Source organism: Epargyreus clarus, unplaced genomic scaffold, assembly GCF_041222505.1.
Source record: "Epargyreus clarus isolate Ecla_fem2 unplaced genomic scaffold, WU_Ecla_fem_2.2 ptg000007l, whole genome shotgun sequence".
NCBI classification, from domain to species: Eukaryota; Metazoa; Arthropoda; class Insecta; order Lepidoptera; family Hesperiidae; genus Epargyreus; species Epargyreus clarus.
The window spans coordinates 9,428,008-9,483,651 of record NW_027332215.1 but is presented as its reverse complement, the minus strand read 5'-3'; the positions used below and the strand labels follow the sequence as shown (position 1 = coordinate 9,483,651).

At 33.8% G+C, this 55,644-nt stretch overlaps 1 protein-coding gene across 1 annotated transcript; it reads left to right on the top strand.

The window, feature by feature from the left end:
- Positions 1-2,751: 2,751 nt before the first annotated feature.
- Positions 2,752-35,396, top strand: Trhn (tryptophan hydroxylase). Its single transcript, XM_073074526.1, has 10 exons — positions 2,752-3,099; positions 3,249-3,402; positions 3,673-3,838; positions 5,933-5,983; positions 9,018-9,135; positions 15,767-15,930; positions 17,861-17,987; positions 23,589-23,821; positions 26,311-26,527; positions 34,751-35,396. Exons 1-10 carry the CDS (start codon positions 2,836-2,838, stop codon positions 34,838-34,840), a joined length of 1,584 nt encoding a protein of 527 aa, XP_072930627.1. The 5' UTR covers positions 2,752-2,835; the 3' UTR covers positions 34,841-35,396.
- The last annotated feature ends 20,248 nt before the right edge of the window (positions 35,397-55,644 follow it).

Below are 55,644 nucleotides of genomic sequence, written 5' to 3'. Positions count from 1 at the left end.
AATTATTTTTATAATATAGCATTGTTTATTTAATATACACAATACACATCTAATGAAAAAGTAGCTACTCGTACGATTGATTTCATCCTTATGCTTTCTTTCGCCATTAACACACGAAATAATTTATAGATTCGACCCTCGCCTTCAATGGACTACCATGCATACCATACTACTCGACGAGATTTAACCATATTCACTCTAAACAATTGTAGAATTATTGTGGTTAGATATACCTTCCTTCTGTCCACGCTTACGAAACCTCAAAAAAAATAAATGTGTAGTTAAAAAACTGAACAAATGGATAGCTAGACTATCCTTAACTATTTTTTGTTACGACTATAAAATCTCGTTATTAAATAAATACGAGTATTAAGGATACAACCAGAACGCTACACGCAGCAATTGTTCGGAAAACCTTAATGTGTAGTCGATGCGTGAACATTACTTTTAATAGACGCAACTCAACGTATAAGAAAACTTTAGCAGTTTTCTACATCAGAAAAATACGTATTACTTATAACTTTTACAATAACCTAACTTACACGTCTCACGAGCTGTTTAAAACCAATCATATTGTAACCAAATATATTTAACAAAGTATATTTTAACTTTCAAAAATATTGTGTATTGCCAATCTTATCAGAAAAGCATATTGCATTCAATAAGTGAAGTAAATATGATTGATTCTAGCAATCTGTGAAGACGTTTCAGTTCGCTTCTCCGTAACTAACATCCATAATTAAATTGGCCTCGAGCCCTACAGATCAATGCGAACGCTGATCTAGAACTTGAACTGAACTTGAACTTGAACTTGAAATCTTAGCAGATCCATATTACACACCTACACCATTTAGCTTTTACGTAGAAAGCGTGATATTATAAAAATTTAGCTACTTTCAAATTATATGGATTCTTTTGTACGGCAAAGATGCTACGTATACCTATGGCACATACAAAGACCTACACCTTTTGATTATTAATTTGTTAAACTCAAGTTTGAATCATTCGTCGATTAAAAATAAAAAAAATACGTGTACTTATAATGTGTATCGTAATTGGGCTGCGCTCTACCTTTTATAGGTTTAACAAAAACATAATTAATAAGTTAGGTAAGTTTAATTCGCCTATTTTACTTTTTAGGGTTCCGGACCCAAAGGGTAAAAACGGAAACCTATTACTAAGACTTGGCTGTCTGTCCGTCTGTCCGCCTGTTAGAGGGCTATATCTCCGGAACCATAATAGATAGACACATTACATTTTTACAGAGGATGCATAACGGTGGCAGCTATAACAACAAATACTAAAAATAAAATAAAGTTGAATATTAAAGGGGGTCTCTATACAATAAACCGGATTTTTTCGGCATTTTCGATCTAACTGTTAAACCGTACTAGGAAGACGGTTGATTTTTTTACAATCCGTTTACTACTATAACTGGTATTATAATATTATAATACAAGTAAGAACCATAAAAATATTTTAATATACTTATTTTAATTTTATTATACGTTGTTTACGTATCATTCATCATCACCCCAACGCCATCCATTGCTGTTTCATATAACTAAGTATTGTTGAAAATAATAAAATGAATAAAAACAAGTAAAAAAAAATAGCGAACATTTGGTGTTACGGAAGCCTCCATGTGCGAGTTCAACTCGTACTTGGCGAATTATTTATTCCTATTCCTAAAATCCACCGCCGTGAAGATTTAATATAATATTCCTATATCAATACCAACACAATACTCAATAACTAAACCAAGCAATATAATACCTAAATCAGAATCTTGTAGCAACACGAAAAAAGCACTTTAGTTACTTTTACGATCCCTTTATACGGCGCCAAGGCTGCAGAAGTAAATGGCAGGGTCGACTTGATAATGAATGATCGCGAACGCTCTTTTCACTAAACAATGGTAATAAATACAGTGACTCGAGTTTAACTCTGTCGAGATAGCCACCCCCATGGACGAGTTGCGCGGGCGTTACGTGTTATCGGGTAAGGTGAAGGAAGTAAATGGACCCTCGTTTTCCTAAACGATTGGACGTTTCAAGATATTCCGTAACATATACGTACAAAAGGTAGAAAATTGTAGTGATAAATCCGAGTAAATATTATACCCATTTTTACAAATCATAATGTGGAAGATTTTAAGATAAATAAATCGTTATTAAATCTATTGTGATAAAAAGCAAGTAATTCTTTGTCATAGAATAAAGTTTTAAATTGACGTTGGTATGATAATTATAAAAGGCACTTTAATGAATAATGTGCTGTCAAAAAATATTTTTTATTTTAATAATGCAATAGTATTTCTTATGAACATTGATATAGTATAATTTAAAATTTTCATACAATAGAATAAATTCAAATGAATATACGATTATATATAATGAATATAGGACACTAAAATATAAAATGTACAATTGTACATTGATAGGGTCAAAAATTACCAAAATTTTTGTATATTCGTATTTCTGTATTTCATTCGCATGAATGTAAGCTACTTAGTTTTTAACTTTTAACTGTTCCAAAATAGTACGTACAAATTAGATTGTAATTTCAGCATCATTGATCTAAAACGAGCTACAAGTGTGTCCGTGACTTAACGGTGTGAAAAGATTTTCCAAGTTACTCTGAACACTTGATTCAGCCAATCAAATATACCCACCCTCCGGGAAATCTCCCGCGCCTCTTGTCTTTATAAAGAGGAGACGAAGCAAGATCGCGGCAGTTGGTTCTTGTCAGTACAGCGGTATCTTCTCCTACCCTTAATAAATATTAGAATTTTTTGTAGTCAATATATAAAAAAATAATTACTTATTTTCCAAAATGAGCGGTTCTGGTAAAGGTCTCCTAGGTCTATGGTTGTACAGAAATGGGGCAGAATGGCAAGTTAAAAATGAAGCTCCGCAGTCGAAGTTATCGGAGCTTAATACTAATCAACAACAGGGGTATGAGGGTGAAAGAATCTCCGTGATTTTCACCGTCAAAAATCAAGTGGGGGGATTGGTCCGCGTCCTGTCTGTGTTTCAAGACCTAGGCGTAAATGTCCTTCATATTGAGTCTCGCAAATCGGTCATGAAGACTTCCGCTGTAAGTTGCATTTTTATGCAAAATTTTAACGGCCAATTGGTTTATAATTAGAGTTAAAATTAAAAGTAAATTGAACTGCACAAAACTTATTAACTTGCGTTGAAATATTTTGTTTATATAGTGTGGACATAATTTTATTTTATTCTCAGTCTGATATCCTGGTGGACGTTCAATGCGACCCGCGTCGCATGGAGCAGTTGAAACGCATGCTGAAACGCGAAGTTTCTGATTTCGAGCTAGTGCAAGCTCAGAGCGGCGAAGAATTTCCACCACCCACACCGCTGTCAGCTGCTGCTAGCTTCGGTAAATATAATTTTTGCGAAATATTTATGAAAGTTGTAAGGGTAACAATTAATCTACCTAAATATCCTAAAATATGAGAATGTTATGAAGACTTTATGTTTATCAAATTAAGAAAGAATATAATAGATTTATGTATCCAATACGATGCATTCGCACTTTTTTAAATACGAGTATAAAAGCGATTTTTTTATTACTTACATTAAGGAAAACTAGTCGCCAGAAATGGGTCATGAAAATTTTTACAGCCATTAATTTTGTAATTTGTTACAGATTTCGGTGAAATGCACTGGTTTCCTCGCAAGATTTCGGACCTGGATCGAGCCCAGAACGTGCTCATGTACGGCTCTGAACTGGATGCTGATCATCCAGGCTTCAAGGATCCTATTTACCGCAAGCGACGGGAGCAATTCGCTGCGATTGCCAATAACTACAAATAGTAAGTTTAAATATTTTTTTTAACAAAAAATACAACCGACTTCTATGTCACTACAAAGTAAAAAATAATTCAAATAAATGTTGGTTTAGTACATATTTCTGAAGTCGGCGCTCTATACATTTCGTTGGATAACGATGTAAACAGCGGTTCTAATATGAGCGCCGACTTCAGAAATATGGACTAAACCAACATTTATTTGAATTATTTTTTACTTTGTAGTGACATAGAAGTCGGTTGTATTTTTTGTTAAAAAATTTATTTCACCCTTTTTAGTGATGACATAATAAAATTTATATTAATACAAAATAAAATTGTATAAACGTGATCATGAATTAAGGTAAGGTCTGAATTTACATTGATTGGAACCGCTCGCTCGCAGGGCGCTACCGCGCCCTGCTCGCTTAGTTTTATATTGTCTTATATGTTCCAACCTAACCTAACTAAATAGTCAATGATGAACTGGCTTTGCAATTTCATTAGAACCTACACCAAATATCTTCAAACACAACTAAATTATTCCCAACGGTTGAGGAGTTACATATTTTATCTCCGAGCCACATTATCAGACCCTTAAATAGTCAATGATGAACTGGCTTTGCAATTTCATTAGAACCTACACCAAATATCTTCAAACACAACTCAATTATTCCCATCGGTTGAGGAGTTACATATTTTGTCTCCGAGCCACATTATCAGACCCTTAAATAGTCAATGATGAACTGGCTTTGTAATTTCATTAGAACCTACATCAAATATCTTCAAACACAACTCAACTATTCCCATCGGTTGAGGAGTTACATATTTTGATTCCCAGCCACATTATCAGACCCTTAAATAGTCAATGATAAACTGGTTTTGCAATTTCATTAGAACCTACACCAAATATCTTCAAACAAAACTCAATAATACCCATCGGTTGAGGAGTTAGATATTTAGTCTCCAGAACCCACTCTGATCCTCATCATATTTAAATGGGACCAACTTGTAGCAATAGTCCACACACGAAATTAAAGGCATTAAAATAGGTACATAAACGGCGAAGTTAGGGCTGTTATATTTACATGGGTGAAGGAGTTCCCCTCATTTTCTCCAGAACCCATCGATGGATCCTAACCATATTTAAATGGGACCAACTTCCAGCTCGTCTCTACACAATAAAAAAAAGAATTATTAAAATCGGTTCACTAACGGCGGAGTAATTCGTGTACATACATAAAAAAAAAAAACAAAAAAAAAAAGATACCAGCCGAATTGATAACCACCTCCTTTTTGAGGTCGGTTAAATAGCGCATGTCGTAGATTCTTTTGTCAAAATATTCTGTTCATTTAAATGTTAAAATTAGAAATATAGATAGATTTCCTACTATTTATTGCACATTTGCAGATAAATTAAAAAATAAGCAAAATACGCATGTCCAGTAGCATGCAACAGGCGATCAGAAGCGATCGCTTAGCAGCAATCTGCAAAAATTATTAAAAATGTTACGCAAATTAATAAAAAATGTATATTGATAACGAATAAGGAACGAATGAGTAGTAGATATATTAGTAATTAAATTGATTGATATGTATGACGCAGAAATAATTAAAAAGTAAACATTAATATTTCCCCACTTGAGTTTTTGAAAAGGAAAATGTGTGGGTGTTATGACAAATTTTATTACCCATCCAATTATAATGATCATTACCAGTCTCCCCTCGTGTGGCGAAATTAGGGTAGGTAATCGGCTTTTACTTACTTACAAGCATCGTTAAGTTACGAGTACAAAGTTATACACGTACATGAATGTGCGCCGATTCTATAGAGATATGTCCGGTGTATATAAGACACTATCATTATAAAAAAAATAGTAAGATGTTTACTAAATGATTTGTCGCACAATGAGTCGCTGGTCCTATCGTGAAATTTCCTAATATTTATTTAAAAGCGAGCACGCCATCCGATATTATAATAAATCCATAATGACGATAAGAAAATAAAATGTATACAGCATTATAATTCAAAAGATGGAAGCCTTATTGAATTGCTGACGAAAATGAATAGTATAGTACAATACTAATAAGACCTTTCTAACATATTAATTTTATTTCCAGCGGCCAACCTATCCCGAAAGTTCAATACACGGAAACGGAAATCAAGACTTGGTAAGTTCGCTCTATTTTATCCAATGTTTCTTTGTTCTCTCTAGTTTCAGACGGTCACTATCTTAAATATCTTTATAAATTCGTTTTATAAGTTATTTTGCTAATGCAATTAGCAACCAATTAATTATGTTTCCATCAACACTCATTTTGAAATGTAATATTGTTGCATATACTCAGGGCAAATCCTTACTAATATTATAAATCCGAAAGTAACTCTGTCTGTCTGTCTGTCTGTCTGGTTGTCTTTTCTTCACGCCTAAACCACTGAACCGATTTTAATGAAATTTTGTACAAAGATAGTCTGAGACCCGAGAACGGACATAGGATAGTTTTTATCCCGGAAATCCCACGGGAATTAGGGATAGCGATCTAAGATCGATTAATCGGAGAATCGATCTTTTGGACCAAAAAGTCGATTATTTTAATCGATATCCTTACTAATCCTTATCCTTACTAATATTATAAATCCGAAAGTAACTCTGTCTGTCTGTCTGTCTGTCTGGTTGTCTTTTCTTCACGCCTAAACCACTGAACCTATTTTAATGAAATTTTGTACAAGATAGTCTGAGACCCGAGAACGGACATAGGATAGTTTTTATCCCGGAAGTCCCACGGGAACTAGAGATGGCGATCTAAGATCGATTAATCGGAGAATCGATCTTTTGGACAAAAAGTCGATTATTTTAATCGATATCCTTACTTAATATTATAAATGCGAAAGTAACTCTGTCTGTCTGTATGTCTCTTCTTCACGCCTAAACCACTGTATCGATTTTAATGAAATTCAGTACAAAGATAGTCTGAGATCTTAGAATGGACATAGGATAGTTTTTATCCCAGAGAGCGATCTTAGAGCTATTAATCAGAAAATCGATCTTTGTGACGAAAGAAAGTCTATTTTTTTAATCGGTCTCCAGTAATGGATCCAACCTACGTTTGTGGGTCTTTTGGCATACTCTAAATAACCATGAGTTTAAAAATATCAATTCTTGCAATCGGAGACGGTTGCAACTTTATTTGTTTATATAGATTTAGTGGGATTTTATTAAGGGTGGCGATTCTTTCCGAAAAAGATCGTTTTTTGAATCGATTCAAATCAAAGTGCAATAAATCGATTCACAAAAAAATCGAGGTCCTAAGAATCGATTCTATCCTCGATCTTTTTTCGAGGATAGCGAAAAAAAAGGTTATCAGGACCAAACAAATTATGTATCCGTCAGCAAATCTTTACTTCCTTACTAAACCTTACTAATATTATTTATAGATGTGGAAGTAACTCTGTCTGTCTGTGTCTTCTTCGCGGCTAAACCACTGAACCGATTTGAATGGAATTTTGTACAAAGATAGTCTGAGACCCGAGAAAGGACATAGGATAGTTTTTATCCCGGAAATCTCACGGGAACTACAGATGGGATGGCGATCTGAGATCGATTAATCGGAGAATCGATCTTTTGAACCAAAAAATCGATTATTTTAATCGATCTCCAGTGATGGATCGATTCAGTGAGTCGATCTTTCAACCCAGAAGATCGAAATTTGTTTTTTTCATAATTTACCTACAGTTACTTTACTTATCCATGTTAGTCGATCATCTATCTATTTATATAAAAATGAATATTTGTCTATATACATTTTATAAAATCGGAAACTATGCATTTGATCAAGTGATGATCTTTTGCAAAGTTGTTGTCCAAGAGCCCACGAAGGTTTGGGAGTTGGTAAGACCGACAGATGGCACCACTGTCATTCCAATGAAGGTACGAATTTTCTGTTTTATGTATGTCATATTATATCTTTAAAATGCGGGCGAAGCCGCGGGCGCCACTAGTTATCAATAAAACTTGAATTTTTGCGAAAGATTTCTATACTCACATGCGAACCGCAAGTTATTGCGTGTAATTATAAGTTCACATGTATTTTAAGTGGATTCTATTTCTATGATAGCATATATTTCTAATATTATTGCGAATTCATTGTCTTACTAAAATATCACAGACAAACATCATACTAAATTTGACTATTAAAGCCATTTTAATATCGAGTTCGAGCGAACTTTTTCGAATTTAAACACAAGACAAGATTCTGATTAAATGTAAACTGAATTCTTATTGAGTATTAATTGAAATTGGAGTTTTTAAATATTAATGTACTAAAAGTCAATTCTCAAAAACATAAATGTTACGATATAGGTAGATACAGTTAAAAACCAATTAACCAGAGCGAAATTAAACCTTTGCTTACAATTAAAAAACATAAATTACCACGAGAAGAATGTTTGAATATTCAAAATTATCTATATCGTATCATAAAATAAATTATTGGTTTTATTAACTTTATTTTTCTAATGTTCGAAAATAAATCAGATCCAGACTGTGTAAATAAGACAGTTTAAGGCCATAATTTATTAGCGCTCTCTCCTTGGTTGTATTCGTTTAGTAAAACTATTACAACTACGATCTTAAGGTCCCTTTTTATATAGTTCACTTCTCATCAGTAAGTAATAAATGAACTCCATAAAATTAGTCTATAATCGTTAATTACAAAACGTATATTATAAACGTCCAAATGGCTATATTAATAATTTTAAGAGTTGATATACTTTAATAGAGAAATCGTTTGGTTGAATATATTTTAATTGCGATTATATTACGAAGCGGTTATATAGAAAACAAGAATACCAAGTGACGATAATATTACCTCGATAAAGAAGCGTAGCGTTGTGTGAAACATAAGTAGTGAATTCAAATAAAGGTGACCATGTATTTACTTGGTTTCTTATTTAAGTCTATAAGATACAGACAAAATGTGCACTTTATTATCTTGTTTTGTTCTATTTTGTTCCTTTCGTTGTTGTTTAATCTATTTTAATTTGTGTTTATTTTAGCTATCTTCTTACATTATTTTAATTAGTTTTCTTTCATTTACATCTCTTATTTTAAACATAAGGTATGTGCCGATGCTATTGGACAGCATTAGGTATGATGGTGATACCGCTACGCTAATCAACTAAGCCCTTCCACGTGGCTTCTTTCAGGGGTATCGTGTTCAGGGAACTCCACAAGTTGTACCAGAAGCACGCCTGCGAGGAGTATCTCGAGAACTGGCCTCAGCTGGTAAAATACTGCGGATATAGAGAGGACAACTTGCCACAGGTAAGCCTTTAGTAAAGTTAGAAGTTTTTACTTAGCTACTTATTACTATTACTTATTGCATAACTGAAATAATTTACGTGCATAACTATATTAATTTTTCTAACCCTAGGGGAAGTAAAATAAATTTAGAACCTCCTACGCTTATGTGAGTAAGAAATTAGTTACATAAGATGCTTCTAAATTTGTGATTCCTACTATCTGTATACTTATACTTTGAATATAAGCGGAGCTTAAATCAAAACCTAATATTTTAGGGAAACTTAAATTACTTAAATAGGTATGCCTTATCAGATAATACACATGCAGTAAATATAAATAAAGTGTTAGGAAAACAGCAGTATATATTAGCAGTAATAATAACCGGCGTAACCAATTGTAGTTACCGTACCTATATAGTATAACTACTCGTACCAATCCGCATTGTGTGCGGTCGACTATTGTCTGAATGAGTCTTATTCTTGTAGTTATCGCTTACCAACAGTAGGGCAGCTATTGTTTGCATCCTTCTCATTCTGTTAGGACCTAGTTCCCAGCAGTGTTGTAATGGGGTATTTACATACCTACCCTATTCTATCTTTACTCGAAGAACATACGGGGCCCGGGTTGAGGGCCTCCAACCTCAAGGGGCCCCCGAAAGGCCAATTTACTTGACATGACACGTATCTCCTATTATTACTGCCGAAATTTCTAAATTGGAATCATAGATTAGTAAAGATTACTCACTCTTAACAAGAAAATGTACCCATTTTTGAGAGTTGAAATACATAGTTGCGTAAAAAAGTTTTGCCACATCTCCGTGCTAAAATGTCCCTAAAATATTTGAATTATTTATTTATTATATAAATTACGCAGTATTCGTTATTTATTCGTAAATTTTCTCAAAAATGTTTTTATTTGTCAAGAATTAAAAAAAAAGAACTTACAAATAAGCCGTTTGTGGCTTCATTCAATTTCAAGGCGGCGAAGTAACTTTATAATTGTTGACTGTTGATCATGTTAAATATTAGTGATAGGTACAGTCTATTTTGTTTGTAATTAACTTTTTAGATTATAACTAACTATATTGAGGTCGATTTTTTACGTTTTCTTTCTTACTTTCCAGTGGGGCCCCAAATACTTGTGTGTCCCGGGGCCCCGATATTCCTTAAGACGGCCTGGCATCTACAGTCACGTAGTTCATTTTATATTGTTGTATGTGGCAATCTATAACACTGCTACACACATAACTGAAATAATAGCATAAACTAAGCAGTCAAACTGCTAACTAGGCCGACACTATCTATAAAATAGTAGAACTGTATTCAAAACTTTAGGCGTAAGTTAAGACAGAATCTAGACGCGAGAGGTCCATCCTGACGAAATACCGAAATCGGGTGTAATAAAATTCAACCTATGGTCCAATTTAATACTATATAAATGTATACTTACTATAAAATTTTTGAAGTGTCATCTTTTCAAGTACTTGTCGTATAGTGGCAAAACTAAAATAGGTGATACCTATTGGGTATTAAGTTACTAATGACTTAGGAAGTACTGAAGATTACGATGTGTCAGATGGGTGGAGCCGTGCGGTAAACCACGTATCCTATATTAGTCATCGAAGCACGGTGTTGAATGACTAAGTAATTTTTATATAAATTTGTTTATCAAGTCCACGCTATAAGATTTATTACGAGGGGGATTGTAATTGCATTTCAAATATTATTACGAAGCGTTATCGTTATATTAACTTCACACGCGGCTGTATGTTTAAAAAACTTGACTAGAAAACTATTGTAACTCAATCTAAAATGATCCATCTAATATAAAACACAAATATAATAAAATACAAAGAGTTTATATTTTATTCACATTAATCTGGCAGTAGAAGATAAAGATAGCTCCTAACTTCGAGTCCGACTATTTAATAATAGCCCAAACTGATGACATAATAGTCTGACCTATAAATGCCTGAAATATTTTTGAACACTGAAAAGGTCACCACGTATTAGTGACTATTTTAAATCATCCCGAAAAGTTATAACGTAACCCAGAAAGTTGCACTACTGAATACTACCGGTATTTTCATTAATGAACCAATCAGAAGCAAGCCCATACCCACTGCCAGACTGTGGGATATTTTTTATATAAAACTCAAGTAACAAACATGTGCTCAGTCCACATGATGGTTAGTGATAACAACCATCCATGGAGAACTGTAAACAACTCCATATAGAACGAACTAAAGGCGTCAGAAGTGTTGTCACTCCTATGGCTAACATGGACACCTCATAAGTATGCAACATAAATAACATAAACAAAATAAGTTTACATATATGAACTTGTATAAGCACTAAAAAGTTTTGGAAGATCACTGCTTACTTACAAGAGGAACAATAATTATGTTTATTGCAGTTAGCATTTACTGTTAATTGGATTATATAATACATAAAAAATAATATTATATTAATTGAAATACGTAAGAAAAGGGCATTAAATTTACAATACAGAAAAGGATGAAAATAGGTCAAAAAGAAAAAGAAAAATATTGAATCCCCTTGGTATTAAATAATGAACAAAAGGTAAGTAATAAAGTTATTACTTACTTCAGTTCTCCATACTGATGCACTTTTTAGTTCCTATGATCTCATGTGCCGTATTTTAATAGGTATGCAAATGTGCCGGTAATTTATTGATAATTGGGCTTTCTCACTATTTAACTGTCTACATGAGTAAATATATACTTGGACTTCATACTAGATGTGGTAGGAATATTAACAATTTACTGTATCTTTTAAATTTATTTATCGCCTATTGTCTTGAATCGCACAAAATCAAGTGAGGGCCTGGCATTCGTATCTTCTTTTGAGTTACATTAAGCACTAACTTGAAGGGCGCTTTCTATTGAATAGGAAAGAAACTACTAAAAAGCTTCATTCGCTTACAAGTAAAGTAAAGTAAAACGAGCCCACGAGATGGCGTTGGTAGAAGCCTATGAAGCTTTAACGTGGTTCCGAAATTTTAATGTAGTGCACTGCGTGGCGTGTTGTATTTTGTAAGTTAAATTAAGCACTAACTCGAAGGGCGCTTTCTATTGAATGGTTAAGGGAACTACCAAAAAGCTGCATTCGCTTACAAGTAAAGTAAAACGAGACCACGAGATGGCGTTGGTAGTAGCCTATGAAGCTATAACGTGTTTCCGAAATTTTAATGTAGAGCATTGGGTCGTATGTTGTATTTTTTAAATGGCAATTTTATTTGGAATGTACTTATTTTATCACTTTTACAAAATAATATAAACAATAATATCAGCAATTAATAATGAGAGCGATTAACATTATTTTCCAAAATTAAATAAAGCAATCATGAAAATTTCTGGCAACACAATGATTCGCAACTTCAAAAAATTCGATAGATGGCAGCAGTTGCAGCCCTCGCCGAAGTCGAAAGTTTCGCGAATTGAAGGTCATTTGTATTTGTATATGTGTCACGTGGTTTTGTGTACGTAAACAAAGTTGTAAACTTTCGCTTTTAGCGAAATTACTTTTGTTTCGGACTTTTTTGAAAATGTTCGGGTAAATCACGATTTCTATGAGGTTTATACTGATTACTGTGCGTTATTAAGAATAAAAAGAATTATTATAGATGATGCCACAATATTTTATCGGAATTTGAGACTTTTGAAGTTTGAATCGATGAATTTGAATGCAATTGACATTTTCATTGATAATAATTTAGTTTCTATTATTTCTAGATTGTTACAAAACTTAAGTTGATTTAATGTATGAAAATTTTGTTTTTAGAAAAATCTTTTTCTGACTTTTAACAATTAGCACTGAACTTCACAAATTAACGATAGATAACAGTAGGTATCACTGAAAAGTAGAGCAGTTTAAAAACTTTTCGAGTATGCGTCGGATGTTTTGTTTACATGTAACTACGTGGTTGGTAATAAACTGATAACGTAAACAAACTTAGATACGCTTAGTTCTTTGCGAGATTATATTAGATGTGGGTTTGTGATAATTAACTTTATCTTATTTATTTATGCTTATTGTATTATCTTTAAAATACGTTTTAATGTAGGTAAGTGTTAGTTATGTTTAGAAGGTGGTATACATTTTGTGTTCCGAATGTGAAGGCTCCTAATAGAACAGAAGTGTTAAGGGTTTCTGTGTTCTAGTTCGAAAGGTTTAGTGAGTAGGCTAACTAAGTCCTCGCGGCTCTATTGGGCACAGATCACGGGCAATTAATTACCTTTGGCGAACCTCAGGTTTTCTATCCTTGCCATCGCGCTTGGAGGAACCCGACGCCGTAGGGAGCGTCGCCGGGTTCCTTTTGAAGGTTTCCCCTTCGTAAACAAAAAAAAGGTCTCCTGTCCTATCTGGCGTTAATTACAAATGTCACTTAACATTCGGTGGAATTCACGTCTCTTTAGTACGATTTTTAAGTGATATAGTTTGTTGGAGGTCCAATAGGTATTGTCCCTGTAGTTCCGAGACCAGAATAGGGCTACGGTATCCCCTGCCTTTCGTAAGAGGCGACTAAATGGGGGTTCCGGGGTAGTGGGCGGCAAGAGTGGGAGCTCGAACCGCCCGGCCAGTGACCCCGGGAGGGACTTTTCTATGTGTGGCCGCATGCCATTGAACACACCAATGGATGTGGCGAGCTTATGCGCACCTGGAAGGAGCCCGATGGGGCAACGCGCTTAGAGGACTCCGGTTGCGTTCCCTGGAGATCTCGGAGAGGACGGCGGTAGGTGTGGTCGCATACCATCATATACACTAGACGGTGTGTTGAGTCAACATCACTTGGGCCGAGCCCGTCGGGGCAGTATGTTGAGAGGACTCCGGTTCTTTTAGAGATCCCGGAGTCCTCTATATAGCGCCAAGGGCGGCCACCGGGGGTTTTAGTCCACTTAACCCTGAGTCGCTCTCATGGATCCATTTCAAGGTTCCCCCTCGAGAAGAAAAAAGACAGGTATATTTTTAAGTATCGCCGAATTTCTATTAATTTTGATACATCTAACTATGATCGATCTAAGGTATTAAACCTTAGCTACATATCAATGTCGATAAGGCTACATATCAATGTCACACCTTTTTGCCAAGATGTTTTATTTTCTTGGGTGATCTTGGTGTCATAATATTCCCCATGGCCGCTTGCCAAGCAAAGATAAATCTAAGGACCCCAGCAGACATACTAGTTTAGGCTTCGGCTATCGATGACTTTGCTGCTTTTTGAAAGCTACATATAGCTATCATTCGCACCACATCTCAAGGGCATTTGAGGTAGCAAAACCCTCTGTGGTTCGACTGCACGGGCACCATTGCCATGTTTCTGTCTAATATAGCTTTAAAGGGTATTGTAAGACGTACCTACTTATCCGAAACGTACCAAGGAGCTAACAAAGGATCTATTGCGAACCGCAGGTAGAAATCTAATCGTATCTGAATTGATTGCAGATGTCCATGGGTGACATTAGCCACTTACCATCAGATAGACTGCTTCTATAGTATATATAAAAAATAAAAATCGCTAAAACGCGTGTTTTCGATGCCAAAGGCAGCAAGACGCCGAAAAGTGATGCAGCATCCATGTAATCGCAAAATCGCCCATGTTTAAAGTAGCATGTCTGCTAGAGCCGTAAATAAGAAAGTATTTTTACGGAGGTTTGTTCGTTTTGGAGGAATACGGTTTCTTTCTTTGTATTCGAGCTATACTTTGTAAAAAGACTTAAAGACGTTATATTGTCGTAAAAATATCTAAAAGTGTTAAAAAAGGTCTTAAGTATTTTTTTTTTGGATATCGAAGTTTAGGATGACGATCTAGGAGGAGATTTTGGATTAGGATATTAAGGTTTAAACCTTGACATGTTCTCTTACGATTTCTTTCGCTGCTTCTAATCGAAACGTAGTTGTGAACCCACACATCATTTGAATATTTCCACAATGCTGATCGTGACCTATGATGAATAAAATAATTACGTCATAACTAACTAAACTTAACATTAACAGCTTGATTTCGATCGGTTTTAATTATTGTTTAAGTCAACCACACTCAACTTCCATCAACGTTGAATAAAAATTGATAACAGCGATACAAATGACGTTAATGACAAATAAATTGGTGCAACACAGAATCAAAAGTCAAAAGTTATTGTTATATTTAACTTCACCACATACTTTAAACCGGATTTGATGCCTTACTACAAAATATAACTGACACTTCAACATATGGCTTATTTATTCTTTCCAAACCTCTTGACACGGGTTTCTTGTAGGGTTCGATAAGTATCTTAGTGTATCTTCATGGTGTCATTGTAACCCTAATGGTCTAACAATGAAAATGACTGCACACATTTATTAACCCCCAGAAGGAGTATAAAACAACTTTTTGGTGCGAAAATGAACTAATAAATAAAACTTCTAAGTAGGTACCTATAATAGCGCTATGTTGATTAAAGCTAACTTCAAGTAAATTACATGTCAAACCCCTTATAATCATCACCCTATAATTCTTGGACGTACAAACGACATCATTAGTTAGTTTTAACCGGTATTTAATGCTAAAGATTGTAATTATTGTAATTTCAAAGTTTTTATTGATTTTCGGTAAACGTGATTATTAAGAAATGTATTTCTACTTGCAGCTGGAGGACGTGAGCGCCTTCCTCAAGAGGAAGACAGGATTCCAGCTCCGTCCTGTTGCTGGATACCTCTCACCGCGCGACTTTCTATCTGGACTCGCTTTCCGAGTGTTCCATTGCACTCAGTACATCCGCCACTCGTCGGATCCCTTCTATACTCCTGAACCGTAAGTACATCATGATACTACAGTAATAGAATAAAACTATTTGTTGATCCAATTTACAACTTTTATTATACCCGCGCAAAGTACAACTCAAACATCAAGAGCGTTCTTTTTCTTTTTTATGCTAACTCATACAATCGTACCAACCAGTGACTATATAAATGGGCACTTATTATTATAAAAAGAACACATCATGAAAGTAAAAAAAAAATATTAATTTAAATAATATTATAATTAAATAATTTGAATTTTCTAACAATAGATAATACTATTATGTACATAAGTTTATAGACTTACGAATGGCCAATGTGTGTGGTATACTTGGTAAGAGTGCTGGCACTCTGACTTCTTCTCAGAGGAGACCTGAGCCTTGAAGTGAAACTATAAGGTGCTAATAATGATGAATTACCAAAATCAGTTTTATTACATTTTACGTGCTTAAAAGGCAACATTATTATTCCAACTTTCTTAAATAGTTGGACATTCTTCTGTTTTTTTTTCTCGATTAGCAAAATTTTACTTTGCCACAATTATGATTATATGTATAGCTTATTAATAAAAAACAGTGTGCAATTATGTAATTGACTCCGTAAATTTACTTTTAAAACATTTTCATGTATCATTTCAGGAGTATCAAACAAGTGTCTACATAATGTATAAATATAGTACTTAAATCTCGAGATCGCTAGCTTTAAGATACATCCCGCGTATTTTAGACACTTGGGAAACTTCGACTAGAGGGAATTTGTGGGTCTTCAATCTCGATGTATACTGTACAGCGTATTTGCGGAGATCTCTGTTACTATATACTAGAGGAGCAGAAATTTTCATTATTCAGTTGCTACGAATAGATGTTTTTATACACAGTAATATACATAGGAACATTATGGTTACGAGACAACATATTCGATGAAATAAGGAAGAGAAGAGAACCAATTACTTACTTGACAAAAGTAGTATTATTTGTAATATGATTCAATAAAGAATGAAACATATTGTGCCGTGTTTTGTGTATGTTTCTTACTTACAAAATATAAAGATCGAGCACGAGGTAAATAATAAATTAGAAAATAAGTACCCCACTTTTTGGAACGAAGTTTTAAAACGTGGCGTGCGGTAGAAGTCGAGTCGTGCTTCTACGGAGGGATACAAAAGTAAGGAAAAAATATGACTCGACTCAATATTTAACAAAGAATAATATTTTTAGTACAGATGTCCATGGGCGACAGTAGCCACTTACCATCAGGTGGACTGCATGCTCGTCTGCTACTCCTATAATCCTATACTCCTAAAAACGACGTTGCTACTTTTGTCTGAGATGCTAAGTGGGATGCACATGCTTAGAGAATAGGTAATATTATTATCCGACGGTACATCCGACGTTACGTAACTGATTTGTAAAGGCATGTAAGCCTTTTGGCCGCCCTTTGTCCACATGAGTATTATGCTTCAAGCGCAATTGGCGTCAAAAGCAATATCCATATCTATAGTGCCGACACACGGATCCATTGTAGCGATCGAGGAGGAAATGGACGGAGGAAATTTGAGCGATCCAATCTATATTGTAGATCAAATAGCGACATTTCGAGGATTGGGCCTATCCGGTTGTTACGGTTTAGTGAAACTGTACTATTAATAAATACCCTACGTTGTTGTATCCTTGAGAATCTTTTGACAAGATTGTCTTGTTTCCTGTTATCATTCGATAGAAATTCCACTGTTTGTATGAATTTATTCGCGATAAAAATACGTAACAAAATCACGGAAATAATGCCACTTTATGAGGAACTCTTGCGCAATATTTCAAAATTCTGAACCCATCTAAACGTTCCTATGTGAAGGACGATAACAAATAAAGATCAAATTTGTTTTACTTAGATTTAACTAACTACTTTTAATCTAATTGTTTACTAATTGTCTACTTTATTTTCAGGGATTGCTGCCACGAGCTCTTAGGCCACATGCCGCTTCTCGCCAATCCGAGTTTCGCGCAGTTCTCCCAAGAGATCGGACTCGCCTCTCTAGGAGCTTCTGACGAAGATATCGACAAATTGGCTACGGTAAACTTTTTCAATGCTTTCAAATCGTAATATTGAGTAAAGGAGTTTTTATTTGGTGCTATTTCCTAATGCTATATTGTGTTTCTCATACAAATGAAACATACGGAACTGGGAAAATATAAAGCTTAATAAGATCCGAGTTGTTGTTCGTATTCTTGTCACCGTTCCAGAAATCGAGAGAGATTAGAGAGAAATTAGGATACTAGAATTTTATATGTTCACTTATTTCGCCCTAATCGATTTACGCTTGTTATTAATAAACAATCTATTCAATTATTTGTCTATCTAGATCGGAAATTGGTAAATTCTGCCTAGAAGAAATTGGCAAATTTGATGGATTGACTAATTATTATCAACAATGGACACTAATATACCAATACGATATACACATATTTTACCAAATCAAACGAACAAATTCCTGTCACATTGCCATTTTTATGTAATACTCGTAATTCAACAAAATATGAAAAAACGATAAAATTTTCGCTATGTTAGTATCCGCAAAAAAGAACAATTATCTTTTCGTTTTGTTCAATCTACCGTTCAATCCACGTCAACATTGACGTTCCACTTACGCATACTATTGAAAACGAAATACCATTATTTCGAGAATACCTCTGATTCAGCTCCAACACGTATTTTTACTTTTTATTTACAAATATGCAATATTTTAACCCATTCAACTATTGTTGAAGCTTTAACCATTAACTGTCATCAAAATATTCATTTACTTTTGTACTTTTGTGAAAGTAATATTTCCCAAATATCGCTATAAGTGGTCACATTAAGGTGTCGTTCCTGTTTTCTAGTCCAGATTTAGAGCAGCGTGGTGGTACGCTTCTAGTCTTGCTAAGCTGTAGGAAGGGACTCCAACCCAACAAGGAGACATAAAAAGGGATGCACGATAACCTAAAGTACTGAAGGTGGTAGAATCCTTCACTGTTTCGACTCTGGAAGCACGATTGCAACTTCTATTTATATCTAAAAACAACAGTGTTAATCGCTGTTACCCTTTAATAGCTTTGGAAACAATGACATGCATACATCAGGTCACATACATAAGAAGCTTTCCAACTTAGTCTACTAATGTAGCAACGCATTTTTGGCCGACAATAGGGAAGAACCTGGGATTTATTAAACATGTTTGTGATCGGCAGCAGTCACTTACCATCAGGTGGACTGCAAGCTCGTTTGCTACATCTATATTATAAAAAGCACTTCCGATTTCAGTTGATGACAGTTGAATAAAGCTTCATCACAATCTGTTCTTGATATCTACTATCTTAATTACTTATTGAATTAAAATTTAATTTTTTTGACAGGTCTTTTAATATGTTTGTAACAATCCATCTGTCTAATTGATTCTAGGATTTTGGGTATCCGGACGAAGACATCAGCAACTTGGCAACAGCTCTTAGATATGTTTGTTACACTTTCTTATCTAAACACACTTATGGAATCGCGCCAACTATTTTAAAGAATATCGCAATAGCAACTTCTATGATCTGTCCGATAAAATGAGTGTTCGAAAAATGTTTGTTTATGATGTCATTCGTACATCTTGTTACTCTTGTTAGGCTGGCGTCAGCGGAGTGGTCGTGCCGATTTCTTCTGTTATCGGTTCCAATATAAGTGTAAACAAATGAATTACCAAATGAATTCTCGCTATCAGATTTTTTAAATGAATTCTTTCCTTAAGTTTCCACTGATCTGCATTGAATCTTTGGCGGAGTGCTACAGACTTTTCACAGATGCGGGAGATGTGCCCATTGGCCATATAACGGTTGCAGCCTTATATAATTTAAATATAAATTACCTTTATTTACATGCGTACATAGTAACTTATTCAATGAAAATTGGCAAAAGATGAGTCGAACTAGAACACTGGTTCTGTGCCTATTTTTTACATACCTACATTTCCACATAAAGCTACCTGCATATACAACTTCCTTTTTATAAACATTAATATGTCATTGTATACTTACTTCTCGGTCGTTCTCTATATACTTCTAGGTACATGAATTTATGTGCATGTAAGCGAGAGAAACTTACCCACACAATCGCTCACCTTGGATTAGATTATTTATAAATAAATACTATTCCGCATTCATGTCATAAAAGCGTTATAGAATATCCCATAATAGGATGAAATCGTTTTTCCAAAATTCTTATTAATCTATCACTTAAAGTCATAACAGAACTTGATATTTCATCAGTAAATTTCTTACCAAAACTACTTTGACTTAGCATTGTGATTAAAACTTATTTAGAAGTTATGTAGTATGATCTAAAAAGAAACAGATTTATAGAATTTATAGGAACCTATTTATAGAACTGTAAGCCTGATCACTAATCCAAAAATGCATTTACTAATAATTTATATGTTATGGAACATAATCTAATAATTTATATGTTATGGAATTAGTAAACGAATATGCAATACATCTACTGGAAAGCGGTAATTGTTGCCCATGAACATCTCTAATCGACCCCAGATAGGATTACCACAAATGCTACTCCTAAGTTTAAAGACTTCCTGTAAATATCTCCATCTTACCATACCCTTCAAACCCGAATACAATTGTTATAAGGTCCAAATATATGTGGCCTTGGTGGTCGGTGGTTCTACCACCTTTAATAAAACTAACAACATTATAAAATTGTTTTGTCTATAAATTTATTTCGAGTAGGTAAATCTAAGAGGTCTTGTAGGATTATTTAACCAAGTTTTGATTTAATTTCGATTTGCTCTGAAACGGTTACCCGAATCAAACCTAAATTAGGAGATACAAACAACTTCTAGAGCCTTGAAAGTTTATCTTAGTATGTTAGGCAGAGTTGTGGGTTCTTAAATAATAATTTGTTCATGGCAGTTTATTTATAGATATATTTTAATACAATTTGTGTTGTAAGGGAAGGGGATATAACTAAAGAAAGTGATTTGATTGTTATTAAATCAAGCGTGTTGTGCACGTGATGGTAAATTACCAACGGCTAATGTTACGCTTGGACATCAGTAGTCAACCCTCAAGTCGGCTATAATATGGTTTCCTCCCCTGAGGACTCAGTCAGAATGTCTCGTGTAAGTGTCTGCTTCTTACCACATCCCTCATACAAGAATACAACAACCCATAACAACAGTGTTATGCGTTATCTTATTTTTCTTGTAAGGCAAATGTATGCTTAGCAGTGATGTCCATGTAAATTATTCCGTTCTTGTTAGTACGAGTAAATACAAATTTATACGACAATCTCGATCCAAGCTTTGTCTAACTGCAATACAAACAGCAAACACATACAGCAGCTGAGTATAATTCGATACTCAGCAACGAACACAGTACAAAACAATACAATTAACCCACAAAGCAATTGTTGTTCTGTGAGATGAACTGTATTTGGTTATGTATGCGTAAATTTTCGTTTGACAGCAATTTCTTGTGTTGTCAAAGTTTTGAATTTAGTTTGTTGCAAGACGAGTTCACAATTTCACCGCAATATGAGTTATTATTTATAATCATGTGGTTAAGAATATTGATTAACTTTACTAAGTATGTTATGGATTATGTTACATAGCTTAACAAATCCTACTTGTAAAGCAGTAAATAGTACGAGCTTTTATGCAATGACGTGTAAAACCATTTACTTCATTTTAAATTTAAATAATTTCACATTTAAACACATGTCAAGAATCAACTCACAATTTATATTCTATTAATCTTAACGCGAATGAAAAAGAGTAATTGCTTTTTCAGCAAAATAATTGGATGTATGTATTTCACAATTGGCTTAACCTGTAATCGATTCATTTTAAGCCTATTAGTGATTGCGTTGAACGAAAATAATTTAGAAACCGCTCGTGTTGGTTGTAAGCTCCGCAGGCAATTTCAATTTTGTTTCGAATTTATTATTATTTTAAGGAATAAATTGTATATTTTGTACAAGCACGTTATTTAATGGTATATTCATATCTATTATTTATCATGATCGCAACGTTCAATAACCAACTTGTAAAAAGATTATCCAATGATTATCTCTTGCCTATATAATTGTAGTGGAAATGAGTCTTTATATTTGAAACATGTAGTTTGAAACATCATGAATATTTAATTTCCTACATCAGGTTAAAAGGACTATAAATTATGTAATTACAATATCATTTTATAATAATTACTGTCATTCTGGATATTTTCTTTGAACATAAGCAAATAAATGTTTTCAGTAATCGTAAGATATATTTCAAACTTTCAATACAACTGTTAATTGCCTTTCTTGGATCTAAGCAATGCGTCTAGTTATACATGCTTGCATGATACAACACACAACTTGAAGCATGAAAAACAATTTGAACTATTTAAGATGAAATTCAATACTTTAGGCTTTTACTTATTCCCGCTGCTCCAACAAGATAAGTCCAATCCATCAAGAGCTTTTTAATTGATTGATGTTTACGCTTCAGAATACTGGAATGTTTTCCAATAAAGAAAATGTTTTGTGATGAATGAAATAAATTCGCTTGTCAGTGCCTTTGCGCCCAGAAATATTTTCTCAGACGCTGTTTCCTTTGTGACGTGTTAAAAGAGATGAATCATTGGATAAAATTGCGACATCTTTTTTTGGACTGTTACAATTACCTACGCTCATCCCTACTTGACATATGTTCGGTTTCCTTTGAAGATCTGAGATTTGATTCTCTTTTCATCTTGAAGAAAACTATATAAAGCTTTTTTTATCATTTTATCTATAGCACATGACTAACTGAATTAATAGTGCTCCTGTGGGTGATATGATTTTAGCATTTAGCCCGGCGTATGTATCCTAAATAATACAATGTACCTAGTTGAAATATTTTTTACAAAGTAAATAAGGTGTAACATTTTTACAAAGTAAAGGTACACATATGATCAACCGTCATGATTATTTCGATAATTCTCCTCTCGTATACTTTGTCATGCCGTCCAAATTTTACCCTTATTTGCCTTGTTTGCCCGTATGCACGAAGAAGGCTGCAGATTTAGTCAAGAAAAATATGCATATCACTTACTTACATATACTTTTAATCCTTACTAATATTATAAATCCGAAAGTAACTCTGTCTGGTTGTCTTTTCTTCACGCCCAAACCACTGAACCGATTTTAATGAAATTTTGTACAAAGATAGTCTGAGACCCGAGAATGGACATAGGATAGTTTTTATCCCGGAAATCGGAGAATCGATCTTTTGGGCCCAAAACATCGATTATTTTAATCGATATTAGTAAAGATTGAATCTTAAACTATGGATTTGATCAAGTGATGATCTTTAGCAAAGTTGAAGGTACGAATTTTCAGTTTTATGTATGTGTTAGTCAGTTAGTATGTTATATTATTTTCTTTTAAACGCGGGTGAAGCCGCGGGCAAAAACTAGTTTAAGTTATAATTTTACTTGGGGAAGCAATGGTAATAATATAATTTAAACTTAATGCCAAAGTGAAAAATTTCAGAAATTCTATTCGTTTTTCTTTTTGTAATCTTTATCAAGCTTTCAGGAACTTTCAAAGTAGTTTTCTTCTTGTCACCATAGATCAAAATCAAAGAAATTAAAAAATATATATTTCTTTCAGCTGTATTTCTTCACTGTTGAGTTCGGTTTGTGTCGTCAATCCGACGGTACCTACCGGGTGTACGGAGCTGGTCTGCTCTCTTCTGTAGCTGAGCTGCAACACGCGCTTGTTACCCCTGAGAAGATCAAGCGCTTCGACCCTGACGTCACTGTTAACGAAGAGTGTATCATCACGTCTTACCAGAATGCTTATTACTACACAGATTCCTTTGAAGAAGCTAAAGAGAAGATGAGGTATTTTTTGTTTTATAAATTGCTGTTGCGAAAAAGTAAGTTCATCTGATAGTTGTCACAGCCGCCCATGGACATGAGTAATCAATTACATATAGAATCGGGAATCTACCTGAAACCGATCATAAATGTGTTGCGACTCCTGAAGATTAAATTAACAGCTACATGTACACAATCATATAAAAGTAAGACTTGGACCATAGTAAAGGGGCTTGCCGATTTTTAAGAAAATATATATTTAGATACGCCTTTGATGTTATTAACCAGCAATTTCTTAGAACTAAATGGGATGTAAAAACATTTGTTGGAGCATAAGTCTGTCAGATTATAGCGATTTGGAGCGCGCAAAAACACTATGTAATCAATCAAATCGTAACGTCACTATGGGCTAAATTTAATTAAGTTCGAATTACTGAATTTATATTTTTTAAACTGATATCTGAAGATAATAAGTTGATTGAGTAATTGTAATATATTATTTAAATCTTCAGACATAAGAATTAGAGTAATTTTGTTACGGTTTTCTCGTAGGATGGAATAATAGACGTTCTCTAATGTATGTGCGTGTATTAAGCTTCGTTTGCGACTTCACTTGCTCGAGTTCAGAATATAACAATCAATCAGCTCAAAATATAACAGTCAATTTTGTGTACAACGCCATCCATCGAGCACACCACTTTACTGAAATTCTCCGATCCGTATACGCGTTATGCAATGTTAGAAAAAATATTTCTAACTTAACACTTTAAATTGAAATAACTTTTGTTTGATTTGAATAAGATATAGATTAAATGTTAACTCAACGACTATGAATATATGTTAATGCATTGATTTAAATTTTCGTACGATTTTAAATACACAGAGAAACATGAACAGAAAAATCTAAAAATTACCTATTGTAATTTTTACCCGACTGCCAAGGAAGGGTTATGTTTTTCGCGCGTATCTTGTATGTTTGTCTTTCTTTATTTGATCCGATCTAAAAAGCGGCTGGATGAATTTCAACAGTTAAGGTGTCATTATATTTGTCTCAATGACCCGAGTGTCCTTAGATAGGTGTTAGTAAAAGAAAACATAAATGGCGGATTTTTGGCGCGAAGTAGTAACACATATAAAAAAAAAAGTTAACCGAACCTATCGAGTAGGGTATCAAATGAAAAGAAATTAAACGGAGATTATAAAAACATATTTGTATATATATAAAACAGCAAGGTGACTGACTGACTGACTAACTAAATGACTTTTTCATTTTTCAGAAATCAACGTACAGCCTAAACCAAGGACCTTACACTTCTGAAATTTTGCACATAGGTTCTCTATATAGCGTGAATAAGTACTAAGAAAGGCCTTTTGGAAATTCTACCCTAAAGAGGGTAAAATAGGGTAAAACAGTTTTTTTGAAATCCTTTAATTTTGAAGCAACTACTATAAAATTTTGTATTTGGCTTTCTGGATAGGCACAAGGACGCACTTATTTATCGCCTGCCGAAAAATCAACTCCGTAGAGGGTAAAATAAGGGTTTAAAGTTCATTTGAACAATTGTCAATTTTGAAGCAAACACTATGAAATTTTGCATCAGGCTTGTTAGATAAAAATAATGAAATTCTACCTCTAACGAGGTAAAATAATGACCGAAACTCTGATTTACTGAAGTTATATATTTTATAGACCGTAAATGGTGGATTTTTTCGCGAAATACGAGTAGTAACACGTTTTAAAAAAAGTTAACCAAACCTATCGAGTAGGGTGTCAAAATACAGGAAATTAAGAGGAGATTACACATACGTTATATACCTAATATATCTTATATATAAAATTCTCGTGTTTGTTACCGTACTCGTCCGAAACAGCTTCACCGATTTTCACCTAATTTTATATACATATTCAGTAGGTCTGAGAATCGGCCACTATCTATATATTTTACCTCTAAGTGATAAGGGTTGTTCACCCTTACCATTTTTTTATTTATTTGGCAAAACAACATTTGCCGGGTCAGCTAGTACATATATACTCGTATATACACATCAAGATGACTGTCTGACTAAATGAGTGAGTTGCTGTACCAGAGATCGACGCAAAGGGAAACCGCTGAACTTAAGCGTGCTGGAATTTTACACATTTTTTAGGTTCTTTATATAGCGTAAATGAGCAATACGAGGATGAAATAGGATAATATTGTTTGAACATCTTTTGTTTTTGAAGCAGACACCTACTATGAAAATTTGTATGTGGCTTTCTGGATAAAAATAACGAAATGCCTATTTCTCTGCTTTTGGAAATTCTACTTTAGCCTTTTTGGTGCAGTCGGGTTTTTGATTTTTTTAACTAATTACTTGTTGTCTCTTTATTTGTCTCTACTCAGAACTCCTAACTACTTTTTGCAACGATGTATAGACACATTATTTACAGATTATACTATGATTAGACCAATACCCAGATATTTGCTGCTTGCCATGTACTAGAAAATATACATAATATGTATTTCTGGTAGGGCATTCGCCGAAAGCATCCAGCGTCCGTTCGGTGTCCGCTACAACCCGTACACCCAGAGCGTGGAAGTACTCAGCAACGCGCAGAAGATCACCGCGTTGGTCCGCGAGCTGCGCGGCGACATCTGCATCGTGTCGTCCGCGATCAAGAAGATCTCGGCCCAGGACTCCACTCTCGATGTCGAGACCATTGCTAACATGCTGCATACTGGCTTGCAGGTATTTTAAAATGAACATTTCTTTAGCGGCGTTCTGCATTTTTTGGTTATGCGTACAAAATGTTAAACTCTCGTCAGGATACGTAGCCTGATCGAAAATTCGTAAGACGGCAAAGTAAACTGCAAAAGTCAAGATGTCATCCGCTGACAACATGAAAAAAAATATGTCAATGGGTGACAGTTTCATTTTTTATTTAATATAATATTTTATATTCACGTTAGGTTTCGAAAGTTCTGCCGGCACTCTTGTAGCATAGTATATATGTATGTATATTAATATTACATCATAATAATGTGTCTGATCGTGTATAATTATAATTCACGTTATGTTGAATTGCAGTAGTTAACATTAATATTAATTTAGGCTTTATGCACAAAAAATAACTACTTAAAAGTTCAAACAACATCCACAAAAGAGAAACAGATACAATCTGTATTCTTTCCTATAAAATTCGAATCGAACCAACTCTGAAACTAGCAGCTCAGTTTTCGAATAACTCGAAGCAAGTCACGAAGTTTGGTTTGCCATCTCGACTGCAGGATTGCAGGGTGCGAAATTGTATTTTGTTTTGATTGCTCTAAACTCAATTGAAGTTTTCTATCATGTCATGGTTTTGTGTTTTTTTTTGTACTAATATTTTGTTAGAATATAGCGTGCTATTTTAACATGCATCGGAAATTTGAAATACAATAAAAGTGCTAAATAAAAACTCTTGTTACTCTTGTTAGGTAAATTTTAAGCTGGTAGAGTATTTTGTTGATTTAGTAGGCACCACCGCCACGACTGCTTCTGCCTATTTAAAATCAAAGGATTTTCAAATAATTTTTCAACCCCTATTTTACATCCTCAGGGGTGGAATTTTCAAATTTACAAAATTTAAGAACTCTAAGTTCAGCGGCTTAGTACGTAAAAACTTTTAATATAGAAATGCAATTTTTTTTAGATTTACAGTTACGTACACGAATTAATTGTGTTTGTGTTTTGATTTTTGGAGATGATAAAATTTATATAAAAGTATTAACCTCCTTTCGACCAGTTGTATGAAACAACAATCTCAGTTTTTTTTTACAGCATTTTTTTATTATTAAAAAAGAAAAGTTAGCAGATTTACGATGAATAAATTGTTATTAAAATTTTATCACGGTCGTTTCAGGGTCGATCACGACTCTTATCGGGATTTGAGCTTCTGAAGAAAGTTTTGTCAATATTTTGGAAGTTTTCATTTCAATTTATTACTTATTTGCTTTAGGAGAGTTTTAGCATTAATCTGGTAAGGCATGATACATAAATAAATTGATTAATACGCGTATATAAAAATAGACGAGGAGTTCTAACTTAGTCCTTAGTAGTCCTGAGTCCTGTAAAATATCGCATACATCATGTAAAAAACGTTATTAGATCTTATTAAGAATTATTTCAATTACATATTCAATTGAAACATATAATTTCGTAACTCTGTACTTTAACTCTGTAAATCAAATAACATAACGTTTTGTAATGACTAAACTCCTATAAATTGTTCAACTGAAATTCAACGTTAGACGTTGTGATTGCCTCTTACAACTTAGACAATACGAAGAGCAATTTAACAGCATTGAGCAGGTAACTTACGGAGCAAAATATAAAAAGGTTTTAAAATCTACTTAATAAAATTCTGAGAACCAGATATTATTTTAAACACCGGTCTAAGACCGTAAAAATGAAAATGAGCACTAAAAATATTTTTTGACTAAAGTCATACTCTCTATTGTACAAGATCGTTTTGTAATCTCGAAAGCTGTATCCGCGGTAAAATATCAAATTCATAAGTCGACAGTGCCGATAGCGCCTGCCTTTCGAGTGCAGAGATGAGATAAAATATTGGAGGAATTCTGACATTAAGTATATTTTATGAATCTTAATATATTTTGTACATTATTAGCGTCGTCGTAATTATGGACGTGAGGTGCATTGTTCTCGAAACACGTATTTTACTACTTGTTTTAATTTTAGTTCTCTGATAGTAATCGAAATAGAAATGTCTCGAAAAACGACTCCGTGTTATTGATTCAGAATAGCATTAAGCTTCCTTAGACTAATTGTTATTAACTATGCTCCTAAAGAACAAAGAAAAGAGTTCTAAAAACACGGCCCAATTTTTCTCCGGAAAGCAACTTTATTTTCTTCTAATTAAATTCATTGTAAATTCCGGAGAGGATTCAATTTTCTCTAGGCCGGCTTCCGTGACTTTGAGTCATCATTTCAAATTACGTAGGACGGCACTTTGTAAAGTTAAACATTTATGGCTTCATGTTGGCCTGTTCTATTTTACTTAATTTTTAAACGTAGGATTAAAACCAGCCAATTTTACTTGTAACTCAATTTCTTTATAGGTATTTGATTTGGATAAGTTGAAAGTTTAAGAAATAATAGACAGTTATATAAAATATTCGATACATTTGCAAATTATGACTGACAAAGTGAGTGAGTTACAGCAAAATTATATGAATAATTTTTAAAAAGCCATTAATCCTTATCCTTACTTATATTATAAATCCGAAAGTAACTCTGTCTGTCTGTCTGTCTGTTTGTCTGTCTGTCTGTCTTGTGGTCTCTTCTTCACGCCTAAACCACTGAACCGATTTTAATGAAATTTTGTACTAAGATAGCCTGAGACCCGAGAAAGGACATAGGATAGTTTTTATCCCGGAAATCCCACGGGAAGTAGGAATGGCGATCTAAGATCGATTAGTCGGAGAATCGACCAAAAATATCGATTATTTTAATCGATATTGAATCGTAAACTATGCATTTGATCAAGTGATGATCTTAGGAAAGTTGTTGACCATGAGCCCACGAAGGTTTCAGAGTTGGTACGACCAATTTTCGCCAGATGGCACCACTGCCATTCCAATGAAGCTACGAATTTTCAGTTTTATGTATATTAGTATGTCATATTATTTTCTTTCAAACGGGGGCGAAGCCGCGGGAAAAAACTATTAAAAATATATCAATACCAGGTACTACTTAAGGATCATAACATTGGTTTAATAAAATGAAATACATTCTCATTTGCCACTTCATATAGCAATCTAATAAATCACGGTTATAGGTATTACAAAGATAATTTTAAATTTATTGATAGAGATAGCCGAGAAGATGTACAGACGCCGTCTGGTTATCGACAGTGACGCGGCTGAAAGTGACGAAATCCAGCGACCTACTAATATGGGCGATGTATCCCAATAACGAAAGTACAAGCTTGTACAATCACTACCGAAAATAAATGTATCGAAACTGCTCCAGTATTTTAACGAGCCATCAAACATCACTTACATATTGATGTACCTAATGTGTAATTCGAACTGGATAAGATTTGTAAGAGTTTCACTTCGCTGAATGTTTGGGATATTTTTGGTAAGTATTATGACTGATTGAAAGTGCCTTGTTTCAAATTAGATTACGTCATCGACATCGTTCACTCGCAAAATGTTGCTTTCATTTTCCCTCGCTGAAGGCCAATTTCTTGATATTATTTCTGTATCTTATAGGGAATGTTAACGTCATTGTCTATGTGAACTTTAGTGTAGTTTAAAGTCTTATCACGTATGAGATAACCAGGCTTTTCGCAGTGGCCGTAGTTGCTACTGAAACAAGCCTAACAGCGAAAAATAGCAGTAGGTACAATGATATTTTAAACTTAGATACTAAAGTAAATTACTTTATGATTAGTCAGTTAATCTTTTAGTAGACTTGAGCATGATATATACCGTTTGTGAAACACAGTAACAGAAATAGTTTTAATAATTGTATCTTCGCTACATCGAATTAATAATAATTAATTGTAATACTACCTACTAATACCCTTATAGGTTGGAATATTCCGAAAATTGTTATAACTGCCTTATACATTTAATTTTCAACTCTTTATACCACGAAATCTATCTGTAATGTTCTTTGAAACTAACGAGGCAGACCGATTTAATATAAAATACCCCCCAAGTATTCTATTAAATTAAGCTTCAGAACTTGAAACTAGCATTACAAAAGCTAGGTAAGAAACTTCGAAGGAGTAAAGTCTCGGCAACGGAAAGGACAAAAGACCCCTTAAGTTTTGTTCTTTTCTACAAAAGTTGCTTAAGCTCAGCGGCTCGTAAAGAATAACCGCTCTGAAATGCTTTGATAAATGGTATAATACGGTTCTACTTCCGCTTCTGAATATGATAATAACTTAGTTTCTCCCTACTATGTCTTTATAAGAATCGAACGACATATATTTATAATGGCTAACTGTGTTTCTGTACACTTTTCTGTTTTAACACTTTGATTCCCGCCATCTAATTATACATCACGACTTCGTTTGTCTGTGTACGTATGACTTCCTAATACTTTAATACAACGTATTCTTTTATACCCGATGAAATAATACAATTGGACAAGTGCAAGTTAAACCCGCACCTGGAGAGTTCCGTAGAACTATTTTTTTTATTTCTAGTATTTACTATTGTAGCAGCCAATAACGTATACAGATTGTGAAAATTTGAACTGTCTACCTATGATGGTTCAAAAGATACTTGGGGACCACTTTTTGTGTTCAACTTTTTTATTTTTAGGATTTGTTGTTATAGCAGTCACCGTTATGCATCCTCTGAAAAAATCAAATCAAGAGTCTATCTATTATTATATATTTTTTTTGTTGACGAGGGGGAAACCTTCAAAAGTTACCCGACGCCGTGGGAGCAACGACGGGTTATATGGGACTTTTACCGCACTAAGCCCGGGGTCGCTAGCCAGGCGGTAAGAGCTCCCACTCTTGCCGCCCGCAACCCCGAAAGCCCCCTTTTAGTCGCCTCTTACGACAGGCAGAGGATACCGTAGCCCTATTCTGATCCCGGAACTACAGGGACACTGTCAGGGACACTGACGAGACGGTCAAAGTGCTCGTTGAAGCACCAGCGGCCGTCTAGTGTTAGGCCAAGGTACTTCATATACCTGCCTATCCGGACGTCCGCTTCACCGACGCGCAAGAGATAGAGCCCTGGGACAGACGAACAGACGGACAGACAGCGAAGTCTTAGCAATAGGGTTACATTTTTACCCTTTGGGTACGGAACTCTAAAAATGTACTATGCCCATTCTATGATAAGTAGCTCAACTTGATGTATTTTTCTGCTAATAATGTTTTTTTTTAAGTTTTGTGTCGATTTACATAAATACATACATACATATTCACGTGAGTGCGTACTTCGCAACTAGTATTTAAAAATATACAAAAGTAATTTTATGGCACAAGACTACTCGTACGATAAATACTAATTTGAGATAGGTATTCTTCTTGTAACGAAACGTTTCATAAATTCCCAAACCTACATTGTTTACGCAATATTTGTTTACCTACTAACCCACACAAAGAAAAATATTCTTAAGTATGTTAACCCTACTAATAACATTATGTTCTGCGGTAACTATTTTAATTCAAAAAATAAATACAGGTATCCCCGCAATATTGGTCAGGCAAGGGGTGTTGTAATTAAGAGATTTAGTGCACTAATTTGCAAATTTAATTTCATTTCATTGGCATACGAAACATGCAGAATATTAATTGTATCCAATGTTTTAATTCATTTCATTTTTGTATAACGTATAAATTAAATATTTTAATACGTAAATTGTAATTTTTTATATATTATAAAATTTAACATAATTAAGGTATGTATAATTATATGCTGTATTATTTTACATGTTTGATAAACCTTACGATTACGGACAACCATTCAAGATGCACAGAATTATCTTATTGTAATTGAATTACCTAAGTGCGGCGTTAAATAAAATCATTGAAATTATTTATTTGTCGTTGTTTAAAAAAATTAACCGACGCTTAGATATAATTTGATGATTTGTACTTATACTATTATCCAATATTGTTAACGGATATTAATATTTGCTTAGGACAGACTCATTGACGTGTAAGTAGTCTACTACATATATTAACTATATAATATCCCGTTAATTTATTGATATATGGATTTGATTAATATTTATTTTATTTTCAAAGTTGATTCATTTCTTGTATTCATATGATTGGAGTAGGAAACGGATATTTAAAATTATGTTATCACTATAGCTACCTGTAATCAATCTCAAATACTTCTTTAAGTCGATTATTCGGTTCGTTAGCTTAAAAACCAATATAATAATAAATAATCCATTTCTGAATTACGAGGTATAGATATCCATTCAGACTGAGATAGGATTTCACCAGGTACTATACATTGTAAATACGAGTTAGAATCGAAAAGGAATTAAAGTTAACTCGGTGCAAACTAATTAAGACCGTTGTCCGCTAGCAATGAAGCCGGGATTATTTAACGAAATGACTTTTCTGGGTACATGCTATTTTATTTAATATGATATAAATTCATACAAATGTATTTATACGCGTGATTTCCACGTAGCTCCGTTATTAATAGCATATTTGTTTGCTAGGTGCTAACCAATCAATTCAGTTGATGGCGCTGTATAACGTTATTGAGACTGTGTTTATTTTATGGGATTGCTTATTTGTTAACTGACGATATTGTTATCATATTATTCAATATTGTATCTACTTAATACAATATTAATAAAATTATACAAATATTTCCCTTAAATAATGTAAATTAATATTAAGAAACGATTTTTGGAATAATTATCTTGTAAGGTGCAATTAAGTATATTATGTAACTAAATAGAGGATGTATACCATTTTATCGCTTAAAGTTTTGACGAGTTGGTATACCATTTTATCGCTTAAAGTTTTGTCAGCGTCGTGCACAGTTTTACAGTTTATCATGTCGGTCCTTATTATAGTTTTATAAGTTAAATTTCCATTGACGTCTCGCTCATAAAGGTTTATTCATATATAAGAGGTTTTAAGTTTTCAATGACGATTCGTTAGTTCATTGCATAGCGTTGACCTCATTGACACCATTCCAAAACTGGTTCAGGTTCTCCCAAAAACATTTACAAAGGTTACGCTGCAGTATTCAACGACGAATGAGGAGGGACACCAAAGTTATGTGGAACACAAGCCATTAGCGGGAACCGCGGTGCAGTGCAAACCAATCAAAAACTAAATTTAGCCGTGTTTGGTTAGCGAGATTTATTATGGGGTAAGGGTAAACGTTTTAAATCGACATAATTTTCATAGCAAATTATCTAAATGTTCGTAATATCGTTTACTTTTATGAGTATGAAATAGCGAATGAGCTCAAAGGCAATCTGATGATATGTGGTCAATGCAACCTATGGAGACCTGAAACCAGTGCTAAATCAGTTTGACGGTGGTAAAACATCCTGTTGTTCTACTCCGGAAGCCTATTTCTGTCTATTTCAGCGTTCTGGTTTGAAGGGTAAAGAAGATATACTTCTCCGAGGCGTTCCAAAGGCGTCCTCCGGTGTAGCAGGGCATCTATTGTCAAGCTCAGGGAGGAATCGACTCAAAGCTAATCTTATCTTAAATAAAAGCTTGTAAAAATGTGATCAATTTCTATACTTATTGTATTTAAATATGTAGTACTTTTCCCTGTAACAAGAACCGATTAATTTCTAAAGAAAACTTTTCGAACCACTCGAATGCCTTTTCGGTGTGGGTTCGTAGTTGCCGAGCTAACTTTCAGTTTCACTACAGAGAAATCGGCTTGAACAAACTTTATCTCAGTCTGATCGATCGGCGGCGTGTAGCTGCATAATGAGCTTCAAACCTCAATAGCTTTACGTAATCATTCTTTAGCGAAGAGAAAATGTATTCTTACATTATCGCAATCTTCAAAATTAATGTAGGAAAAGATAGATAAGTATATATATTGAGATAATATTTCGCTAATATTAAGTTCGCGGAACTTTTTAATTAATGTCCATAAAACTTTGAGTGTTCCTTGAAAATAGCTGTCACGATCACTGAAGCACAAAATCTGAGGCATCTAATTAAAAGTTCTCGTCTTAGGCTTTGTCGGTAATCCAAAATTGTGGTTACTGTTTTTCGATCCTTTTGGTACTTTTTGGACAACAAAAATATTTTTATACCCTTTCCAGAATTTCCGTTCGAGACGCTGATTACGATTTCTCGTGTTTATAATATATTTTCTTGCGTAGGAACATATATTACGGTTAGTAGGGTCTACCCTTATTAAAGGGGTCGGTGAAATATGCGTATGGGGTAACAGCGGGAGGTACTATTCTAATAAATCTTGTGTTCTCTAGGTCAGTGAGAGGAGTCCTCAGAGTACTTCGGGAGGGAGCTCACCTAACTCCGAGCGTGGCCAGTCCCCGAAACCTGAAGGGCCGAAGTAAGAAGATCTGATGAAGGCAGAAATATAAAGACAAAGTAACCAAATTAGACTAACTATAATACACATTCTGATCAGATTTGTAAAACTATATTAATCAATATTTATAGGTATATCTCACACGTTCATATTTGCAGATACGTTGCTATTTCCTACTGCTGAACACTTCCCACAGCTAGTAGAGGCCTGTGAAGCATACATTATGCCTTTTCAATGGCAAGTGATACGATTTAATATATACTCGTTTACGATGTTAAAGTTGTACGAAGTTTATCAATGTCTTGGTCAACGAGGTGGATTTCAATCAGATTAACTATGATTATAAGGACGGGCTTATTCAAACAAATCAGATCCTCTACATCAGCATATTATGTGAAAAGTAAAAAGATATTTAGTTACTTTGTCTTTGCCAGAATACCTATAATAAAGAAAATATGTTATCAATTAAATTACATTTTATCTTAGTCAAAATCTTTATAATCATCTTAAATATGTTAAACAATATTTAGATAATTTCTAAGTGTAATGTATGTAGAGCGTCTTACTCATGTTTCTGAATAAAATTTAGTAGATGTTCTAAAGAACTATTGGCTTATGATGAACGAGTTGACTGAACGGCGACCCCGCAAGATACCTTAATGAGGAAAACTTCTTACGTGCTAATTGACAATATAAGCGGCTTAGTTGTTTCACAACATTTACTATATTGGCGAAAAATTTTATGCAAACCTCTTTAACTAAGATGGATTTTTAATATTCGAGCGGTCTTTTATCTACCGTTTACCTTAATAATAATGCTATAACATTAATTTCGTCTACTTTGTCGAATTATTATAAACTAAAAATTCTACTCTTCAAAAATAACTAGGTCGTTTAAATTATTTCATATCACGGTTACAAGTCAAATTGTAAAATACAAATGTAATTTAATGTAATAAATGGATGGACGTAGGTTCTAAGCGTAACAGCAAATAATCGTATCGTACAAACATAATTTAAAGGTGGTAGAACCCTTTGCGGTTTGACTCCGGCGGCACCACCGCCACACTTATTTCTACCTAATAACAGCAGTGTTAGGCGCTGCTGTGTTCTGGTTTGAAGGGTGGGGTAAGGGAAACAGACTTTTCGGAGGCGTTCCAGCTTAGTCCTCAGGGGTAGCGGCGCATCTGTGGCCGACCTCAGGTAGGAATATCTAATGCTATCTGTGGTTGATTACAAATGTCCATGGGCTGCAGTAGTCACTTACCATCAGGTGGACTGCATGCTCGTCTGCTACTCCTATATTATAAAAAAAAAATCCGCTGAAACTGTAAACGCTTCTATTTGCAAAATCGTAAATTAAAAAAATTAATTTTCTCACAATTTGCGAATTTCTATTTGCGTTAGTGTTTGCAAAATTAAAATGGTGACGAGTAAATAGACAATTAGACACTTGTATAAATTAATTGGTATTTCAAAATATACCAATATTTACCAAACCCATACACAATACTTAAAAGATACATCCATATAATTTAGCGCGATATCTCGTGTACCAATCCACTTAAATTCCTGTGTGGTATTTGGATAATAAACCAATCACTTAACTATAATTGGCTGCAATTAGTCTATTATTCAAGTTGATTCTGACGTGCGACATTATATTCTAATTAATGCATTATGTACTGATTTATGTATATGACAAATGACTTTAAGCTATGGCCGATTCATTGTCTGGCCAAATTGAAATTAATATGCATCGATATTGTAGCAGAGTCGCGTTGACCTATTTACAAAATAATAGTAGTATTATTTTTCTAAGTCCTATTTACTTAACCGTATAATACAATTCTATTCACTCTTTGTATGTTGAAGTAAAATTTGCAATTCAGATCTTTATAACCAGTGTAAGTTACTAACATCCAATTCGATAAAGTATGCATGAGTTGACCTCTCACAAAAGAAGCGTTGTTTGAGCGTGTACAACATTAATTCGGTTGGGATTCATAATGTTACATGTTTCATCTATGTATACGTAAATGTTTATCATATTCTCATATTAGCTTATTAATAACAAAATCTTCTATAAATTTAAATGTTGATTAAAATCGACTATTTAGTCTCTAAATATTTATTAAAATTTACCTAGGCGTAAAATTGTAGTTGCGTAAATATGTAGTTGTGTCGCGTGTTAAATTCAAATACATTCATGGAATGAAATTAATATTAGTATAACGTAATATTTAGCTTGCGGCAAAATCATTACCTTAATTGAACATAAAATTGGTTATATGGAAATACCTATACCATTCTATAGTCAATATGGACATTATCATTTTTTTTTAATTTATAAATGTTCAATGTTACTATGTTTTTAATAGGACAAACTATTAAAGATTTACCTTTTCCATGTACTTAAATGTTATTGATGAGTATTATTTTATTTGTGTAAGTAGGTATATTGTCTCTTCTCCTAGTATACAACAAAGCCAAAAGGGACATTTCTTACGTAAATATTTTTTTTAATATATAGTTTTGTTGTTGTTAAATAAACATAAGTTTTTTAAGTAAGTGATTTATTTGTCTGTGATGAAATATTTGTATAAAAATTGGAATTTCGTTTCTTCTGCAATTTTAATTTGATATTCACGTACGTATTCTAGCTTTTTATTATTAACAAAATTGTAAATTATATCTTGGCGAAACTACACGCAGAATGTTTAATCTATTATATCAAAAATAAATAGTATATCAGAAATAGAATGTTGTTTGAATCTCGCATTGTTCCCGCCAACCACCTGTTTTGTTTCGTTACGATTTAAAATTGAACCAACCTTTGGCGATTGTTCTTTGATTTCCTGGACACCGAAGGCCACGGAAAACATAGCTGAAATATTGAAGCGATTATACGAACATTTTGTTCGTGTTCTCTTTGGTTATAATAATACACAGGAATATTCATGTGGTATAGGTACAAGATGATTATTTAAGTTTGCGTTATAAAATTTCTCATAGGAGTATCTGACACCCATTGTGAAACAACAAACAAACACTAAAGCTCAATAATTTAATGCTAGAAATACCGGACCTATATCTTTGTTAATAAGAATTGTCATATGATCGACGTCGACGTCAAGCATCACATGACAATTCTTATTAGGATACAATAGGCATCACATGACAATTCTTATTAGGATACAATAGGTATCACATGACAATTCTTATTAGGATACGGTAGGCATCACATGACAATTCTTATTAAGATACAGTAGGCAATATATTACAGTACGCATTGAAATCAATTGACCTGATATCGATGAATTGGTTATTTCATACTTACATATGCATACATGCATACATACATACATTCGTTTACTGTTACTTTTCCGAATTTGAGGCTCAAAAGCGTATCCCTCCGATGGTACTAAAATAATAGACAGTGAAAATCCACCCCGTTATACTTTCAGATTTGACCATTCACCATTAAAATAATCCTCTGTACAAAAAGTTTATTGATATAATTATGTTTGTTGGTAAGGCAGAATTTAGGGAATTATCTAATGGTAGACATAAAGTGTTCAGTAAATAATATACGGGAATTATCATTAAACTAGTCTTTCTAGTTTTTGTCATATATATTTATCGATCTAAAATAGCATATCTAGAATCTCACAGCCCTAATACCTTTTAACCACTGACCTTAATGTATAGATCACTAAGTTTTGACCCAAGTCCTTGGTACTAAATATTGTATTAGGTACGTACGGAATCAATACTTGTAATTTTAGGTATAGCTTGATTCTGTAACGAATTGTTACGAAGCAGTAGTGAGCAGTATCCTTTGTATGAGTTTTTACAAAAACATTACGAATATTTTGTTTGTGTATTTGTTTACGCATTTCCCATACATTTCCGATTGGAAATCTGACTAGTTCTGATGCAGTCCGCTAGGGGCGCTGATTGGAAATGTATGGGCAAATATTTTTGTAAAAACGTACAAACTCATACAAACTAAAATATAGGGAAATAATAATCATTGGTTTAAATATTTACTTAAAGTCAAGTTATGCTTCATTCTACGAAACTCTGTGACGATTATGTAAGTATATCGTGAGTTGTAATCATAACAGACTTTTCTGAGGCGTTCCAGCTTCGTCCTCAGGAGTAGCGGCGCATCTGTGGCCGACCTCAGGTGGAATATCTAATCCTATCTGGGGTTCATTACAGTCATTACATTGCTCGTCTGCTACTCCTATATTATAAAAAAATAGATAAAAAACACGTGACTCTTTTGAAAACAGACATGTAATAATTATATTTCCGCAGGAAACGGAAGGCGTGAGTGGGACGTGGGACACGTGTCCGTCTCTGGCTTGTCTGAGAATTAATGGTTTAAAGCGCTTCCGTTCATAATTCTTACGTTTAAATTCAGCGTTCAGAATCACAAGAATCTGTAAAACGAACAATTTGTGGCATCTGTAAAGTAAACAACAAAAATTTCAATACTTATAGTCAACTAGCTGACCCGGCAAACGTTGTGTTGCCATATAACTAGAAAAATGTTAAAGGTGAACAGCCCTTATCACTTAGGGGTATGAAAAATAGATAGTAGCCGAATGACGCAGATCGTATACAAAAAAAAACTTGAAGGTTAGGATGGTTATTAAATAACACACGTGTAAATTTGATAAGAAATATTCCCACTCAATTCGGAAAATGTATAGTTTTTTATGCACACTTCAAAACTATTTTAACACTCAAAACCTCTTGATTTAATATTTGATTCAGCACGTGTTCGAAAATAACTCCATGATAACACAATATTTTTTTCAATTCTATCGCAGCGCCAATTTTTGGGAAAAACTATCATTAAAATAGATTATTATTTAATATTTGAAACTGCCAGGGTAACGAAGTCTGTCGAATCCAATGTGAAACATTCCAAAATCAACAACTACTTACGAATTAAAAATCAATTAATAAAACTTTTTCCCACGGACTAAATTGTGAATCTAAACCATTCTCAAGTCCCCTTGAACACACCCAATAAATTTCATCAAAATCAGTCCAGTCGTTTAGGAGGAGTTCAGTGACATACTGAACTCCTCCTACACACACACACACACACGCACATAAGAAATATATATATATAAAGATAATATAGTATGAATATAGAATATTCGAATCAATCACATTACCGGTCTGACGCGCAGAGGGTCCCGGTTTCGATCCCCGGTAAGACAGATGTCTAAATGATGATTGATCGAATTTAGATTTCTGTTTCTAGGTCTGGATTTTTGTCTATTTGTCTATGTGTGTGTCCATGGCGCCCACGACAGGGAATCTTAGTGTGGGGCTGTGAGTGTAGAAAGCGTTTAATATTTATTTATTTATGAATTACGAAGTCAATTGAATTTCTAATCTAGGCATTTTTTCTTAAGAATAATTTTCTTTTTCTTAGATCTGGGTAGGTACATATTTTTTACACGATATTAACAAATATCAATATCAAGCTTAGAAAAGTTGATTTGTGCTATTTAAATTATGTTATATCTACATATCGTTTAAAATATAATAATGGCATCTGCACTTATGAGTATACTCAAGAACCTTTTATCTACGACTGGATTATGAGTATTAGGTTGAAGTTGACATCATCACATGTAATATTATCCATCGTGATTGATAAAAGTAAATGTAAATGTAAAAAGTAAATGTCGCAAAAACTTCAAAAAACTTCCAGGCGGAGTGAGTAAGCGCACTTGAAATCGGACACGAATGCGTTTCTATTCTTGAGGATCCCTTCTATTCTTTAGTTCTTCTTTCACCATAGCACAAGAACTGCTTCAATATAAAAATAATATTAAATTCATTATTTACATGTATTTTAACTTAGTTAGATGAAATAAGAAGCCCTTGTGAAAAGTTTATCACACAAGTTGTGTAGGTAGATAAATATCCTACTAATTCTAAGCATTTTTAAATATGATTCCGATTGGAAATAGAAAATGTACCATCATATTTATAATGAACACCAAAGTTACAATTACTTATATAATTCAATAATTATACACCGTATAAGAAATAATATTATGAATATAAAGTAAAATGAATGATTAAGAATTAGAAATAATGATTCTTTACCAACAAAGATAGTAATATAACAATAATATTCTGGTATACCTAGGCTATAATGACAGTCAGTTGAATCGCCGATATTAGATTTACTTCCGAACGTTATAATAGCTTAATCAACCTACTACTGAATGCACCTTGGCTCACACGCCAGCTCAATTGTCGTTATGAATATTGAACACCAGTTCGCACGCAATAACGGCGCCTCTAGATGGAGACTGATGAGAACATTATAAATGTAACAGTGCTTGGATACTGTACTGAATATATTTTAGATTATTTATTTGAATCGATTATATTATTATATTGATTATATTATTTATATTATTTGTATGTTATGAATTAATTTTCCTAGGCGAGTCACTGCGCTCGATGAAAACGCAAATTGTGACACTTGAGTTTCAAATCGAGAACAATGTAACCATTGTTCATTGGTTGTTGAATGGAAAATTTTACAGGTTTCATTTTTAAAATACTTTGTTGGATGTTTTGTTTACTTACGTTACGAGAACATGAATGTGTTTTTGTTTAAAATACGAACCGACCTACCGAACTATGTTTCACGTATACATTTTCTCCACACCGCATCAAAGGCTACCGTTTATTATATTAACCCGGAAAGACAGTCTGATGCGACGCAGAGATTTTTATATATTTTGAGGCGGTACAAAGTTTGCCGGGTCAGCTAGTCCCTTATAAAGTCCAAGTAGTTACATAACCATTTTCATCATCTAAACTATCTGTATAAACTAAAAACAACTTTTCGCGCCTACACCCTTTTATTGATTCCATAAAATGTTCCATAATCGTACACAATTTCTCCAAAATTAATCATCAAACTTAGAAACTATTAAAAGCAACTTTTATCTTTATTCGATACCTACTTGAATTTTTAAAATAATTAATATTATGAAAATAATTTTTCAAATAATTTATACTAGCAAAAAGCGCAGCTTTATAAGGGCTCGCGTATCGTGAATGGTATATTCAGTTTAAGATCCTATATCAAAGATGATGTGGTCACTTATTAATTAACAATAAATTATTAAATCTATCTTTCGTCAGAAGACCTATGAAGAGCAAAGCTACCTTTGATCCAGAACCAGAACCACTTTAAATGCACAAGCATTTATCCACCATTTTATTATCCACCACAAGGTGGATAACTTATATTAGATCCATTTTTTGGGATTGTAATTTTTTTTTTTTGCGATTTATCCTTGGTATCTTTTTATTTACTCTTGAATTTAAACTCCGCCATACTTATAAAATTATTGCGTCTGATTTGCAAAAAAATATTTTTTAAGTATATATAGGTATAAGCTATTGTGGATGTCTGAAACGCAGTACATTATAATCTAATCTGGGGTCTGTTACCAATCAACAAGATGGTGAATGACCTTTATGACCTTTTGGTGTCTACGGATTCCTCTCGTTCAGACCATTCCAACGATACCTCATTTGTTTCTTTCCGAATAATAGTTTGTTAAATAATTCAATTCCTAGTTTTCGCATTTTTCACTTTCAGTTTTTCACCTATTTCTTCATGTCGATTTGGGTCATTTATCAGTGAATGTTGAATTCACCACGACTTCTTTAATTTACTAAAGCCCCGAGGGATACATTCCGTAAAGCTGTTCTATTAAATAACATTTTATCAATTGTTAAATTAACTATTAAATTTATGAATTAAATTAATGAATTATGTGTGTGGCCTGCTCAATTAGTTTTGTATTTTCTTTTATATTTCTACCTAACATAACCAATTCTATACAAAACAGGAACGAATTTCCGTAAAACACAATGTGATAGTCGCTAAATTGTAAATTTGTCACTGGGCTTTTTGTCACAAACAAAGTATTTTTTGACAATGGAAATGAAATTTGCGGATGGATTCTAAACGGGTAGTATTTAAGCGAGTGACTGCAAATAAAAGTTTTGAATGACAAAAATAATGAATTTTGGTTATAGTATTACTAAGGGAGCAACTGGCTGCGAGTGACGAGAAATCAACAGAACAGCAACTTACAAACATTAATTTGAGCGACCTAATATTTTTCTAAGTGTAAACATTACGTCCTGCGTTTTATTCAATATTTAGCAAATGTTTTTTTTAATACTGAGCAGCATTTTATTTTAAATGAAGTGTTTCGAATACAAAAATCACTTTGAAAAATACTATAATAAGTAGAATATTGTGTGCTCATGTCATTGATCATGAATAAAGGTAAGGTCTGAATTCATACAGATTGGGCCCACCCGCTCGCTGGGCGCTGTCGCGCCCTGCTCGCTTCGTTTTATATTGTCTTATATGTTCCAACCTAACCTAACGAATTCAATTACAAAAACTACTTAATACTAACTTACTACAAAAACTACCTAATCTATCTTAATACTAAAGTTGCCTCTCTATATTTCCAGTCGCTCACTTAGTAATGTAGTCGCACAAGTTATTAAAACAGTATGTCATTATCAGTCGCTAAGTTTTTTTTATTTGATTGTTTTATAATTTCCCACTGTAAACAAAAACTTAGATTAATCGGATATGTGGAGTTTTTGAAACTGCACTGCGTCAAAACATTTATAATATCCAACGAATATTATAAAGGCGAAAGTTTGTGAGTATGGATGGATGTTTGTGCCTTATATTAATCTGATTTGAATGAAACTTTACAGTATTACAGTCTATAAGTACACCAGTATAACCTGGAGAATACAATTCATAAAGATATGGCTATACTATACTTAGTTATCAGAGCTATATTGATGTACCTACCATACGATGATACGTAAATTTTATATGAATGGATTAATAGTAATTAATTAGATACATTTTCGGTACGCATATTGTAAATACATTAACTTTTTCTTTGACACTAAATAAATCGGACGGATAGTTTAAATTAAGGTGGTAGAACCCTATGTGGTTCGACTCCGGCGGCACCACCGCCACACCTGGTTCTGCCTCATAACAGCAGCGCTGTGTTCTGGTTCGAAAAGTGTGGTAAGGGATACATGGTTTTTCGAGGCGTTCCAGCTTAGTCCAGTTTAGTCCAGGGGTAACGGCGCATCTGTGGCCGACCTCAAGTAGAAATATGTAATCCTCTCTGGGTTTGATTGCAGATGTCCATGGACAGCTGCAGCCACTTACTACAGGTGGACTGCATGCTCGTCTGCTACTCATATATTATTAAAAAAAAACTTATATGAGACGTTCCAGTTTAGTCCTCAGGGGAGCGGCGCTTCTGTGGCCGACCTCTGTTAATTACAGATGTCCATGGGCGGCATTAGCCACTTACCATCATATGGACTGTATGCTCGTCGGCTACTCCTATATTATAAAACCAAGAAAAACTTGAAACAAAACGCTTTTAAAATACACCGGTGAAACCTCGGTGAAACGCTGCCACGTTAGCATTTTCATATTTTTGATTGACATAATTATGTCATAATTCATATTCAACATGACGTTTTCTTTTTATTCTGCCATTATTTAAACAAAAATAATCCAAGTCATACAGCCATCAATGTTACACTAAATTTAAATTTGATAAAAAAGTGTTTTTTTTTTTTGTGTACAAAACCTTATTTCAATCGTGTTGGTCCAATCTAGACATGACCTTAAGTAACTATGTTAAGTTTCAAATTTATAAGCCCTGTAGTTTTTTCAAAAAAGGGATGGAAAGCTTGCAAGATTTTCGAATTATAGAGGACTCGCTTCGCTCGCCCTAATTAAAAATCAATCAGTATTAATATTTGATATATATTAAACCCGTCGAAACATCCATTGTTTTACTTAATTTATAAAAACATAAAAGAGCAATTGTGGGTCACACATAATAGTTTAAAACTGTGCTCATTTACCTTACAGTAACAGAAACGCGTCGTAATGCCTTGAGGAAAGTTTGTATTTAACCCGGAAGTGATCCTTTGAATTTTACTTAACAAATAAAATCAAAGAAAGCAGGCGACATACGAGTGTATTTAAAAAAAATATCTTCATATTTTTAAGTCACCGTAATTCACTGCAAATTGCAAAAGATCAATTTATATTTGTATGTGTATTCATATAATAAAAACTTATAATTCCAAACTTTCAGTTTCCAAAAAAACAGCTCTAAGTATTTTTATATTATGTATTCAAATGAACACATTAATAAAACGTTCTTATTTAACCTGTAAACTCACCAAAAATCATAACACCGCTCGAATAAGGTGTTCTCAATTTTAGCCACACTATGTAACGACTCCGTGGCGCGTCTGACATCAAATCGGAAGGTTGCGTGTTCGAGTCACGTCGGAGTCACTGGTTCTTTGGAAACCCTTTTTTATAATTGTATTTTTTTTTGTAATTTCATGTTAGACAAAACTATTTAATTCCAATAATTTTGGATATAGATTTTTTAACTAAAATATATTTTTTTAAATATTTGTACAAAAAATAATTATTTAATGTACTTTCATAAAATTTATATATGAAATTTTGATTCGTCAAGACAAAATGGTCTTGACGTTTAAAATGCCTTCGGGGGACCCAAATTTAATTTCAAGGTATATTGTCTGCCTATTGCCTTTGGTGAACCGCCCCCTTCTACCTCGAAAAGTTACACTGTTATGCTACAAGATTACAGGATCAAGGATGTGACAGCATTCATCATTAAAAATAATATCGTAGGCCGGAAATCAGATAGATATTTTGGACAATTTATAAACAGAGAGACAAGCAAATGAGAGTCGAACTCAACCACTAGTAGTTGCTGTCGACTCCATAGTGTTTTCCTTTGACATATCACCCGGGTCTATGCCAGAACACGTGTTGCACTCAAGCATTTAAAAGTATATCGAAAAGAAAATATATCTTAATTATTATTTGCTATATACATTTTCCAAATGATTGCGATAATAGTGTAGTGGTTGGAAACGCAGCTCCTCACTCTGATGGTTCGCAGTTCGAATCCCATGCACGCAACTTTTTTTCTAAGTTATGTACCCACATTAGAACTTAATTAAAACTTGCTTTAACGACGAAAGAAGGACACATTTATAAAGATTTATTCAAATTGAACCATACATTAATGCGTTCAAGCAAACTGACTCTTCCGCTTTATATTATTAGTATAGTTATCTGAAGACTTCGATGTCGGTTTATCTATAAATCGTAACGAACCGATACTTTATGGGCAGGCATAAATAGTTTATGGCGCTTTTAATTGGTTCCAGTAATATCCCATCCGGCTGTTCAAACCAGCTGTCAAGTTCACTGAAACCGCATAATATAAACTGAAATATGTACTAGCTAAATATTCACTAAAAGTTAATAATACATTTTGTAACAGAGCCAAGAAAATTGGTAAACAATAAAAAACTTGTTCCGTGGCTTGTAAATCGTAACGTATGATTTCAATAACTTTCGAGTACTATTAAATCTCACATATAAACTATATCTAAATTGAAATATGGTTTATTTTTAAAAATTGGCCAAATTTATAATATTAAATATTAATAAAAATTCAACTAGAGAGTAACATTTTGTAGTTAAATCAACTTAAAAATAATCGTAACTAGTGTAAAATTAAAAATCAAATTTATATTAGCCTTAGTTGACGATACTGAATTATTAAATGAGGAGGGGTGATTTCTCTTTCGTGCAATAATTAAACTACGCTATTCTCTTTTATTCAGTATTCTGCAGCTAGAGTGGGTGTGCGGTTTCAAAAAGCTTTGTGAGGTAGGGATCTATTGGAAGTTGATAATTTGATCATTATAGTTCAATGACACCTTTCAATCGAAAACGCCGTACCGTAAAAGAGGTCGCTCAGTCCTTAGATAGAAAAGATTTAATGGCATTCTTTGCATTCAAAATTTTGATGACAACGTAAGAGGTTTAGTGTAAAGAATTAGTTCAGAATTTTGTATAAACATTTTTCTTTTATTATTTAAAGGAATAAACATATAGTAGAGAGAGCATAGAATAAGAATAGAGTACCTAATAGTAGTAAATAGTAGTTCATCAACAACCTTTTATTGTCCCACTGCTAGGCACTCCTCCCAGAGTGAGAAGGATTAGGACATAGTCCACCGCGCTGCCCAAGTGCCTATTGGTAGAATTCACATACCTCCGAGTTTTTTTTAATAAATCTCAGGTGAACAGGTTTCCTCATGATGTTTTCCTTCACCGTTTAAGCAAGTGATAATTAATTTCTAATACGCACATAACTTTGAAAAATTAGAGATGTGTGCCTGGGATTTGAACCTCGGACCCCTCAATCGAAAGGCCGAGTTTCTTAACCACTAGGATATCACTGCTTACTTACTTATATAGTTGTAAATTGTTAATTAATTTATTAATTTATTAATCTTTGTCTCTCAACACCGACTTGTGTTTGTCATCACCAAATGTGATGAGAGTCTACTTCCGGGATGTGACGTCACGCATGCGTGAATACATCTGAGAAGTAAGCTGTAACGTGTCCAAACGCTTAGTATAATCGACTATTCTTTACCATACAAATTCGCCACAAAACAGCTGTTTATTACCTAAGGCAAAAATAGAAGAGCCGGTGATAAAGATCGTTGGTATCATAGAGGACATAGTGAAACTCATTGCCTCCGTACATCATTTAAAGATAAGTCCATTCGAAACTTAAAGGCCCCTGAAACTTAAATGGAATTGATTGATATTGAACGAGATTAGGAGTTGTCGTAACTAGTACAGCGCTCGCAGCATTCATTCGTGGCGATGTGGCGACGATAAGCAAATTCGAGTACTCCAATGCCAATAGTTCCTTTGCCTAAACATTTGACTGAGTTCGCTTGCAATTCCATTCGTAATAGGATGAGAGGTGCCCTGAACTCACTCAGAGCTTGATTTGTATAGGAAATAATAAATAAAGCAATGTTTATGGATTATATTAAATATGCTTAAAGATTAAACGTGAATATGAAAGAATAGCAAGAACAGGTTAAGTGATTAGAATTAAGTCTAGATTAGTTATTACAATAGGTTTATTGCGAGACATTATATCCAATGTTAACATTTTATTATAATGTCAACTATTATGTATTATCTGAATATTATTTCTTAGAAAATAAAATATTTTGATTTAGGTGTAAGCTTAACTTAAACAAAATACGATAGTATCGTTAATTTATGCTAACAACTGCAGGTTATTCTCGTATATATCTATTTATTCTTTTTGACGAATAAATTAAACGATGATCGTTACATAGGTACACTGTATTTTTCATTCTTTTACATTTGTAGAGCTGATGTCGTGGAAAGCATTCATAGCTGTTTAAACACCATTTCGAGGATATAGCATGTCTGCACAAAATGGAATCTAGACTCATTCCAGATAAATGGAACCTGCAATAGCGCGAGAAACTCTAATCAAATTACTTTCATTTGAACGGACCGGCAGTATCAAACAGCAGTGATAGCCTTGTGGTTAAGAAACTCGGTCTCTTGATCGAGAGGACCGAGGTTCAAATCCCAGGCTCGTACGTCTGAATTTTCAAAGTATTGTGCGTATTAGAAATTAATTATCGCTAGCTTTAACGGTGTATGAAAATGGTATGTGAAGTCTACCGATTCACACTTGACCAGCGCGGTGGACTATGGCCTAATTCTTTTCATTTTGAAAAGAGACACGTACCTAGCAGTCGGACAGTAAAGGGTTGATGATGATGGCGATGAACGGACCGGACGTAAACTGTGTCACTTCCTTCACATTAAGCGTACAAGGCGTTCCAACTTAGTTCTCAAGAGCAACAAGACTCGTGTTATCGACAAGTATGGTAACTATTTAATATGGGTTAGATATAGGCGTCGACGTCATTGACTACTTAACTTCAAGAACTATTAATGTTTCTAGTACATAAAAGACAATTGTACAGCAATTCTTCAGAATGTACTAAACATCATAAATATTTCAGCGCTCCTTCAACGCTTTTAGCTACGAGTTATTACCTACATCTGAAGTGCACTCGTACCTCGGAGCTCTTCAGCGTTTAATTTTGACAAACTTTAATTGCTACAATTTTAACAACAAAGAAATATAATTAAATTAAGGTCGGTGCGCCGGTAGGTAGATTCAAGATGGTACTCCTACTTAAATTTAACTAATTTAAACAATATTTATAAAAATATACTTAAAATAACTAAGTAAATGAATAAGCGCTAATGTCACCATAGTAACAAACACCTTAACAAAATACTGAACAGTTCAGAGCACCACCGTGCCGTGCCCACTACTGGACGTCTTCTGATAACTATTTTGATGTGAAACATCTATAGCCGCACGTAAAACCGATTTCTGGCGTGGCGACGCATGCCGTTTCGACCACGCTATACGATGGTATATATATACAGTCTATATGCAGTAGTGTGTACGGTGTGGCGACGCGTCGCCATGCGCAATTCAATAAATAGTCATCGTTATCTGGAAAAAGATCGTAATATTTTATTTTATCATAATGACATATTTAGTTCCTATCACAATATGTTCTTTTCTGCATATTACTTTTACAAAATAATGTCGATGTTTCACATCTGCCAGGCGTCCCGTGACGGCTCACATTTTTTTTAAATGCGTTTCAATCCGCGCTGCATATCGTGTAAGGCAAATTCATATTTTCTTATGGAAATTAATATGACTATTTTCATTCAAAATATGGTTTTATATTATTAGTATGTAAACTGTAACTTCGTGAAAATCTTAAAGTGTGTTTGTCGACGCTTGTTGCACAAACATATTAGTGCCTGTTAGTGAGCCCTGGGACATATGGCGGCTATATGATAGAGCTCTTGGCATCGCTAGCTCGCAATTACGGTACATCGTAAATTGAATCTTCTATAATGTGCAAGTAAACCCTTGATGCTCCTGTCTCAGACAACTAAGCTGTTGAAAGCCCCATTTAGAGGTTGTGTGCCGAGTAATAATATTAGGTGTGTGATAGTATACTACGCTTTTACCATTTTTTTAAACATTAGTAGCTTATAAAAACGGAGGAAATTTGAAAATAACGTATTGATTTACATATGTTAATGTTTAATCTTATGATCAGATTATTAAAATTTCATATCAATTAAACTTGCAATGTATTTATTTTGTGTGCTAATATTTAATTAATTAATATAAAATGAAGGAAATGAATCTGCATTTCAATTAATAAAATTATAAGCGCGACTTATTTTTAACGTGATCAATAATCATATTCAATGAATAACAGAAAAAATCTAACTATTATAAACATTATTATACTCAATCGACACATCTGTTCCGAGCTTTACATAATAAGTAGAATTACGAGTATATACATTACGCATTATTTGAAGGTGGTGGACTCCGGCGGCACTACCGACACATCTATTTCTGTTTTAGTTTGAAGGGTGTGGCAAGGGAAACATACTTTTCCGAGGTATTCCAGTTTAGTGCTCAGTGATAACGGCGCATCAGTGGCCGACCTCAGGTAAAAATCACTTCTTATCTGGGGTCGATTACAGATCAGGCGGACTGCATTCTCGTGTACTATTCCTATATTATAAAAAAAGCAATTACTACAAATACATAAAAAAAATAAAAAAATATTTTATTGATCTTAACACAGTCACATTTACAAGTTGCAAGAGCCCTGTACTTGGTTCAAGACCTGTGTTACAGGTACCCAAACTGTACATTCTACCCAACAATCTTTGCATTTTTATACACTAACATATCTTCAGTAACATCCAAAAGAGATTAAATCCACTAAAATAGCAATATCCACAAGCAGTCTGTAGCACTAAAGTGGGTCAAACACCCCATAATGCACGGGTCGTAAAACGTAACTCTGGTCGCCATGGTAAGTAACTTTCGCTCTGACGTCACGTCTAGGGTGTAATTGTGGCTGAACTCAATTTTCTCTGCACTTCTCTTTAACGGAGCGTCCCTTAGGCAACAGCAATAAATTACTTTTAAAAATAAAATCTTTCTTTAATATATCAATGGAACACAATTGAAAACGGTTAAGCTTTGATGAAATACAGTACTTTAAAGATTTGGCATAATAGTACTACATGTCTGATAAATGCTCTGCAAAAATGAGTTATAGAAAAAAAACCACACAATTTAACATTTAACTACCGATCTATATATATAAAAATGAAATCCTACTTTCGTTGGTCAAATCGTAATTAGAGAATGACAATTTGATTTATCTTTTTTAACCGACTTCATTCTGTTCTCTAATACTTTGGTCTATACTAATATTACATAGATGACAGATTTGATTGTTTATTTGTTTTTTGTTTGTTTCTTGCATCAACCAATTGTCAATTGTCTATCTTTAGTAGGCAGGACAGGATAATCCAATAAGCTAATAATACATTTTTTTCCTAGGTTAGTTTAAATATAAAAATATTAACGTCGTTTTAAGAGATTATTAAAGAAACATTAAACATGTCAAATGCATAAGAAATAATAGCCTTTAAATTTCTTTGTGACCTATATCGCTGATAAACTTTCTCGATGCCTGGGTCGCTGCTCCAGGGAAAAGTGCTTTAATTAATATTGGTCATTGATGTTTCGCAGAGGTTGCAACTTGCAGGCAACAATTTTTAAGTTGCGGCATGAAAAACTGAAGAGAAATACTCTTTTATTAATAGAGACTTTAACTCAGAAATTGTATAGAAAAATATTAAATATTAAATAACGTATTTTCTTTTGGTGTCGTGTAAATAGTATTAAGTTTTTTTAGTTTGGCAACATTTTACTTAATTTTTTGTCGTCACAAGTCAAGTGGCAATCGAAATTTGGTAATCAAATGTCTTTAGAAACAATATCATAGTTTAAACATGAAACTTTTGGATCACATCCAATGTAGGAATACGTTATTATGAACGTGAAAAAATAAGTGCCCGCGGGTTGACGATGGAATCATCTGTAAAGGTTCATCATGAGAACAGAATTGGTTTAGGCAATTTGCCAGAAAATCGAGCCATTAATTTTTAAATCCAAAATGATGCAACGGCTGGAACGAGGTCACGTGGCGTCCGAACCAAAGACGAAATTATTTTATAGCTCGTACCAGGTGTTAGTAGACGACCAGACGAAATAACAATTTCGGTTTGTATGTTCATTTCTCTCGAATATGCATGATGTGTGTGTGTGTGTCTGTGCGTGCGTGCGTGTGTGGTTGTTTGTGTGTGTACATGGCTTACATAATTTAATATTCTACCAAAATACTTTCAACCTGTTCATATCAGAGAAGACAAATCATCCATTCCAAAAAGGCATATAAAGTGCTCTATTAACTCTGGCAAACCTTTGTTGACTACTCTGGTATTGCAAATAAAGCAATTTGCAAAATTGCGAAAGTCCAACATCGATATCTTTTCATTTACGAACTCATAGTATATTAAGTCGATGAAAAGGATGTATGATTGTATGCTAGACGTATGCAGTAAGTATTATACCCTTACCATGAGTTTTTACGTTTTGACAAATATGACTGTTTTCGTATTGCCCATACAATTTCCAATCAGCGCCCCTAGCGGATTGTATCAGAACTATAGTGTCAGTAACGTAACATTAAATGTCTAGATTGACAAAATGGCGCTTCATGTTTTGACTCTCTTTTTCGCGAACATGTGAGGCAGACAAAAAGACTTGAGCACTTACTTATTGTTACGTTTACTCAGTCTATTGAAGCAAATGGAACAAAATAATGGATTGACTAACACTCATGGTAAGGGTACAGAATAATCTGAGGTAAGTTTTGTTTCAAACGCCATTACCCGTGCAGACTAAAAACAAATAAAAAATAGAAGATACCATTTCCTTTTAGCTTCCTTTAGCTCGATCGTGTATTTTTCTCTGACCTAACGATCCCTATTTCTATTTTTTCCATCGTTAGTGTTAGACTTCATTTCCGGTATTATTATAGCGGCAGTGTCGCCAAGTCCTATTATCGGAGTTGGCAATTGAGACTTGTTAACAAGTTACTATTTATTTTTTAGGGTTCCTAAAGCGTAAAAACGGAACCTCATTACTAAACCTCAACTGTATGTCTGTCTCCACCAACCAAAAATAGGTAGTAGCCGATTCTCAGACCTATTGAATATGCATATAAAATTTGGTGAAAATCGGTAAAGCCGTTTTGGAGGAGTACGGTAACTAAAATTATGACACGAGAATTTTATATATAAGATTTTTTTACTTCAACTAAACTAATTATTATTTCAATTAAAATTTAGTAGTACGGAACCTACCGTGTGTGCACAAGACCAATTATATACTATAGTAGTTATTTATGTTGAGAATAACAGTTGTTCTCGTGGTTTTATGGGGTGTTGGGCAGAATGATAAAATAATGGTATCGTATCAGTTTTATTATCGCGGGGGTCATTTTTAAGGATCTCAAACATAAATTCCATATTGTTACAATAACTAAAGAAACTATATTTTTTGTAGTTGTTATAACAATCTCTCGAGCGAATTTCTAATAAGGAATTTATTAACTATGAAAATATGTTCCAAGCAATCTGCTGCGAGCCAGGAAAGCACGGGTCTTAGCTATTTACTCATTAAGCTGCCCGTTGTTTGAATTGTTGCCAGAATTAAGCTGCCCGTTGTTTGAATTGTTGCCAGAATTATTAATTACTCGTAGTATTAAAATAATAAATAACAATAATTTTAAAGTTAGTAGAACCTCTTGTGGTTCAATTCCGGCGGCAGCACCGCAACACCTGTGTCTGCTTATTAACAGCAGTGTTTAGTGCGGTTGTGTTAAAAAAGTTTATAATGTTATTCGTAAATATTTCTTAATTTTCGTTTTGCTGCGTAATAATTATGTTAAAGGTAAGTGTAAATCACGAATAGCGTTATTTTACTCATTATTATTACCGTCTACTTACAATTATTAGGTAGGAATTCTTTGTGCCTGTAGTTCCGGGACCAGGATAGGACTACGGTATCCCCTGCCTGTCGTAAGAGGCGACTAAAAGGGGGCTTCCGGGATTGCGGGCGGCAAGAGTGGAAGCTCGAACAGCCCGGCCAACGGCCCCGGAAAGGAAGGCGGTATGTGTGGTCGCATACCGTCGTACGCACCAGATGGTGTGGCGAGCGTCAAGCTCACCTGGGCGGAGCCCGACGGGGCAACGCACTAAGAGGACTCCGGTTTCATTCCTTTGGAGATACCGAAGCCCTCTACGCAGCGCCGAGGACGGCCATCAGGGGGGTCCCACATAACTGTGTGACGCTCCCACGGCACCGGGTACCTTTTGAAGGTTTCCCCCTCGATAGTAAAAAAAAAAGCAGGAATTCTTACAAATTTACTTTAAAAGATTATTAGGGCGAGCGAAGCGAGTCCTCTATAATTCGAAAATCTTGCAAGCTTTCCATCCCTTTTTTGAAAAAACTACAGGGCTTATAAATTTGAAACTTAGAAGAAAAATACACATATATTTTGATAACCTAAAGTATTCTGGTCTTATTCATAAAAAGTTATAGCACACTTATAACGTTGCTATAGTACGATTGTCAAAAAGTGTTATTCATAAACGCATTTTAGGCACTAAACCGTTCTATAAACCTTCTATAACTTATAGAGGCCAGAACCCTACTATAACAGTGCTATAAGGCAAAGATGGCCGACTCTCAACAGCTGATTCGTGATTACTAACATAGATATATTATCCTACTGACGTAGTATCTATGATTACTAACCTAATTTGACAATACATTTTTAATAAATCATGTCAATGTCCATTTTGTATACAAACTTGAAATAATTTATTTTAATATCCGATTAATAACATTATTATGTCACTATTTTAAATTACAATGCAAATTTTACAAAGCTTAGACTATTAAAAATCTAGAAAACCGTCCACTTCGAAGAGCATTGCACCAAAGAGTGATCTGTTTTCATTAGACTATAGGAAGCGTTATCGCTTTAATAAATCGACAGTAAATTTTATAATTGATCTCGTACGTAATGATCGTAAATTAGATCGCAGAGGTCCTGGTACACCTTCTGAAATACAGGGTTTACTGCCATAAGATATTGCGAATGTTTACAAAACGAAACTTAATTGAATTTAACTTTATATGATTATATCAATATTACATAAAACATTAATATCCAACCAATTTTCACTCCTTTATCTTTTAACAACTTTTGCTTCACATCCCATTTTAACAAATAAAAAAAATTTAAATTCGCGGTATTTACAAATACAATGACACTGACATGTGATTTGGTTTTATCGACAACCCATTGACAAGAATGTCAAGACAGAATATTTTTTAGTACGAAATAATGTCATTTAATGATGTTTATCTATGGATATTCGTCAATTTGTTCGCCGAACTTCACTATAATGGCAACCTTTTCATTTATAGTTGACTTTAGCGACACATTAGTTATAGAAGGTTTATGGAACGTTTATGAATAAGCAATTTTATAGAACGTTTTATAAGCTTATTGAACACTTTAACTAATGAGTGCTTAAAACCTTCTATAAGCATTTTTTATGAATAAGACCGTTCCTGTTTAAAAATATTTAAAATAAGCATTCCTCATTGAAATATTAAATATGGCGGAATACTGTCAATGTCAAGTTTTCAAAACTGTCGATGTCGGTCAGGAACCTATGTGTACCCCACACATAGGTTACTATACTCTTTGGATGTCGGTAATTCAGTATTTCGC

Excerpts from the sequence above, each read along its gene's own strand:
- Trhn (XM_073074526.1), top strand. The coding sequence starts at position 2,836 with ATGAGCGGTTCTGGTAAAGGTCTCCTAGGTCTATGGTTGTACAGAAAT. Across the intron at positions 3,100-3,248 it reads CGGTCATGAAGACTTCCGCT|TCTGATATCCTGGTGGACGT; the intron begins GTAAGTTGCATT and ends TTTTATTCTCAG. Across the intron at positions 23,822-26,310 it reads GAAGCTAAAGAGAAGATGAG|GGCATTCGCCGAAAGCATCC; the intron begins GTATTTTTTGTT and ends TATTTCTGGTAG.